The following is a 67,446-nucleotide window of genomic DNA, read 5'->3' on the forward strand; positions in this document are numbered from 1 at the left end:
GTAGGACATTTCGCAATTAGATGATACAGTATTATGAAAATTATTATTATATACAAACGTTCTCACAATGACTGGCCGAAAAACGAAGTCACTGTTATCAATAAAGGTGATTTTAGTATTATCTCTTATGTGGTGTCAGACTCTACGATACTTGGCCACTACAGAGAGAGATCAGACAAGTGACATAATAATTTCTGTTTATCGAGGTGTTTTCTTGTCAAAAATTAAGAAATATCTGAAACGTTGAACAGTTGCACGTTATAATGCAGAAAAAACACGGGTAGGGAGGCCCCAGTGTGCTACTTTGGCTGCCAGCGAGAGAAATAAACATGGAAAATACCTGGAAATCGTGAGATAATGAGGAGGTGTTTTTCTTACAGTAGAATTCAACCGAAATATCTAGATATCTTAAAGTGAACCTGTTATCGTCACACAATATAACGGTACTAGAGACCTATCCTAAACAATTCTTACAGTCAAGACTTAAGTACAAGTATCCAATGGTCGTCTGTCGTGTCTCAAAGTGTGATCTTAATATTCCAGTGATGTTTTTTTGTTTTTAGACCAATTTTGAGAGGAATTTTTGCACTAAGGTAAGCAACAAAAGGCGTTAAGGGGAACACGACATTTTAGTAACTTGTGATTTTTAAGATTTTCAATAAGTAACTAAATAAATAGCTACTTAAATAAACAAATGAAGAAATATAGATGGATAAAGAGACAAATACAACAGTAAAAGTTAATTTTCAATATAGTAAAAGATATGAAATGAAATATAATAATGTTAAAATGCCTAAAGAATCCAGTTTCACGTTTTTCAGTTTAACAAAGTTCTTGATCTGTCATCCCATTATGTTTCCACCAGTTAAAAAGACATTTGGCGAAGAGAATAAAATAAATCTTAATTTTTAATCACTGAACTAATTTACTAATCAAGAATAAGTACTAATAACCAGAGTTGTAAGAGCGTAGTAATATATTTTGATATCAACATCAATTAAGGAGATATAAAAATGTGATACTTTCCGATACTGTTATTACCGCCGTGCAAATGGTACTTAATACCTACCTTTTTAATACATGTTATGGACCAGGGGCTGATCCGGGGGGGGGGGGCGTCCTAGGGGTCCGGACCCCCCTTTCTATCAGGAAATTCCAATACTTTTTCTTTAATACAGTATTGTACTCAGGCGTTTTTGTATAGTAAAAAGTAATTACTTTTTACCTCAGAATATCTCTTAATATCAAGTGCACGTGGCTTTAAAATGGCCTCCAAATGCTAGCCGTGCTCGCCATGTTCCCCGCCCACAACTTCTTGGACACAAGGTCAAATAAGATAAAAAACAAAATCACAGAGGATAAAAGAGAAACATCACATCCGGAATTGAAAATGAAATTACAATGTTCCTTTGACGTTTGGAAATAGCCTCCTACTGTGCTTTTACCGACTTGATTGTATTTTGTTACCCACACACTCACCTCCAACACTCCCCTCCCCAACACCTCTCTCTCCTCCTCATCTTCTCTAAATAAAAGAATGAGAGAGAAATTGTCAAATACTAACTTGGTAGGATCACCACAACAATACGTGTAGGTTATTTCTTTTAGGCGACTCGATCACGTTTTGTAATTACCACTATTAAAATTATCAAGTGTATATGTTGTAATTTTAAACGGAACTTTAGGTGTTGTTTATAAATACTACAACATTTTCAAACTTTAATTTTCTTGGTTGATAAACAGTTTTCAGTTTCATAAAAAGAGGAAGTGTTAAAATTTGCTGTAAACTTTGGTAGACATTAGAAAAATTGAGTTTGTTGACGTCAATATTCTAACAATTTAAAATCTGACAATTTCTTGGAAGCGAATTATCAAAGATCCTTGAAATTTTCTTACTTCAATCTATAACAATGGAAGCGGGAATCAAAATCATATTAATAAAAAGTAGCAATCATTCGTGTGTACAGTATTATTGTTCTATATATAATGTTATTGTATATCAAGGGTTAACGAAATACGAGTATATGCAATTGGGTTTAATTTTCAGTATTGGTCGAGCATCACCTACATTACACAGACTCTTACGTGCAGTTAATGTCTCTCAGAGGAGGTTAAGAGGAGTGATTATGTGTAATTCCCTATCTGCCCTCCAGGACTCTCTCTCTCTTTCTCTCTCTCTCACTGTCTCTCTCTCCTCAAGTTTACTCTCTCTCTCTCTCTCTCTCTCTCTCTCTCTCTCTCTCTCTCTCTCTCTCTCTCTCTCTCTCTCGTCTTCTCTCTCTCTCTCGTCTTCTCTCTCTCTTCTCTCTCTCTCTCTCTCTCTCTCTCTCTCTCTCTCTCTCTCTCTCTCTCTCGTCTTCTCTCTCTCTCTCTCTCTCTCTCTCTCGTCTTCTCTCTCTCTCTCTCTTCTCTCTCTCGTCTTCTCTCTCGTCTTCTCTCTCTCGTCTTCTCTTCTCTCTCTCTCTCTCTCTCTCTCTCTCTCTCTTTCTCTCTCTCTCACTGTCTCTCTCTCCTCAAGTTTCTCTCTCTCTCTCTCTCTCTCCTTCTCTCTCTCTTTTCTCTCTCTCTCGTCTTCTCTCTCTCTCTCTCATCTTCTCTCTCTCTCTCTCTCTCTCTCTCTCTCGTCTTCTCTCTCTCTCTCTCTCTCTCTTCTCTCTCTCTCTCTCTCTCTCTCTCTCTCTCTCTATCTCTCTCTCTCTCTCTTCTCTCTCTCTCTCTCGTCTTCTCTCTCTCGTCTTCTCTCTCTCGTCTTCTCTCTCTCTCTCTCTCTCTCTCTCTCTCTCTCTATCTCTCTCCCTCTCCTTACACGACACCTACTTCAGTTTGCTTTCCTTCACTTCCTTTAACACTGAACAAACAAACAAACAAAGACATGAAACACTAAACAAACAAACAAATGCTTTAAGCACAACTAAACAAACAAACAAATTAAACACTAGACAAACAAACAGACATCAAACACTAAAACAAGCAAAGATATAATAAACAAACACGGTCTTCAAACATAAACAAATACTTTTCAAACAACAACAAAAAGGTTAAGATTTTACCACTAAGTCGTCTTAAAGACATCGACTGGTGCCAGAACCTTGTTTAAGACGGCCAGGCACTCACACCTTCCTCACAAGTGCTCATCAAACGCCTTCACGAGCTAGTGTGTGTGTGTGTGTGTGTGTGTGTGTGTGTGTGTGTGTGTGTGTGTGTGTATTTAGATGTCGATTATTGAGCATTATGAAGAGTAAATAAAAAACTTGAGTTGGATGAACATAGCGGAATATGACTGTCGAGAATCAAATGTGTCGAACATATTGGAAGAGGGGACGTTATTGAGTGAGTAGTCGAGTGTTGGTGTCAAATGTGGAGCAGGAAGGACAGGAGGACGGTATACCCTGAGGTGGGCGTCAGTGTGAGGGTCGAGTGTCGAGGCGGACGTCGTGGGTAACACCTCCATTATCACACATAATAATGAGGGTCTTTATTTCATGGTCAGGAGGAGATAAATGCATAGAAAATGCTAATGGTGAGGGTCGTAAACACAATAGCCTAGGTGGGTGAAGGGCTGGGAGATGCTCACTACCACACTGTAGACACAACCTCACCTCCTGTCCCTCCTACCTCCTACCTCCTGTACCTCCTTCCTCCTACCTCCTCCTACCTCCTTCCTCCTACCTCTTTCCTCCTACCTCTTTCCTCTTTCCTCCTACCTCTTTCCTCTTTCCTCCTACCTCCTTCCTCCTACCTCCTACCTCTTTCCTCCCTCCTACCTCCTGTACCTCCTTCCTCCTACCTCCTGTACCTCCTTCCTCCTACCTCCTACCTCCTACCTCTTTCCTCTTTCCTCTTCAGCCGCAGCAAATCCAAATTCTCAAAAGCTTCGGAGGAGGAGGGTTTGTTTTCCCTTTGAGTGTATCAGTGTATGTGTACCAATATAATGAAGAGTTGTGTGAACGTATCTGAGTTGTGGATTTGAGCTTAGACCTAAAAGAAGACAGATTAAGTGGTGTTGGCAGACGGGTTCTGTTTGGTACTATGGCTCGCTTGGATGTTGTTTCTGTTTCTCGTAAGTAAGTAAGTAAGTTCGAGATTCCGGGCTCAGGTTCTCTTTAGGTCAGTAAGTGCAGCCTTCCTCTCCTCCTCCACTCTAAATGTGTGTGATGGGGTTACCGAGTGTGTGGTTATCACCCCCATTATGTGCCGTTAATGAGGGAAACAACATTAATTTGTGAGAATGTCATCCTCTGTTTACGCTCATCAGGACACAAAAACTCGTGTAATTTGCGCCTCGATATATCAATTTATTTACCTCGGAAGACTATAATATACGTGTCAATTTTTGAGGAGTTTTGGGCCGAACGGATGTGACGAATTACGGCCTTAATTACCTCCACTAACAAGTCCTCTTCACTTACTCCTTTGTTCGTTGTCGTCCAGAGTAAACTTGACAGTAGGTAATTTGCACATCCTGACCTCTCGTACACTCCCTTTTCCGTGTCCAAATTTATTACAGCGGTATATTACTGGGCGGCCGTGCCCCTCCCGCCGCCACCACGGATGTCATCCATTACAGTATCGGCAGGACGCTCAGCAAATATTATTATAGAACAAAACGGAATTTATATCCTCGTACGCGACACCGGTCACTGCCTACGCGCTCCTATTTTTTGGTGTTAATTACTGGGAGGGACAGTCACTCATTGGACGCGGCGCCTCAGGTGTCGCGTTTCGCGGCTGTCGGTAATTGGTTCATGAATCGTCCAATTACAAACAGGCTTTTCATCCGGGGCGTCAATTACCGCACGCCTCCAGCTGCTGGGCCTCCCACTTCCTTACCGAGTAGTCCCGCTACCTCCCCCTCACCTGGGCACCGGCCGGGAGAACAAGCCCAGATTGCTTCACTGAGAAGCGAAATGACTCTATTTGCAACTAGTTGAGGGCTGGTGTGTGCGCGGGGCAGCAGCAACGCCCAGTTAAGTGTTGGGGCAATGGGCAGCGGTGTGCCTTGCCCCGGGATGTACCCGACGTTTCACCGCCTTATTAATGCTTTATGGTGATTTTACGGCCGTCATGTTGAAGCGCTTCTCGGGTTGGTAACTTTATATACCAGTATTATACAGGTGATTAATGCCGCCATAAGGGGAGAGAAATATCCCGTAACACCTGAGACGAATATTGAAAATTTGTTATGAATTATGAGTCTGATGTTGACCACTGGTGTATTAAATATAACTCACTTAAATAAGAGATACAAAGATTAGTTGTGAAATTAGACAGACGGACGCTATTGGGAGATATTAATTGGGGAGTTTAAGTGTTGTGAAATTAGATAGAAGGATGTTGGTGAGATGTATTAATTAAAGAGTATAAGTGTTGAGGGAGGGAGGCCAGAGCGACCAGCACCCGGCCAGACTCACACGCACACGCGAGATGTGCATTCAACACTACCGCCCGGGGACACACACTGCCACTCCCTCGTACCTCTTTTCTCGCCACATACCTCAGCCACACTGCAGCTGACTGTCACTATCTGCACCGCACAGCTTCTTAATATCCCTTCGCTTCCTCTATCTCTCAAAGAAATCGGATGAGAGAGACAGGAAGGTAAAATAAGGAAGGAAATGATTGTGTTATCGGGTGGATGCGAGGAGAGTAGCAGCATGTGGTGCGGGGCTACAGTGAGTGGCCCAGCACACCAGTCGGGGGATTGGCCGCGGCCACACCACCACTATACTTCCCTTACGGCACGCCACTCACCACCTCCACCTTCATTACTGTCCCCACCACCGCTGCCTCCAATAACTCCTGCACATTTGCCGGTAAGGGAAGGACCACTTCATTTTCTTGCTCATTATACTCTTGTTGTTTGTGGTAATTACGATACACTGTGGTGAAGAAACTTGTCATTTTCAGAGCGTTTGTGAAAATGTTGGGGAGAACTGCGAGCGGTGTTTTTATCGCTGTCTTCGGCGGAACCCTGAAATAATCTCTCGTGTATAAGAAATATGTTCGTAAGACTTTATAATTATTTAAACTACGTCTTACTTAACAGGTATTTAGGAAGACGTGTGGGTTGGCTATCGTAAAATTAGTGCATATCGCGAAGGAATCTGGAAAGTGAGATTGGCTTGCGTCTTCAGTGAGCGGTTAGACGTTCAACTTAAAATACGGAGTAGAATTAGGCTTCGAAAATTCACTTGATTGTCACACACGATCTTAGGAGAAAAAAAAACGATGTACTGTATATATCAGGGTGTAGAAATAACAGTGTTCAGTGATTATATGAACATCTTTTATTTTCGTTGTCTATTTAGTGGTCCAACGGTGTCACGAGCAAGAGAGCAAAGTGTGTGTGTGTGTGTGTGTGTGTGTGTGTTTCTGAGGTTTACAATTCACAAAACAATTTTATTTAATTCTCCTTTGTGTGAACGCCATGTCTTAAGCGACTCGGACAGAAATATACATCAAGGTGTTTTCAAATCCATATTAATGATCGTATTTACTATCTTCATTCCCGCACCCCCCCAAAAAAAAATCGTCAAGTGTAAATCAACAACAAAACTCTATTGTTATCTACCAGAGTAAACATTGCTTGTGATGCAACGCCTAAGTTTAAACACGAAATTTACTTAAGCCTCTTTAGAATCTCCTTCTATTTAACGCGAATAATACACAGTAAGACTCTCTAAAATATTCTCTCTAATAACATGCAACTCTAACAAGACCTTCCTTCATCTTGTCTTGGAATCATCACTGTATTTTGTATTTATTTATTGATGAAGAAGAATCAACGAAAATGATTCCCCTTGTTATTATATTAACATTTTGTTCCTGGTTCAAAAGGTCGTGTTTATCTGTGAATTGAAAGTGTTTGGGTTTAATGCGGTTATTTATTGTTTTAGGAAATTATTACAACCTTTAGGATTATTAATGGATCTGGGGGTTAGTGAATACAAATTTAAATGTGTTATTTTTAGTGGTTTATTAATGTTTATTTATTTTTTTACATGAAAGACGGAAATAATTTACAGCAACACCGCACCACTTACTACCGACTTTGTAAATTATCCACAAAGTACAAACACCGACTCGAGTTGACTAGCAGCGACTGTTAAACGCCCGTCCCATAACAACAACACCAGCATAGGAGAACTCAGCATTACCAGACGTATCCTTTAGCTTTGTATAAACTCCTCGTGGAAATAACATCGGGCGATTCCTCAACCACCCGCTGTCAGCTCAAGCGGCCACGATCCCGACACCACAGCACTCCTTCCCTCCCACACCACACACTCAAGAGTTCCTGCTCCCATTAACACCGCTCTTGAATGTCTGATTAAACAATGGGTGTAAAATCTACCGTAATAATTCAATATCTTCATTTCAACAATATATCTAGGAAATAAAATAGCCGAAGACAGAGTAAATAGAGTTTGAAGTAATATATTATATACACAGGTCTAAGAGGCTACACCAACACCGTTCGTTATTGTTGTCTCCGAAAACTTTCATCCGTCTCATCTTAGAATCTAATGTTAATTGTATATGTAAATTAGATATGATAAGGCGTCAGTTAACGAATAATTTATGAAGAACTATTAATTTTTTCTTAAAACTCTTACAAAAGTTTTTAGATTTTTAATTGTTTATTTTCTTTACACTGGGAGAATAATTATCTCATAAAGTATATATTCTTATTAACTTGTTTCTTTTCTTCTATATTATTATTCACCAAATATGTTGAAATATAAGAACTAAAATTAATGAGGTTTTCTAAACATCGAGGAATATATTAATTGAGGTGTTATTAGATATACTGTATATGAAGAACCGTAAAAAGATTTCATATTTATCTTTGAAATTTAATGCCTTAAAACTGCAAGATATATCAAGATAACACAAACGACCATTACACCAAGGGGTATACTGTCGTGTACTGGACAATAATTCACCCCAAAAGTCGTTTAAGTTTCATGTTTGTTAGAGAAGACTTGGCTCGTTCTGCCTCATTATGTTGTCATCACCTGTGTTATGTTTCATCTAGATACAGTCTCTTATGAGGCCTCGGGTATTACCGCAGCTAGTGAGGGTCCTTCACCAGCTGCGGCAGGTGGTGATTTTTAACCTTGTAAGTCTCACCAGTTGCGGCAGGTGGTGATATTAATCTCGTAAAATCACACCAGCTGCGGCAGGTGGTGTCCGATGGATGGCCGCATCCTCCTGCTACTGCCGTCATGTGGTGCGTGGAGGTTGATGCCGCAGGACTTGTGGGAAGGCCGGCAGACACAGCTCATTAAGGCGGCAGGTAGGCGAGCAGGTTGATAGGTAAAAGGGTACGCAGGTAGACCCCATGAGTACTTGGTTAATTAAGCAAGTGTGTAGGTAAGGTGTGTGGGAGAGGTAAGTAGGTGTGTGTGTTATGCAAGTGAGTGGGCAGGTAAGACTGTGTGTGTGTGTGTGTGTGTGTGTGTGTGAGAGAGAAAGAGAAAGATAGAGACAGAGAAAGCATCACAATTTCTATAAGGTAAAGAGATATCTCGTTTCCTTTGTCTCTGAAAGTCTCACAAGTTGAAAGAGTGAAAGGTAGAAAGCATGTAATTAGAAAACCTCTCAGAAGAAAGCCTGTAAATAGAGACCGTGTAAATAGAAAGCCTGTAAATAGAGACCGTGTAAATAGAAAGCCTGTAAATAGAGACCGTGTAAATAGAAAGCCTGTACATAGAAAATACTATATATATTTGGTGTACTTGACGTGTTTTAACAGCTAGGGGTCTCTAAATCACCATTTTTTAAGCCTTGGTCACTACATTATATATAACTAAACAACTATTGTCTTATTAAGATCTATTGAAATTTCTATAATACATAAAACTGTATTAAAGTCAACTGTATTATAAGATCCACAAATATACTGTAACCGTTTCAATACTCTATTTTTTTTTACTATAATTTAATTGGGAAAAAAACACCATTCGAATATTACAAAAATCGGTAACTGTCCAGGTACATCGGTATTTAATTCTAGTTAATGAGACAGGTAAAGGTCGACATCCTAATTAACTACCGGTCTGTGAAATCGAAATTACAAGAAACTATTAATTGAAGGAAGTATTAAATATAGATAATTAGGACAAATGAATGCCTTATTAGCTGGAGGAAGAAGGAAAGGTTATTACCTAAGGATACATAAAACTCTACTAATTGGGACAAATGAGTATGTAATTAATTGAGACAAGTAAACTACAATTAATTAAAGACAATTTGTAGAAGCTATTGTCTTGAGATAAAAATGAGCTAGAGTGAGATAATTGCTATATAATTAAAACAAATAAAATACTACAGTATAACTTAACTCAAATAAAATTATATACAAGGGTGAATAAAAATAACTAACTTGAAAAATTAAACTATTAATTATCAAACAAAATGAATCGTAGCCATTAAAATACCTGATTAATTAGACAAATATGAATAAAACTAGGCAATTAACCTACAGTATATGATTAATAAAGCTAAATAAATATACAATTAATCAGACTAATATTTATATTTATATATATATATATATAAATGGAAATATAAATAATTAATAGTGACAGGTGAAAAATATTAGTGATGAAGGTAACTGAAATCAATTAATTTAGATAATATAATTAAACAGAGAATAGAAAAACAAGTACAGGAGTTAGTGAAATATAAATGCCTCAAGTAGTTAATTAATTCCAACTAAATGATATACAAATAAAAGTAATTAACTAGGAATTAAAATATCTAATTACTGAAGCTAATAAAAATATTTAATTGGGATTTTAAGTTTTTTTAGCTGAGAAAATGGAAATGAATACAAATATAATTAAATGGTACACGGAACAGCGAAATTAATCATTATTTTAGATAATTAAAATGTAAATTACACAAAAGAGGTTCCGGATAATTTTGAAATTACTTAGATAAGAAATAGCAAAGTGACTCATGATACAAACGAGGAAAACCAAAATTACAAAAAAGCGAACAAGAAAATGTTTTAAAAATTTGTCAAATGGACGTAAATAATAATAATAATAATAATAATAATAATAATAATAATAATAATAATAATAATAAAAATAATTATGAAATAATAATAACTAATACTAATAATGAAATAATAATAGTAATAAATAACAGTAATACTACTACTACTACTACTACTATTAATAATAAAATTAATAATAATAATAAAATAATACTACTACTAATACTAATAATGAAATAATAATAATAATAATTAATAGTAATACTAATACTACTACTACTACTACTACTACTACTACTAATAATAATAATAATAATAATAATAATAATAATAATAATAATAATAATAATAATAATAATAATAATAATAATAATAATAATAATAATAATAATAATATTAATAATAATAATAATAATAATAATAATAATAATAATAATAATAATAATAATAACGATAACAATGACAACAATAATAATAATAATAATAGTAATAAAAGCAAAACAAATCAAAATTAATAAAAGCAATATATAGAAAATTCAGTTCAACTCGACCAATCAGATGAATGTTGATGTTTGAATGTTTTTGAACACCAAAGAATTTTAAGGACAGAACAGGTATATATTTTTTTTTTACGTTAGGCAACCACTGAAAAATAAATTTGAATTAATTTTCATAAAATGTTTATTGTCACTATATATTTTTTTTTTGGGGGGGGGGGGAGTATTTTAACAACTCCAGTCTTTAAGTAACTATGTTTAAAACTAATTATATTCTAAACAAATATTCTTCAGTATTAACAAATGACATCTTTTCAATAAAATTCTATGTCCTGTTGAATCTGTGTGATATAAGCCTGTGTACAATAAAGCAACACTGACCCAAGATTTTTTTTCTCGCCGTTTTGAGTTATATTCGTTGATAACTTGTGTGTGTTTACTGATCAATAACACTCGCTTAAAGACCATAGTTGTTGAAGGGCAGTCATACATTATAACATCAGCATAAACGGCACAGCAGCTTCAACATGCAGGTACACCCTATGTGATCTACACTCGACCAGTCATACAGTAGGTTACGTGGTCTAAGTACAGGCGTTCCTTTATTGTTGTGTGGCAGAGATAAACAGGTGATCACGATAGGAGCCAACAGGTGAAAAAAACACATTGAAAATAATCTAACCTCCTGATGAGAGCTGTAACTTGGTGGACAATGGGAGCAGAAAGATACTCCCATTGATGATTCGAGCAAATACGTGTGGCAAGATATAAAACAAACACACAGAGTAAAGCATAAAACAAACACACACAGGAAAGCATAAAACAAACACTAGGATATGATTCGGTGATAACAAACAAACTCTTTGGGAAGATATGAACCTACAATATATAACTTATCATGACAGAAGTAAATATAGTCACAGGAGACATAAACAAACTACAGATAAGAGATAAACAAATACAGCTGAAACATAAACAAATATTCTATAGATACCCACAAACACGACGGAGACACAAACAACCCCTGGGGAAGACAGAAGTAAACATAGGTAAACAAACACTTCATAAAGGCATAAAGCAAACAAACAAAAACACAAATAGATGCTCTAAGAAAATTCAAACGTAACCTGAATACAAGAGCAGCCTCCAGACACGCAAAAACTGAACTACACACACACACACACACACACACACACACACACGGGGACACATTCACACTCACATACAAAGCGGACACACACACACACACACACAGTACCATTAACCCAACAGTCTACTTACTCAGCTCTCCAGTGCTCCACCTGCCAGCTGCTTTGACCATACCTTAGCGGGGCTTAATCATCAACATTACCTATGTGAGAGACACCTGAGCGCACCTGCCGAGTAGTTACCGACCTCGTAATGCTGTCTAAAGTCCGGTAAATGATCATGGCATTAGATAGGGTACTTCTTCAGCGTTTTTTTTTTCCTTCTTCAGGATAGTTGTCGGCTCTGAGCGGGTGTTGGGCCGAGGTAGTGTAGCGTTCGTTGCTGGGAGTGTAGCCAGAGAATATGGAGCGGTTTGCCGATATACTTCCCGGGAGTTGACTTGACTGACTGCGCCACCACCGTGTGTTTGGCGAACGTTCTCTTCAGGTTTAGTTTCCATTTTGTGGCGAGCGCAGAGGAACGCCAGGCGATGTGATGACTCGTGGTAGTTGTGTTTGTGGATATGTGTGTGAGTTAAGGTAAGGTGTGTGTGGGTGTGTGAGGGAGTGCCGCTGTACTTACTGAGGTGGAAATTTTTGCTTATTGGCGCATTCCAATGGTATAAAATTAATGACTTAGTGAAATGTTTTTATGAGAGAGAGAGAGAGAGAGAGAGAGAGAGAGAGAGAGAGAGAATAAGCTCATAACCATTTATATTACTTATTTAGTGAGCTTAAAGTTTTATGATAATTAAATAACTATTTAACACTTGGAATAAAATAGATTAACTTGGTACAAAACTATCTCACCTAAAACAAAACTTCCGAAACTTATTTTATATTTTCTTTGTTTTATAAGTATTTTTCTGGCATAAATATTTTTTTTTAAACAAAACTGCTGTCTTGTTCTAACTACTAAATTAGTTTACTATAATACAAAGCTTTTATTTAATGTAAAAATATTCAATTAGTACATAATTATTCAGTTGGTATAAAGACTAAGTATATTTACCTAACACACTTTTAACTAATGAATTCTTTAACCGGTAAAGAAATATTTATAATCTACAAATGAAATAAATTTACCAAACAAAATCCTTTAAAGTGAATCTTAATCACATCACAAACATTTAATTATTTATTTGGCAAAGAAATATTTAAATAAAATTAAACCTTTTAAATGAGACAGAATTATACACCAACTGGGTTTAATGTAAAACAGTGACACAAATATTATTCATGGTGGGTTAAAATATTTTGATCTAGCAATTAAATTATCTTAATGGTTTAAAGCTTCTTACCCGTGCAGCAGAGACAATTAACAACAGGTAGAGCAGAGTTAACCAGCTACTGTTGCTCGTTAAGCTTATCTGTCTTTTATGATATACCACACATATCTTTTTTAAGTAAAGTTATATGTAAATAGTGACTTAGCTGATACACAGGGATCTGGTATCATGGTCTTCAGCTAACATAATTTTTTTTAGCGGTGGAAGAAAACTTTAGCTGACCAATTATATTGTTGAAAAGTTATCTTGTTGTTAAGAAATTTATTTGTTAAAAAAAAATTTTAAGATGGCAAAAAATTACTTGAAAATTATTTAAATGACGCAAAGTTTTGGCTAATATTATTTTGCCGGGCTGAAAAATGAATGTTTCACTGAACAAGGGATTAATTTTAGTCTATAGGACAACTGTAGATGAAAACAAACAGCTAACAAGACCATTTGACTCTCAGTTTGGATTTAGAGCGAGAAGGTCAACTGAGAGTGCTCTGCTATCCTTTACTAATGACATCTTAAACGCCTTTGATGACAGTCAGTTCACAGTCGGTATAGGGGCTTATCCCACAATTGGTTTACCTCATGTCTGTCTAATAGAAAGCAGTATGTCTGCTATAATAATCATTCATCTGACTCCTCGCCAATTTTGTATGGCGTCCCTCAAGGCTCCATTCTGGGATCTGCATTGTTCTTGTTGTATATAAACGATATAGTCCACGTCAGCACACTTATAAAATACAAATTATTTGCAGACGATAGTAATCTCAATGCCAGCAACTCAGACATCTATTCCTTGATGAGAACTATGAACACTGAATTGACTAAAGTCAGGACCTGGGTAATACGTAATAAACTGACCTTAAGCCCCGAAAAAAAAAACACTACACAATCTTTCATAAAAGGAAAAACTTCCCTCCAGATTTGGACCCCCTGTACCTTGGTAATACAGTCCTCAAACGCGAACAAAATATTAAATTCTTCGGAGTTATTGTTGGTGAGAAACTTAGCCGGAGAAACCACATACAAGCCATTCACAGTAAAGTCAATAAACAGTGCGGTATCATGTATCACACTCGACAGTCACTCACTCTTACAGCAGTAAAATAAATTTATTATGATCTTGTTTACCAACACCTGATACACTGTCACACACTATGGGGGGCGTCTGGCTCTTCAAAATTACAACCCCTGATTACTGCACAAAAGAGAGTTGTGTGATAAATGACCTACTTGAATAAAAACTGATTACACTAACAAACAATTTGCTAAATGGAAAATGTTGAAATTCGAGGATATTAACACCTACTGCTGTGCCCTATTTGTTTACAAATCTGTCAATCACTTGCTTGACAATAATTATTTCCAGTTCCGGAATAATCAGAGATATAACTTAAGGCACCCAGAGCTACTAAGACCACCCCCCATGCGTTCTTCTCAGTCCCAGACCTCCATAAAATATCACGGTGTGAAGGTGTGGAACAATTTACCCCCACCCATCCCAGCAAAGACTACGCTCCCTTTAAATCATCTCTCAAAAAATATCTATAGTCTAAGTATTAATATTTTTTGTAATACCCATTTTATATTCCTGCATTTATTGTACCACCAAAACCGTTTTATCGGAAATTATCATGTAGATAGATAGAAATTACCATTGCAATAAATATATTTGCCAACGTAACATAATAGTGACAGCTCTGTCCTCTTGTTCCACCTTAATACAACCCGTGTTGTACTGCTTCCTTCTTTTATCATATTTATGTATATCAACTCCACAGTAAAGCATATATATATACTTATAATATAATGTAAAAAAGAAAAGAAAAAATAATAAATAAAATAAATAAATATCGAAGTGATGACCGTGGTAACTTACTGAGTTGTTTTTATTACCACCATGCTAGATGTACTATTCCAGTTGATACTAAATGTTACATAATACTTCCTTGTGATAAATGTACAGTACTGTATATATCAGGTGTCTTCATGAGAGCTCAGGCTCTCACCGGCTCAGCCATGTTAATATTATTATTTTTTCGACTCAGTTTCTATGTTCTTCTGGGTAAACAAACTGTTTCAATATCAATATCAATTTAGCTAAGAGTAATTAAAAAAAAATAATACATAAAAAAAACCCTCCTTAACATCTGCCAGAAATCAAATTAACTTCCAACGAACCAGCTAATACAGTAAAGTTAACCCGAGAGTGATCTGGTCAAGCCAAAGTTATAGCTGAGATAACATTTTAACCCCAGGTACTGTGATCCAGATAACTGAGGAATTTAATGAAGCTTATTATCAAATTCCAGAAGTTATCTTTCAACACAAGTTACAGAAATTGGTTAAAAAAAAATATTGGTTAAAAAGTTGAAGAAATACAGTAATAGATAAAATTACCAATAACCATTTTTCTCTTATTATCTACGAATGATTTTAATTGGTAAAAAAAAACACACTCAATGTATCCATCCCACCTGAAAAATCTGTTATATTTTAGACGAAACAAAATTGAGTTAACTGTTATAAATTAATAAAAAAAATAAATAGGAATGATATTGGCACTAAGAGCTGTGATAATAGCTTTTATATCTCAAATAAAATCGAAAATTTATCTCGTTCCAGCGGAGCACTCAAGACGGTGCAAAATTACGGCATTAATAATTACCTCAAAAATAAGGATGAAAGATGAACTCTCGTGGGTGTTGCTTGATAATGTCCTTAGCGAATACTGAAGACGACAATGAAGTAATTATTTCTATAGTGTTTTCTTTATTTATACTAGTTTTTAAAAGTTAGTGTTTAGTGTATTTACTAACCTAGAATATGCGCTTAAAGTCCTCAGTTGTTGATGCGCTTAAAGACCTTAGTTCAATATATTATATCATTATTTTAACTTCCGATAGGCACTGTATAGTTCTTATTTATTCATTTAATTGTTTTGTTGTTTCTTAATTAAAGTAGCCAAATATTGTAAGAAAAACTGGAATATAAAATGGAACATGACTTTGCGTGTAATCCTTGAATGATTTTATTATTTCAAGATTAAAAAAAAAAAAAAAAAGTTGGATCCCCTGAAGAATCTCCATCCCAGCTTATTTCACCTAAAGGATAACCTAACCTAACCCAACCCACATCAGTAGTATAAACAAACCAGATAAACAATGCATGATGACGTCAGCAGTATGTTAAGTCATATTTCTGTTGTTTCCACCAATTTTTAGATTTGTCTTGTGTTCACTGTTCAGTATTTTGGTGTATAAAGACAGTGAAGGCGATGATCAAAGCCCGGCGAAGCAGAGAGAAAATTACTTAAACACGATATAAGGCATTGATGGTAAATATAAAATCTATTATATATTTGGGAGTGATTTTTTTTACAGTGGTCAGGGGGGGGGGAGGAGGAGGGGTCAGGTGCGTTTACCATTGTCTGTTGGGCACCACAAACAATATCTTCTACTTCATGGTGTTTGTTTTTAATGATAATGATGATTGTGGTTGTGGAAATATATAGATAATATTGCTTGGTTGAGATTTTCTATGAAACCTTTGTAAATACACTCTAGTTTTACACCCGAGACATTATGTAAACAAATGGAGGGGGGTCGACAAAAGACATGGTGTTCCTCTCCACAAAAAGTGAGGTGGGGGGAGGAGACACGAACACCGTCCCCCTCATAATCACCTGTCATGGTAGTATCGCTCACCTGTGTAGCTGGTGCTAATATTTTCAATCTCTACGTAACGACTCAAGATTAGTTCACAAATCCTATTTAAGCGTCTTTCTGGCAACACCGAACTTGTACTTCTTGTTATAAACTATTAAAGAATGCCATTGTAAATTTAGCTTGCAGAGTTTAGTTGTTTTGCTGGTATTAAAGCTTTCAATCGCGAGCTATTGACACCTAAGTGAAAGCCAGAGCTTTGTTTACACAAATTAAGTGTGACGGAGCGAGAGTTGTCGTGACGCTCTCGGCTGGTGATTTGGGTTATGTTAACAGAAATTGTACACTGTATTGTACTATAGTAATACACACACAAAACTACACCAGACTTTTATCCAGATTAGTGTGTGTGTGTGTGTGTGTGTGTGTGTGTGTGTGTGTGAACTACAAGGAGGGTAGGTCTCCAGGTGCCGAGGAAGAGCAGGTGCTATCTGTGAGGTAACACAGGTGAGGGCTAGAGGCCACGAGGTAACAGGATGAGTGTAGTAATAAAAATGATATTTATTAAAGCCTGGGAAAGCAACTTAACACCCGAGGACTGGAAGGAAGCTGTTATTATCCCCATACACACGAGTAAAGGAAGTAAGAGAGAGAGAGAGAGAGAGAGAGAGAGAGAGAGAGAGATAATTACAAATGAGTCAATTTACCATCAGTGGCAGACAAGGTGTTCACGAGAGTTACACTAAACACGATAAAACCCATAAAAGAAGAACATATGGCATTAAGAACAGGAAAATGAACGATAGAACGAGTCATAACAGTGAGTAAAGTTATAGAGAAGAAGTGAGAATATGCAAGGCTAATATTTTGTGAGAGCATTGATTTCCAAACGCCACAACGATTCGATATGGAAGAGAAATTGCTGTTGAGGTCGACATTGAAAATACTTAAGGGGGTTGAGAAATTGGTATGACTGTGTGTGTTGTTGTGTTAGAGTTGATGTAGAAGGTTAGTGACTGGTTTAGAGTGGTAAAGCGTGGAGGACGCAGTGAGTGGTAAAGAGTGGAGGAAGTTAGTGAATGTATGTACTCTGACTAGCACTCTCAAATGCCTTCATCGATCACATAATGAGGAGAATGATAGAGAGTGAGGAGAGGGAAAGTGAGTGTGAGGAAGAGTGTGTGATGTGAGGACTATAACACACTCCTTCATATCACCCCTTCACACACTCACTGTCACACACTCCTTCATCCATCACATTCACCCATCACCACACTCCTTCATATCACCTTCATCACACACACTCCTTCATCCATCACATTCACCCATCACCATCACACACACTCCTTCATCCATCACATTCACCCATCACCATCACACACTCCTTCATCCATCACATTCACCCATCACCATCACACACACTCCTTCATCCATCACATTCACCCATCACCATCACACACACTCCTTCATCCATCACATTCACCCATCACCATCACACACACTCCTTCATCCATCACATTCACCCGTCACCATCACACACACTCCTTCATCCATCACATTCACCCATCACCATCACACACACTCCTTCATCCATCACATTCACCCATCACCATCACACACTCCTTCATCCATCACCTTCACCCATCACCATCACACACACTCCTTCATCCATCACCTTCACCCGTCACCATCATCCTTCCCCCACTACATGCTCATTACTAGCTGGTCATCCATCACCCCTTCCCTAATGCGAGTCTTACAAACCAGATTTATTGTCTCAAAAATGTAAATCAAGTAGCGTTATTGATTTTGGTTGTCTCGCTGTCAAAGGGTCAGAGTATAATTAATTAGTCTCGTTGTCTCGTATTTGGAGGATTATCAAGATGAATTATTATTAGGACATGGACGAATTATTCCCACGACATAAATAAATGACTATGTGCACGAGGGTATTGACACGATAACTGATTATATAAATAGGTATACATATGGCTATACATGTACACACACACACACACACACACACACACACACACACACACACACACACACACACACATACACACACACACACACACACACACACACACACACACACACACTTAAAAGTAGCCGCTGGTTCACCCCGCTACGGTCTCTCCCTTGAGCGGTTCCTGTGTGGTGTCAGTCGTTCCTTGTCTCATTTGCATACCGCCTTTGTCTGCTGCAGGCTTGTCAGTATTGATTCTCTCTATTTATTTACCTTTTCTTCTCTTTGACTACATCACGTCACTGTTAATCACTCCTATTAATTACTGTCTTATTTGTCTTGAGAAAGTTAATGTCTATTTAATTATTTACTTTTCATTTACAATTATTTACAAATTATTATATATTTTCAGGAATTTATATTGTATTTGTTACGCTAAAGTTGTCTAATTATTTTTCTATAATATTTTTTGTAAGTGTTATTATTGGTTTTATCTATGATTAGTTTTATTTATTTGTTGCTATTTATGGAGTGAAGTTTACCTGAAGAATTTTTATACTATTGAGTATTAAATTTATCTGTTCCTTACTCCACTCCACTCCGCTCTACTCTACTCTACTCTACTCTACTCTACTCTACTCTACTCTACTCTACTCTACTCTACTCTACTCTACTCTACTCTACTCCAACCACTCCTTGCCTCTCATTAACTCCTTCACTATATATGGACGCGCCACTTTGAATATTTTAATTGGTTAACGCCGGACGACTTGTACAAATTATTAATGTATAGAAAAGGAAATAAATTACATGAATCATAAAACAACGTTGACGATTAGGAGATAAATATACTGTTAGAATTTTATTATATATTGATTGTGATTTATTAACTTAGCAATATATTTCTCAGGTAATGTCGGGTAAAGAAAAATAATTATTTACAAATGCCTTAGGAACAGTTGTAGGTCTATAGTGTGTAAAACTAAAACTAAGACTGAATGTTTGAAATTATAGTACAGAATATCCGCTACAACGTCTGGATATATCGAAACAATAACAAATACAGTATTGTATTTCGGAATATTTCTCACAGTGTGTATGAATATATTCTTTTAATATTCAAATTCACGGCGATATTTTGGTATATTATCCGGTTAGGAATATATTAAGCAGATTATGTTATGTAGAATATTTACCACTGTTTATTCTTATCATTTCGTTAATTAAAAAAGTGACAAAAATCATTCTTTCGTTTGTTTATTTATTTATTTTTTGATGGGGGAGGGGGTAGTGGACATGGGGAAGGAGAGAGGGGCAGAGGACAATATGGGGAAGGAGGGAGGCAGAGGACATGGGGAAGGAGGAGGGCAGAGGACATGGGGAAGGAGGAGGGCAGAGGACATGGGATATATTGGAAGGAAGAGGAAAGCCAGAAGAGACACAAAAATATAACCTAATCCCAAAAACATTATATCACATCATACTAATCTATTTTACATATAAGACCTACACCAGATGTTCTTCAATGCGGTTTATGAATCGTATAATCTGATCAGTATTTGGAGTATAATTGCTGTGACGTTTCCTCTTATTCAAATGATGTATGTATGTATGTATGTATGTATGTATGTATGTCAGTGGTGTAGTTTGTATACACAGAACGACACAAATTAGTCTTTTATAAGGCTTTTTTTAACCCTCTGAGGACGACAATTTTAATCTAGTCTCTTCAGGGTCTTGTGGAGTGATGGCAATGCTATGTACCAATTACTGTAGGAGCTTGCGTTAAAAACATCGTCCTTAAGGGGTTAAACCATAGACCTCAAATGGTTAATACAATCTAGTTCTCCTGAAAGAGCTAAAGAGTCATTGTTAAAGGGTTAATCATCTACATAAAAGAGTTAAACCATCATCATCTCAAAGGGTTAAACCATCATCATCTCAAAGGGTTAAACCATCATTCTCAAAGGGTTAAACCATCGACCTTAAGGGGTTAAGCCAAAATTCAATGCTTCAATATATTTTTTATTCAAACTATTTTTTTTACCTATTCCCATTCTGTTTCGCTTTCTTCATCAATTAACACAAACACTAATTAAAGGTAAAGTGAGGTAAGACAGGTAAAGGGATTACAGTTTAACATTTGACAACCATAAACTTGGTAACTTTATGGTTAAATACAACAATAATGATAATATTAACACTATCAATAAAATACAGTTACACTACTATTACTACTACTACTACTACCACCACTAACTACTAATATTAACAATAATAATACGAATAATAATAACACTAATAAATAAACATAATAATACCGTATACAGTCAATCGAACCTTTTCACAGGAAGTTGATCTAACCGTGTCAGTAGGATCTGATTCTTTAAACCCTGATGCTCATATAAGGTCTCTGGTGGTCTGGGTTTCTCCTCTTATAGTCTGATGATTATTATTGTTTACTGTAATTCTGCTTTTATTATTATTATTATTATTATTATTATTATTATTATTATTATTATTATTATTATTATTACTACACAACCCTTAAAAATAACTTTCAACACTTATTTGCAACTAAGAAAACTAGACATTTGTAAAAGATAGCACAGTATATACTTATCATGCCCCAAATATGGCCAAAGATGACGCAGCAATATCAAAACTAACTGATACTTATAACTAGAGACAAAACTATACTATTATTTACTGATATTGTTATATAATTCCAATGTCATAACTTTAACCTCATGAACACAACATCGTATCACAACTTAGCGTCAAAATACCACCCTTGTTGGTTACGGGTTTCAAAAACGTATCAATGTAAACTTTAAACAAATTATAACTTTAGTTTTATTTTACTTTGACTATAGTTAAGACCTTCGACGTGAATTTTACATTACACTTCATATGGAGGAGCTGGTGTACACGTTGACGGTAACTTGAGTGTCGGGCGGAAAGATGTCAAGATGGAAGGAAGAATTGATAGATATAATATTCAGATAGACAGGATAAATATTATGGTAAGAAAAACAAACAACAAAAACAAAACATGTGGAAAATAAATATAAGGAAGACAATTATGGAAGAGACAGACACACCTACAGAAGGTTATACAGGTGTGACATTATACGTTAATTAGCTACAGAAGAACCTTACCTTTTATGAACAACTACAGGTAAATGTTGTTGATGGTATAATGTATAGATTAAGTTATACATCTCTTTAGGCGTTGTTGGCAATTATTATTATTATTATTATTATTATTATTATTATTATTATTATTATTATTATTATTACTATTATTATTATTATTATTATTATTATTATTATTATTATTATTATTATTATTATTATTATTACTATTATTATTATTATTATTATTATTATTTTTATTACTATTATTCTTATTATTATTATCTTTATCGTATAGTATAAATTTTTCCGACTTATGTATTGAAGCGAAAAATTGTCTTCACTTGCAATTATTCAAAACTAAAATCATGTTTTTATTCACCAAATGATGGATTGAATTTAAACAAGCACTAACAACGGTTCGGGCAAATTCCTGAATCAGCGGGAATTCCCAAGGCTAAACTACTGTCTTCAATGGAGAATGAATAAATGGATGATATGTAAAGTAATGAATAGATACCGGTATATTCATTAATAAATAACAAAGCAATATGGAATAAGTCAATGAAAGAAAGTCTAGTAATAATAATAATAATAATAATAATAATAATAATAATAATAATAATAATGATAATAATAATAATAATAATAATAATAATGATAATAATAATAATAATAATGATAATAATAATAATAATAATAATAATAATAATGATAATAATAATAATAATAATGATAATAATAATAATAATAATAATAATAATAATAATAATAATAATAGGTCCATGGTGACGAATATAATAACCATCCAAGAATCAAATCAAAATCGCATAAAAAAAATATATATATATAAAAATTACCTGACGAAGCGAAAAATTACCTTGACGGGAATAAAATACGAAATACAAACTTCTTTCATCCGGGAAAATGTTAATTATTGACAATGACAAGTTTGGAAATGTTGATAGAAGCGTGAAAGAGATTTTAGTGTTGGTGTGACTTTTGATAGAAGTTTATTAAGAAGTGGTACTGGTATATTGAGTTCCTTAAGAGTGGATATGATAAGTTCTATAGCAGCTTGATGTATTAATGTGTGTGCTTGAGTTTATGTGTGATTTTATAAAGACATATAGACATACATACAGACATATAAATAGACTGATTTTCTCTTAATGTTACTTGATATTATTCACGCTGGAGCTGTTCCTTAAGTCTTGTATCCTGGAACGATGGTCTTGATATGTGTCATATAAGGAACACTACACCTCTTCATATAAGGAACACTACATCTCATCACATAAGGAACACTACACCTCATCACATAAGGAACACTACACCTCATCACATAAGGAACAACACACCTCATCACATAAGGAACACTACACCTCTTCATATAAGGAACACCACACCATCTCTTCGTATAAGGAACACTACACCTCATCACATAAGGAACAACACACCTAATCACATAAGGAACACTACACCTCTTCATATAAGGAACACTAAACACCGCTTCACTGTCTCACATTGTATCTTCATCATTTTATTCTCCTAAAAAACAAAAATAAAAACAATTATTTAAAACAAAAACAAAATAAAAACAAAAGCAAAAACAAAAACAAAAGTAAAAACAAATACAAAAACAAAAATACAAAAACAAAAACAAAACAAAAACAAAAGGAAAAATAAAACAAAAGAAAACAAAAACAATATACGAACCTAAACAATTTATCAAAGAAAATTGTCAAAATCTAAACAACTTCGTAATTTCTTAACATCACAAAGAATATATTACATGTATCATTGCTATACTAAATATATCTCACTCCAGAAACGGATTAAACATTTCGAGAATAAAAAAAAATATATAACAGATTGATAACTAAAGATTTAAAGGTCTATTGTGACGTCATATGCGACTTGGGTGACTCAGATGTCGCATTAACAAATCTTTGGTTAGGTTAGGTTAGGTTTGGGTAGGTTAGGCTAAGTTAGCTTAGATTAACAGCAAATTTGCGTTAGTTAGCTCGAAGAATATCAATCCTGAGTGAGTGAGTGAGTGAGTGAGTGAGTGAGTGAGTGAGTGAGTGATATACAAATTTCACTAACTCAGCTTCATAACTCACTCTCGCTCACTGTGGTCAAAGAAGGTAACACCACCCAGTAACTCCCCTCATGTTGACCTATGAAGGAAATCTTGAAATAAATAGGAGAAAAAGAATGACGAAGTGAAAGAAAGGAAGAAAATAATTAACCAGGACAGGATAAAGAACCGAGAATGAAGAAAGAGCGATGATAACAGAGTAAAGAAAAAAGAAAAGAAAATAAGTATAGAGAATAGGTAATGAGAAAGATAAAAGGGAATGAAGAGAAAGATGAAGAAAACTAAGTCAAAAGTGACGAAAGAGAAAGAAGGAAAAGAACAAGATGTAGAGGAACAAGGAAAAGGCAAGAGCAAGAAAGAGAATAATTAAAACAAGGGGAAGAAGAAACAAAACAAAACAGAAAGAGTTAAATAAAAGAGGAAAAGACAAAAAAATTAAATAAAAGGGAAAATAAAAGGAAACAAGATGAAAAGGAATAAAGGAGAGTAATAAGCTATAAGGTAAACAGGTTAATTGAGACTATACCTGTGTTACCTTTTATTCAGGTAAACATTATATCTATCGTAATACTGAAAGAAATATACTGATAGACCTCACACTATTGCTATACTCAGTTCTATATAGTGTATAGGAAATATAGCCACGTAGATATATAATTTTTGTACTGTTAAAAATATAGTTATCCATTGATATAAAATTTTTGGGGTTCGGATTATATAATAGTCACGTGAGTTAATATAAATTGTTATAGTATAGGATGTATATATTTTGTTCTGTATAGGAAATATATCCACTTAGAGATACATTTTTTTGTTTCTATAAATAAAATAACCACTCAGATAAAAATGTGGTATATTAAAAAAATATATCTAGGATTAATTATTTTGTTGTATAGGAAATAAGTCATTCTGAGACGATAGCAGCGTTTTGATGCATAGGAAATAGATTTTTCGTTGTATATACGGAATCAAATTTTGTCATAATAGTTTTATGTTGTTGTATGATAAGTATAGCCATGAAAAGAAATATAATCATTTATCATAGTGAAAATTTTATCCGGATATGTATGAACGCATTTAAATAGCTGACATATGATGAAGCACAAAAAAAATCAAAATTAGCATCGAAATTTCACTGAGACTCTACTTAAACCAGAGACAATCACGCAGAACCAACTAGGAGACAAAATTAACATAAGGATTTTTTTATTATCCTAAGCCAGAACACATTCACAGCGACACAGACGGACGTACACTGTTGTCTTGAGGTCTTGGCGAGGACCACATTCCCGGGTCTTTAACTTGATAATAACAACAAATTAGGGAACACTAAGGAGAGAAGGAGCTCACTAATATATAACATAACATAACTAATGTCTTATGTTCAGTCGTAGAAAAAGACGAATGGTCATCAAGGTGAATGATTATAAAAGGGATTATAGCGAGGAATGTTTGGGGAGATTTACAGCCGCCCGGGGCATGTGTATGACTTATGGCTAGTAATGGCTCACCACGTTATACATTACTAATGATCCGTAAGTGACTTATGGTGTAGAAATTACTATCTGCCACCACCACCAGTACGTCCACGGTTCATTTAAGACATGGTGGGCCGTGTGTGTTGAGTCGAGGCCCGCGTCCGTCCACCACTAGTCACCACACCTGATGGTATCCGCCAGTGATTGACGACTCTGTCATACACCGAAAAGTTAATGATGTAATGCATTTTTTTATATAATGGTTAAGGAACACCGGTGTATGATGCTAAGATTTTTGTGTGGATAATTGGTGACACGAGCGAATGATTTAAGTTGGAGACCGTCGCTACATTCTGTTTATCACATAACGAGAAGTCAATGATATCAAGGAGGTTTATTTCTGTTTTTGAGAGATAAGATACCCGGCTAAATAGTGTTAAGAAGATTTAAACTATAGATAAACGTCAATTGTGAGAGAAAGTGTTTGGATGGTTTAAAATAATTCTGACCGAGGTTTTTTGATTGTTTTTGTTTTTTGCAAGTGATGGGCAAACACGCGAGGTGGAGTTGATGTAAGTCAGCCTCCTTCATCTTCACAACATCGGGTCATAAGGGAAGACAGTTTACTGAGGTCGACAGTGTTCTCGTCCCATCCTGAAGCTGTAAAGTCTCGCCAGCTGCTTTGTTGACATAATTGGTGTTGCCTCCAGGGTCTGTTGTGTGGTGTTGCCTTAGTGTTTGATGTGTTGTGTTGCTTCAAGATGTTGTGTTAGTGTCTGCTGTGTTGTGTTGTGTTAGTGTCTGCTGTGTTGTGTTAGTGTCTGCTGTGTTGTGTTGTGTTAGTGTCTGCTGTGTTGTGTTGCCTCAGGGTCTGCTGTGTTGTGTTGCCTCAGGGTCTGCTGTGTTGTGTTGCCTCAGGGTCTGCTGTGTTGTGTTGCCTCAGGGTCTGCCGTGTTGTTATTCTACTAAGGCTCACCATAACTGTTCAGTTATTGTCTCCACCTCCTTTACTCGCCTCACGAGTTGTGTTTCCTCAGTTCTAAACCTCTGCTTCTGTCAATATATTTTACAAATATTATCTTAAAACTATCAGTACTAACTGAGGATATATAACTGAGGTCTATTATGACAAACGTTTAATATGATAACATCTATAAGTTAAATGTCTCATGAAGTGTTTGTTACGGTTCCATAGTCATTATTTTATCATACTTACGTTACTTTAGGAATTCCCAGCCGGGAAGACTAGAGGCTACTTCGTCGGGAAATTAGCCGCGACGAGCTCAGTGATCGTATTCTCGGCTATTTCTTGTGCCGATCTATAGTACTTATACAAGACCAGTACTCCACGCTAACTACAACACCAATACTATTTCTCCCTTACACGAGAGCTGCACCATCTGGAACAACAGGATGAACCTTTCGGAGTTAAGTTTGTATATAAGTCAACACGCTTATGTTATCGTTGAATGAATCACAGCATTAACAAAAAATAAAGAAGAAAATGACTTCAGCAAAAGAGTGATGAGAAGCACCACCTGGGACCCGCTAGCAAGGTAAAGGAGAACAAGAGTGTCTTGTGTCGAGGAACTTATGGGAACTGTTAATGATCTGTTGTGTTTAAAGAGGGACAACAGTTGAACAAATTTTTCCTCGGGAATAAAACCTCCTTAGCACGTTCAACGGTGTGAAGAGTAACCATTGTATATCTTGACGTGCCAGAAGGGCGAGCCATGCCTCCCGCGTTAATGCATTTAATGTTTCATATCTCTGACGAAGAGCTTAATGCACCATCGGGTTGACCATTTTCACGACGACTTAAAATTTTATAACATTGTGACAAATAAAGACGAAATAGGGGACATGGAAGTCAATTTGATAGACTTCGGATTGTCCTTAAAAACCGGCTATTCGTATTTTAAGTATATTGTCTGTAGTCAGCAGTATGTCCCAGTAACTTTATCAGCCCAGCGTCAGGACTGAGGTGTCTGAGGCTGTGTGTGTGCGGCCGGGAGATGGATTGATACGTTCGGTTTCAGCGGAAGAGTTACTTTGGAGGTGAACGTCATCACCTTCAGCATGCTAAGACCAGTGGCCATCGTCGTCCTTCACACGAACAAGTTTTGACGAGGTTAAAGGTCGTCATTAAGACTTCTTCAGATGACCAACAGGGAAGGCCGAACCTCGGATCACTCGGGTCAAAATCAAAGGCGAGGGAAATTCACGAATGATAACTCGCTCAGACACACTGCGGTACCACCCTGGCGCTGGGATTGACTTGAGGCTGTACTTGTTTTAATAATGGTAGTGTGTCTCACCCTGGGCGTCCTTGCCAAGTACAAGGACGAGGGTGAGTGTGTGACATACTAGGAAGAGCAACATGAGCTTTACGAGAGCTGGTTCTATCCCAGGCGTCTATAAAACACCGTCTTGGGGCATCTTGGACGAAGATTCCTCAAGACGCCACGACGGGATCCGCCTACACATGTGCCACACTCCATTACATGGGGCAGTGTAGAGGCGTGTGGCTAATGCTGTTATTAATATTATTATTATTATTATTTTGCATTGTGGTTATCATTAGCATCACCGTTATTATTTGTGGTAAAATCAATATGACTGTCGATACAATTCTCTGCGTCAGGTGTGGTGACTAGTGGGGGACGGACGCGGGCCTCGACTCAACACACACGGCCCACCATGTCTTAAATGAACCGTGGACGTACTGGTGGTGGTGGTAGATAGTAATTTCTACACCATAAGTCACTTACGGATCATTAGTAATGTATAACGTGGTGAGCCATTACTAGCCATAAGTCATACACATGCCCCGGGCGGCTGTAAATCTCCCCAAACATTCCTCGCTATAATCCCTTTTATAATCATTCACCGTGATGACCATTCGTCTTTTTCTACGACTGAACATAAGACATTAGTTATGTTATCTTATAAATTAGTAAGTTCATCCTCTCCCGTTATTTCTTTAAGGCAGAAGAATGTAACCTCGCTCCACTGCCGCCTGACACTTATCGTCCCAACACCTTGAAAAAAACCCGGAGTTGTCTTGTCAGTTCTCATGAAAGTTGAGTCTGTGTGTGATAGTTTCTAGACCTTCCTGACCACCACTTACTTTCGCAGCTCTTAAGTGAACCTCTTAGTTACCTTCCTCACTAAAAACAACTTAAGATTCTACAATTCCTTCTATAAAGTATCGAGCCACCTTAACTCACCTCTTAATCCTCCTGTTTAAACGGAGATTCTTGTACAGCTCTGTAGGTCTAGCAAACTATCGGTCAATTATGTGTGTTAATATTTACTAAAGGTTATGATTGTATGTCATTAGTCAGTGAGATGCTACACCTTATGATTAAATAATACCATACATGATGTTTATAATGTATGGGAATGAGTTATATAACATCATTGTTAACTTTATGACAGCGTGAGTGACAGGCCTTAACATCACCTCAGAGTACAAGCAAACACTCGTTCACTCAGTCAGTACAAAGAACATTTTAGGAACCGTTTTAACTTTCATGTCACTAAGTTATTTTATTAAAGTTATTTACCAGCAGTCGTATTTACTTTAGTGTTTTAACATGTGGAATTGAATGACAAGAGTTAGTTCAGCCAAGTGTTCAAACATAACCTGTCAATTTTAACATCAAGGAGTAATTTTTCTCACGTGATCTACTAAATGTATTATAAATATACCCAGTAAGTGTAATACCTCTCGAGGCTCTACCTTAATGAGATACGTGTACCCCTGTACTTAGCTCTACAGGTAAATGACAATATCGCCCCGAGAGTCTAATTAAAGCACTTACGTTTACTTCACACCTGTTATGAGATTATACGGAGACTTTACCTTGACGGGGATGTATTCATTAAACGTCAATTAAGAGGTGATAATTAAGGTACTGAACCAGCGAGTTGTATTTCCTTCCTTCCTTCCTTCCTTCTGTCACATACTCCCTCCCTCTCTCCATCACACTCCTTCCCCCCAAATCTCCCTCCCTGGATCATACTCCCTCTGCTCCTCCATCATATTCTCTCCCTCCAAACTTCTCTCCCTGACTTACATTCCCCTCCCCCCTCCGTCACACTCCCTCCCTCCCTCACTCTCCCTCCTCCACAAGACTCCAGGCACACCACACACACAACAGTCCACTCAAGCGGGACACAAACATGAGAGTTATTGTTATTTATCGCCAATGACTGTTATTTATTGATTGTAATGACAGTAGTTCAAAGTGCTTGGTAGGAGAGCGTATAGACTGGCCATTAACAACCGAACTAGTGGATATAATAGTTTTATGAGTCGTCGTTATCGTTGTCTCTCCTCGTATTGGTCACCGTCAGGAGATTGAGACTACCTTCAGGCGGGTGTTGGTGTGTAGAGATCAGTCATGTATGAATACCAACTCTAACGTACATGTATACATATATAACACACGCTTCAAATATGTATCTTTACGACTTTATGTTTGACAATATGACACAACAGACGAAGGATTTTGACAACCTTACCGAGACAACAGGAGTCAAAGTGTTCATTATGGAATTTATCGGACCCCTCCCTGAAGGTACTCGGACTGTGTAAATACAAAATATACAATACATACACATCCCTAAATACACACGCAGACACGAACACACATACACATAAATAATACATGTGTTGTGTTGTAGGGATAACTGAGACATAGGGTCTGAGAGACCTACAACAAACACATTACAGGTAAAGTTAATATAAAAAATCAACACCAATAGATATTCCGTTGACGAAGATGTGACGAACACCAACATATAAATCCAAAATATGTTCCGATACGATACTTATAGTCTAACGATGATAGCGACGATAGCGACGATAGCGCGATAATTCCATTCGCCAACAAGTTTCCTCACCTACATCATTCCCTCAGATGTAAATAAAACGATTGAGAGACTTAAATCAGCGTAAATGTAAATAAGATGTGTGTAAATTTAACTAATACAAGTGTAAAATGATTGTAAATTTAACTAAAGTGTAAATAAACTGAATAAAGTAAACTAAAACGAGTGTAAATAGAATTACATAAATCCACAGATGAGTTCCGTCAGGATATTTACAATAAATTAACAGTAAACTGACCTTAAAAGATATTGACAACTTCCTAAGGAGTCCAGAAACGTTCCCGGTGCAAAATCTGACGAGAAACGAAAGACAAAATATCAAAACAAAGATAAAAGCAAACTGGAAATAGAAAATAAATATGCTGGACTAAAGTAAAAACAATAAGATCCTATTTGAGTCAAAAGAAGAAAAAGTAAAAGAAAGAAAAGGAAGAGAAATTGTAAAATGATAATGATAGAAGTAGGAAAGATAAAGGAAATAAAGATCAAACTATCAATTGTCAAAACAGGTAATGAGGGAATTGTGAGCAACATGAAATCTGATAAGATAAGATTTTAAGGTTGGTCAACATCTTGAAGAACATTGAAGAAAATGAACAGGTATGAACTTATATGTTTAAATGAAATATGAAAATATTTAATATTAGAGAACCCCTCCTAGTGATTAACACACCCACCTAGTGACTAAAACCCTCCTATTTAAAAAACCCTCCTTATGACTAAAAAATAATCGAGTTAAAAAACCCTCCTAGTAATTAAAAACCCTACTAGTAATTAAAAGAAACCCTTCTAGTGATTAAAAAAACCTTCCTATTAATGAAAAATATCCCTTCAAGTGGTTAAAAAAAACCCTAGTTAAAAAACCCAAACAATATTCAAGGTTTTACAGTAAATAAAAAACCCAGGAGCCTTAGAGTTCTCCCTGTGAAAGAGTATTAGTTTAATAAGCCTTGAAAGTCAATGTAAACAGGTGAAAATTGTTTACACTGGAGCTGGGAGTTGTATTGTGTGTTTGTTCATATCTACCAGAAGTTGATTTCATTTATGTTTACATCTGATGGTTCGCTGTCATTGGTTTTAGATACTTGAGGTTAGCCCAAAATATACGTACAAAGTGTTCATTTTATATTAATCACAGGTAGTCCCAGGTGGCCTCAGATAGCCCCAGGTAGCCTCAGGTAATCCCAGGTAAGCGCGTAAGATAGAACTGTCGAGTTTGGTTAAGTTTGCAGGGTTACAATATCCACAACGCTGAATAGTTATGACTGATTCACTTTGTTACTTTGTTATTTTTATTAAGTTCACAAAAAATAAACTCAAAGAAATAATATAGTCATTATCCATTTTATATTAATTCAATTTATATCTCATATACAGGGTGACATAGAAGTTGTTTTACCGAGAGCGATGACAGAAGCAAAGTTATTATTCTCAGTGAAATTACTTATGCGTCACTCTGTATAGATTCAGCAGAGAGTTTACACTACTGAATGACTCCTGTAGGTCGGAGTTAATACATCGTTTATGTCTATTAATAAAGAAACTTCTCTCAACACTTAGGAATACTCTCTTATCTATATTACCCATTCGTAAGGTATTATATTTATCCCCCAGAAGTCCTCACCTATACATGAAGAATCGTCGACATAATGAGGTATCACTTATCACTCAGGAATCCTATTTTTTTTCATATCCCAGCTAGCGGTGTTTAGGGGGATATTGGTAAACACTTTAACTGTGGGTACATTTATCTCTGCCTGGCCTCGAGTACAGTGTTGATATGAGACCAAGGTGCTTATAGAATACCAGCGTGGGTCCGTGTTTGTTCTCTCTGTTTGTTCTCCCTGTGTTTGTTCTCCCTGTGTTTGTTCTCCCTGTGTTTGTTCTCTCTTATGGTGATATTAATCAACCTTTATAGAACTGAGAGTAACCAAACATTATAGTAAACGGTGACTTGGTTGGACTAAAAGGAGTTGAGTAGTGAAATATATTTTGGGGGGGAATTATCTGTTTTTTATCATTGTCAAAAGATAACAATAGTTTCATTTATCGTGTTTATTCGTCACCTGTATTAGGACTCAGGTGTGTGTGTGTGTGTGTGTGTGTGTGTGTGTGTGTGTGTGTGTGTGTGTGTTAGAAACCAAGAAAACACATCGCTTATCTTCCAAGATCTTAGAAACTGAACCTTAAATTATATTATCCAATTAAAAACTTTTCTTCCTCTTTAAAATCTAGACTTCCTGTTATTCCCCTCAATCCCAAAATAATCACACAACTCATCAGAAAAAAACCAAACCCCACCACCAACTCCTTCACGACACACTCATAAAACACTACATCGTATTCTTATTATTCACAAGTTCCTAAGAAATGACTTACATTATAATGACTTGTGTGTCGTTCCAGGTATAGAGCAACAACATGAAAAAGGGTAAAAAAAAAGTAAAAAAAAAAAAAATGAATTCGTCTTCTCGTTGGAACTCGCCTCAGAAGGTGGTATTAGCACCTGCGAATCACCAAGAAAAATACCTGGACATCTTCCTCTGAGAAGCTTATGACAGGGAGCGCCACAGTCATGACAGCAGGGAATTAAAGTGTAAGTGGTAACTGTCAATCACCAGTTATTCATTACAAGTCGTGGTTTACGGAGGGGGAGAGAGGAGGTCGCCAGGGGGCCTTGTGATGTTTGTAATTAACTGAGAAATTAGATAAAGTTGACTTGTACGACGTCGCTGTTTGCTGATATAACCTCAAGATGTTGGTCCAGTGGGTGTGCAGGGTGTGTTGTGGGTGATGATGTGTGGGTTTGTTATGGGTGTGCTGTGGGTCTGGTTTTGTTGTGATGGTGTGGGTTTTTGGGTTCGTGATTTTTTTTTCGGTTGTGAAATTCTGAGTTTTTCTTATTCATAAAAATCTTTTCCTTATGCGTTTCTAGATCCGTATTTCAGGCTGTATTCTCCAGTAGTATAATTTTTTGTCTGCAGATGAGGATATGTATGTGAATTTGTGGATATTTATGTAGATTTGTGGATGCTTATGTGAATTTCTATACATGTATGTGGGTTTGTATATCTTCTTATTAAATTCCAGTATTGTTGTAGTATTTCTGTATATCTGTGCTTCAAAAATGTATTCTTGAATCACATTACACCTTAAACAATCCCACACCAGAGATACAACTTTGTATTATATTATTGATTCTTGTTATAATAATATACATAGTTTAATATCATTTATACACTTAGTAGATATTATCGCTTATCTCTACCAGGTTGCATTATAACTTCAGCCTGAGTAGAGTATTTGTAAACACTGATTTAATGTTATGAGAATTTATCAACCTAATTCTTTTGTTTTAATGTTTTTATCTCAATTGTTTACTTGTATTGTTTGCGGTTTAATTTTTTGTTTATTTCCTTTCTTTAAATATTAATTTATAAAGCAAAAAAAAAAAACGTGATTTAAACAGAAGGGAAATTTCAGTCATTTTGTTGTTATGTTTCTTAAGAACCTAAAAAAATAATAAGAACATAATAGAAATGGGATTAAATTTTACATTTAAAAAGATATTATATGGGAACTTAAGTGTGTGTGTGTGTGTGTGTGTGTGTGTGTGGGTGTGGGTGTGTGTGTGTGTGGGTGTGTGTGTGTGTGTGTGTGTGTGTGTGTGTGTGTGTGTGTGTGTGTGTGTGTCCCCTTACCAATCACACCGCCTCAGAGCCTTTACACCCCTACCCTCACCCGCTCACCGCCGCGTTGTCAATATCCACTACATTAACCCCCCTTACCCCATTTCTCCCCCCCCTCCTCACCTCCCTACCTCACCTGGCCTAACACAACCTCTACCAATACCACATAAGACACCAATTACCGACACTAGAAAGGATTATACATCATTTTATTGAGTTTTTTTCTTTGTAAGGGTTTGGCGGCTCCGACCGGCCCAGGTGTAGAGCACAACAGAGGCTAGTGGTGGTGGTGACGAGTTGTAAGATGGCGGCGCTACACTCCCCTCCTCCCCCCTCCCCCGGCGGGCTAGTTAACAATGTCCTAATACAAAATTCCGTCCATTTGGTTATAGGAATTGATGAAAGAACTACCTGACGAGTTTAACAGCACGTGTGGGTGTATATCTACCTCTCTCATTAGTCTTTAGTGTAACAACTGTCTCGTTTACGATATATTTTTGTTATTGTCGAAATAGTAAACTGTCTCTTTTTTTTTTGCAGGTGAAGAAGGAATAATATTTACCATTTTATATATAAAGTTTAGTATCTATTCTCTTCCTCCAATTGATCACTGGTTGGTGGAGGTAAATTTCAGTGTTATTCAAGGTATATATATATATTTTATTATTCATAAAATGACAACCCGGCTTTTGGATACACACACACACACACACACACACACACACACACACATATCAAGAAGCGCTCAACACACTGACCCTTTCGACTCTCACTGACCATCACCACGGCCTCATCTGCAAATTTGGTAAGAAGCTTCTACACCATCCTCGACACCGGCTCCTACTACCACCTGAGATCCCCTGTCCGAGAATTGCTGTTCGACACCACAACCGCATCCAGCCCATACGTGCACGAACTGATCGCTATAAGAACAGCCCAGTCCCAACCATTGTAAAAATTATCAATAACATGTAATAAATCAGTGTATTCACTCCCAGTAAACACTGCTCCTTACACTGTCACTATGTTGAAATGAACTGTAGTTTGAGCTGATCCCCATCTAAGTTATTATATGTCTTATTTGTGTCACTTATGTTACTTGTATATTAGTTGTAATTCGTAACCCATTCCCCAAATATGTAACTGTATATTTTCAGCCTTCTGGCTGCCAAGCTCTTTCAATAAACCGTTAATTATTATTATTATTATTATTATTATTACACCCTCCACCCCCCAGCGTCAGCAGCCAGTCATTAACTCTACTGATAAGTAAGTTTTGTCTTTCTATCTGGGTGGAACAAATTATCCAAATGTTCCTCTGCATCAGGATAAAAGCATTGGCTGACCCCCACGTGTAATGGAGGTCACTCTACCTGGCTCACCTGTCCAATAAAATGACACCACCCTCCGCCACAGGTTAATTAAACACAGGTGTGACGTTGCTCCTGACGATACGAATCTAATATACAAAATGGGGGTGATTGATTTTTTTTATATATATGTATCGTGTATATTGGTGTATTAATCTGTATAACGGGGAAATTAGAGCCATTTAATGTTTATTTGATCAGTTGTGTGGAGTAGTCAATTGAGAGTTAAAAGTTACAAGATATGTGTATGAGTCAATTGAGAATTAAAGCAAGTTTGAGCATAATGTTTACCAGTAGATATACACCAGGTATGTATGTATGTTTATATATGTATATGTGTATGTATATAAATATTACCTTTCCCGATGTCTTAAATTATTGCTAAATCCTTCATCTCAGACAAAACACGACACTAACAACAAAAACAGATAAATTAAGTAATATAAGAATACAAAATATTTTACATTTAAAAATTAACACTCCACTTTATTTAAAATTTCATATATACTCATGTAAATATATATCGAGTGCTATGGTGTGTCAGGTATATATTTCGTCAGTACTGTAAACTGGATCAAGAGAATATATTTCGTTAGAGACATACACGAAAGATAGATACTTCATTCGTGTTTCAATTAGATATGTGTCAGTAGTTACGTTTGATTCCGATTCATTATATATTTCAAGGGAATAGTCTTCAGTATAGTTACCTATGTATTTTTTCCTGTGTATAACCACGTCAAGTGTGTGTTTTTCCTGTATATAACCACGTCAAGTAGGTGTGTTTTTTCCTGTATATAACCACGTCAAGTGTGTGTTTTTCCTGTATATAACCACGTCAAGTAGGTGTATTTTTTCCTGTGTATAACCACGTCAAGTGTGTGTTTTTCCTGTATATAACCACGTCAAGTAGGTGTATTTTTTCCTGTGTATAACCACGTCAAGTGTGTGTTTTTCCTGTATATAACCACGTCAAGTAGGTGTGTTTTTTCCTGTATATAACCACGTCAAGTGTGTGTTTTTCCTGTATATAACCACGTCAAGTGTGTGTTTTTCCTGTATATAACCACGTCAAGTGTGTGTTTTTCCTATATATAACCACGTCAAGTGTGTGTGTTTTTCCTGTGTATAACCACGTCAAGTGTGTGTTTTTCCTGTATATAACCACGTCAAGTGTGTGTTTTTCCTGTATATAACCACGTCAAGTGTGTGTTTTTCCTATATATAACCACGTCAAGTGTGTGTGTTTTTCCTGTGTATAACTACGTCAAGTGTGTGTTTTCCCTCAGTGTGCCGCGGCTGGTACATGGTGCATCTATTAACTCCATTCCTCATGCGCATATACGAGCACTGAACTGTCTCACAATGCGAATATACAAACATTAAGCTGTATATCCCACCACACTGCTAATGCATAAGCTCTATCCAATCATGAGCCTTGTATATAAACAAAGCCTTTTCATATGCTAAAATCCCCGTATATCCCAACATGGTACAGTTCTACACGCATATATATCCCAGTACCACTACAGAACCGTTTCTATGCGAGTATCCCAGCATATCCCAACATAGAGACACAATACATAGATATATCCCAACAGAGAGTCGTTAAACATGCATATTTCTCTATTTTATTCCAACAAAGAAGCCTATACCACTTATACCCGGAGACCCATTCCAGGTATACCTATTAACACATAACCAAGGCCTATGGATGTAAACAGACCCAGTCACTCATATAGGTCGTCACGTGGGCTGGTAACACGATGTAAACAATAGGTGAGATTCGTCAAGTCACCATCAATGTTTACACGATACGAATCATTCACAATATTCCTCTACCATTCACTAGTATTGCATGTTTAGTTCGACAGGTTTTTGATTGATTTATTTGTGGTGTGATCTTGTTAGAGGTGATTTCAAGGTATTTTATAAACTGGTGTTTTTGTTTTTATATTTTTGTGGTTGTTGGTTATTGATGGTGTTTTTGTTGTTGTAATATTTCAAGGTGTTTATTGGTCTCTGTGTTTACGGTGTTTTTTTGTTTTTATTCAATATAGTTTTACGTTTATTATTGTTTTGGGAGATATTATTGGAAACTTTTATTATTTTGTTTTTATACTTTTCAATACGTGATACTTAGGAATTTCCTTTTTGAGTGATTTATTGCAGTTATTCCAAGCTTCTGATATTAAATAAAATGACGAGATATTTTTGCTAATGTTTTTTTTCTTATAATATTTATGTCTTTATTCGTTTTAATTCATAGATGTGATACGATAATTTTTCACCTTGACGTTTGAGAGGGGAAATTTATGACCTAATTTGCATACTGTATGTAATATCTTAATCCTGTTTCCTGTATATAATTATTTTCACTTTAATATTGGACATAAATATCTGGTGACTTGATTTGCATATTACAGGTAAAAGTTTCAGTGTCTATTTCAGGTTATCAAGAGTACTGAAGTTTGTATCGCCTATGGTATACAGTACAGTCAACTACTGAAGTCTTACTGTCTGAACCACGAGCCCCGAGAGATTCAGACTCGTAAACCCGAACAAGTGAGGTAAAGAGGCGGTGGAGGAAGGGGTTGACGGCATGGTGAGGAGGATTTAACAGAGTATAAAACATCATCTGGTTTATATACAAGATTTTGTTTATTCGTCCCCATTTAGAGGAAACTCGTAAATCTCCCTCTTTTTTGCCTGATTTACAGGCGATAGTAAAGCAAAATTCACGAATCCTTCTTCCAGATTTTCAGGTAATGGTTTCGGCAGCTTTGTAAATCCTTTTTCCCGATTTACAAATATTAGTTTAGACCGAAGGTTAGGGAAACGTTTGATAGTCAGAGGGCCATAGTGGGCTCATGAGGCCATAGGGGCCAGGGGGCCACATCGGCGTCGGGGGACCATTTCAGGCTCATGAGGAGTCTTCGCGGGATATCTATTATTTCCACTGCTAATAATAACACTTACAGATATAATAGGTATGGCCGCCACCCTGAAACACATCCCCCCCCCCCAGTGTAGTTCCGCGGCGATGCGACTCAAACTATATGTGTGTGTTGAGCTAGACACGAGTTAGTAAATAAAGCAACAAATACGGGTTTTTATAATCAAATTTTTCAGTTTTTATATATCCTTACATCGTTTATATAGCTCCTTCGTTTTTATGTTTCATTAAAAGTCACTGAATTCAACTATGGTCGCCTTAACACCCTCAGCGAGAAACAGTTTCCTTAGTTAGAACAATGAAGGGAGGATGTTCAGTGTGCCTTAAGTATATACCGTCTTAATGTCAGGATTTCTTTTAACCTATAAATGACCTTTGAATAAATTATGGAGTTTTTGCATACATTTTACGTAAAGGAACTTCATCGCTTAAAAAAAACAACAATGAATTAAATTTGACGTTTCTTAAATTTGCTGTATCGTTTAACATGAGATATTTAACATGTATTTTATATTTGTTTTGAGATATCTACAAGTTCCTTAGTCAGTTTACGTAAAATATCTACTTTTAAGTTAATCAAAGGAATATTGACTCAAAAACACCTGAAAAAAGTCTTATGTATTTTATTTAAGTCAAGATTAATTTTTCTGTTATCGTTTGTGTTTCAGGTGAGCGATGATGACTATAGGTCCTGTCCTTAACACCTGAGACTAACGGAAGAACAGAATGCCTGGCGATAACAGTAACAGCACTCGGTTAACGGAGAGGACAACAGGAAGACAGCAGTAACAGCAAAATTATCACTATGGTCGACGAAGATGCAGCAATAACCGCATTAAAGTCAGTGTGATTGATAAAAACACAACAGAAATAACAGTAAAGCCGATGTGATTGACAGAGAGAGCTAAAACAACAATAATGTCACTATGAACTAAGAAAGACGCGGCAATAACAACAACTAGAACAGAATGCGTAAGTTATTGAAACAGCAAAAGACGCACAGCAGTGATTACCAGACGCTACGGAATCTATCAATAAAAGCAATAACATCACCGTGATTGTCCATCTGGAGGTACAAGTAGTGTCAGTGTGATTGTCTTCTTCTCCAGACACACCTTAATAAGTAAAGCACACACACACACATACACACACAGCTTATGTAGTGAGGGAGAGGCTTAGCAACTCAGGTACAACGGCCATCCAAACAGTGTGAAGGACTTTGTTGGCGCCAATATCAAGTCACAAGAATGTTTACAAGACCAGCTCCCACAGTACCAGCTCTAGAGTGAATCTATATGTTGACTCTATGTTTATTATATTTTTTTGTATTGAAACCTTTCCTCAGTCAAGTGACCCACTCCCCGATTTCACCATATGTAACTTATCAACCCTGCTCATTGTATATTTTCAGCTTTCGGGCTGCCATATTATCTTAATAAACCGTTAATTATTATTTTTATTATTATTATTATTATTATTACACACAAAATAGACGTCATTCGTAATCTATATACACATGGCGTTACATATATTATACACTTATAACAAATAAAATAAAAGATGAAATTTCTTACTAAATCTTCTATTATTATCAAAGGTAAAAATAATGAACAAATAAAAAAGATTATAAAGTTACTTGGTTATTATTATTTTCTTATTTTTTTTAAACAATACTATACCTATTCATCAAGGTTCCTCATGTCTAATAATCTTTTACTCAATCAAATCATTGAATATATTTTCGCTTCTATCTTTGTTTCTTAACTTCAAGATGAGTCAACCAAAGGCGTTCTCACGTCTCAAGGTAAGGTTAATAAAAGGCCAGACGTAAGAACCTTTGAGAATCTGGGCTAGAATTCTGGACACATACACACATCGGCGCTTGCAGGTAAGTCACGGCCTATGATCTGACGGAAGTGTCGGGCGGTGGTCGTGGTTGAACACAGACAGTCACACACACACGACCCTACGATATAACAGCGGCCATTTGTGTGAAAAAGTACTTGTCTCATGGGTTATATATCTAAATCTGTATTCCTTCCTTCCTTCCTTCCTTCCTTTCCTTCGTTCCCTCTTCCTCCTGTACTTCCTCCTTTATCTTCTCTTACCCTCCTTCCATCCTTCCTTGTTTTTCCTTCACCTCATTCATCTTACTCTCCCTGCTCCCTTCCCTCTTCCTCCTTCACCTCCTCCTTTTTCTTCTCTTATCCTCCCTCCTTCACCTCCTACTGCTCTTTCTCCTCTTCCTCTCTTCTAGGACGCTTAACTGGCACTAAGGACTTCTGCATTTACATCCTAAGGCGCTAAGGATGTGTGTGTGTGTGTAGGATTAACTGATGATGATGATGATTACAATGACGAGGACGATGACGATTACAGTGACGACAACGACGATGATAATAATTACAATGACGAGCACAAAAAAATACAAGATCCTGAAAATATGAAAACAGTTCCTCATTTTCCTCAACAAGAGACGAATAATAATAAAAAAAAAATCCCATCCAATTTAGTTGATTAAAATATCAACTAATATTTCATTTTTCTGTTCCTCAGGTGATAACAACGTCACTTGTCAAAAATAAATTATACTTTATGGAAACAAAATGAGATATCTTATACAAATAGACTTGATAAAATATTAAAGACAAATAATTTAATCCATATTTGAGTATTATGATATTGGTGGATAGATAATGGATTGTAAATCATTATAGGAAGTTGCATGTAAAGAATCTCGGGTGGATAAGACTTGAAGGATAAGAAATGGTAAAATATAATAACTTGCTGTGGATACCGGAATTCGCTGCTGATAAGGATTGCCATCGACAATATTTCACCATAGAAAGGTTCTTAATACAAACTGGAAAATGTAAATAAAATCCGATATATAAAGTTGATGGTTTTGATAAGAGTATATAGGAATTTGGGAGTGAATAAGTTATCTTGTCAAAATGTCCGTAAGAAAATGTGGTTTAGTGTTTCGTGTTAAAGATTTTTATTTTGATGATATGTATAGTTACAGTACACACACACACACACACACACACACACACACACACACACACACACAGCCTTTCAAATATTCAAATGTTACATAGCCTTATAATCTGGTTAACAAAGACAGACAAATACAATACCTCTAACATCGTCTTCCTAAACAAATAATAAAACTCTTCAATCAACACAAAACACCAAAAAAAAACAACATTGAATCTTCTTTAATCTCCTAAAATCACGCCACCAAAACTACAGCACAATCACAACCACACCCCTAAAAAAAATCATAATTGAGACTCTATATTTTCACTAGTTTATACATTTCTCTTCCCCCTCAAAAAAAAAAAAACACAAAATAAAGGAAAAAACCCACAAACTCACGAAAATTTGAGAATCTACAAATTGTGTGAAGGTTACTGCTAAAATAACGTGGAAACCAACCTTGTATATAAAAGAGAAAATCGCGCCATACGTTGTCAATGGTCCTTAATTTGGCTTGGGTGCTGGGACCGTCAATACCGACTTACTAAGACTCATGACGCCAGAAATCGGTGATCAAGAATGTAAACACAACGCTCATTGGTCGGGTGGTTAAACCGTTATAGTGAGGATTGAGAGGGAGGAAAATTGAATTGTGTGTGTGTGTGTGTGTGTGTGTGTGTGTGTGTGTGTGTGTGTGTGTGTGTGTGTGTGTGTGTGTGTTGTGAGTATGTGTGTGTGTGTGTGTGAGTGTGTGTGGTGTGTGTGTGTGTGTGTGTGTGTGTGTGTGTGAGTGTGTGTGTCTGTGTCTGTGCGTGTGTGTGTGTGGGTATGTGTGTGGTGGTGTTATCATTTTAGGTGTTTTATTGTGTGTGTGTGTGTGTGTGTGTGTGTGTGTGTGTGTGTGTGTGTGTTCGTTGGTAGACACACAGATAACTCATCTTAAAAGAACTTCTGCATGAGATTATTTACCTGGGAAGGGGATGGGGATTAGGTTAGGTTAGGTTAGATTAGGGTTAGGGTGGTTAATCATCAGGTGATCCTTGCTCAAGACATAGCAGGATACATCTCTCGTAAGACAATACTAAAAGAAACAAGTCGTTTAACAACAACAACAACAATAATAATAATAATAATAATAATAATAATAATAATAATAATAATAATTATAATAATATAATAATAATAATGTCCATCAAATAAACACACAGGTTAAAAAAAAATTAGAAATACCCCCACCCACACCCCGCCTCTACCCACAGCTCCCATTCACCAGCCTTATCAAAGATACCTCCTCGTCACTCCCTCACCTGCACAGTCTGGCCACACGCAAAACATATTATAATTTCTGTTGTAATTATTTGGTAAGGTTAAGCGGGCAGCCGGGGTTGATGAACGAGTCCTTCTCTCTAATCAGGGAAGCTAAATTTCATGAAAGTAACTGAGAGAACATTATCGTTCATCATCATCATCAGGAGGCCCACGTCACCACCATGCTGCTTGGATCTTGAAATTATTCCAGCACAGGAGATGACGTAACTCTGGCGTCATCAAGATGGGTAGATGACGTGTGTAAGTGTATACCTGTGTGTAGAAGACATACCTGGTACTGTGCTACTGAGTTACCTGGTACTGTGCTACTGAGTTACCTGGTACTGTGCTACTGAGTTACACGGAGGCACTCTACTGAACTCTGGTGCTATAATTACACTGATGTATATACCGAGTATGTCTGTATATTAATGTATACTACAGACTGCTGGTATAGTGAGTCATTACACTGGTGCCTGTGTACGTAATACCGTACTACTACGGCCTGGCTTGAGTGCTGCATTACCTCATTACACTGATGTATATGTCAAGTGTAAACAGCAGTTGGCAGACGTCCGTGTAACGATGCATACTTAACACCCACCTAAAGTAACAGCTATATAGGAGGCGTAAGAGGTGATATAGTAGCCTTCAGGGTTTAACTAAGACCTTTATTACGTTAAATATGACGTAAGAGTCTAATGTGGATTAAGTCTCTAAAAATATGTGTGGATACATAACACATTTATGGGGTGAGGGTATTCTTGTCACCCTTTCTTGTTGTTTTATAGATGTTTGTAGAGTTAACTGTGTGAAGGGGGATATTTAATAGTGACACCATTACCACCATCACCATATACCACCATTACCACTATCATTATCACCACCACCACGTAACCTACATTAACAATCCACCACCACCATCACTATTAACCACCAATATCACCACCACTATCCCCATCACCACTACGTACCACCATTATCACCGCGTATCACCACCACTATCACCACGTATCACCACCACTATCACCACGTATCACCACCACTATCACCACGTATCACCACCACTATCCCCCCATCACCGTATCACCACCACTATCCCCATCAACCACCACTATCCCCATCACCACTACGTACCACCATTATCACCGCGTATCACCACCACTATCACCACGTATCACCACCACTATCACCACGTATCACCACCACTATCACCACTACGCACCACCACTATCACCACGTATCACCACCACTATCACCACGTCCCCTTCCTCATCTTACGTGGATATCTTAACCTCTGTCTACCACAACCCTGGACTAACACACTGACAGTCACCCTACTGAGTATTTACAAGATAAACAGACAGTCTTTTACAGAATAGGTTGAGAGTTATTTAAAAAGATACAAGTAGTTATTTACATTTCAATACCGTAAATATCCTCCATATTTACTAGGTGGTAATTTACAAGATTAACCATTTACCGAATAAGGAGGTAAGTCATTTTACAACTCACAAATGGTTAACTCACAAAAAACTTACATTAACCGATCATTTACACGATAAGAAAGGTAGTGATTTACACATTAAGGAACCAATTTACAGACACAGCAGACATCGGATCATTAAGTCATTTACATATCCAGTTAATTTACATTATCTTAGAGCCCCGTAAGGTAGTTATTTACAACATAGCGATCTAGTCATTTGTAAATTATGAAAGTGGTTACCAGTAGCCGTAAGTTAGAGTTAAGGAATATGTTAGTAAGGGCAGCTGTTGTTGTGGTTTGTTATTGTATATCTGAAGAAGCTTAAATCGATTATGTTGATGCAGAGGAAGTACATCATTTGCATAATGACGGGATGTGAGAGAAAGAGAGAGAGAGAGAGAGAGAGGAGAGAGAGAGAGAGAGAGAGAGAGAGAGAGAGGTAACGGTGAGTGTGAGTGAGGGAAGGAAAGGAGGGATGGAATTGTAATTGATAGAAAGATAAGTGAGAGAGAGAGATATAAGAGAGAGGCGTATGAGGTAGGAAGAGAATACGATAAAGAATGAGAGATAAACGAATGAGGAAGAGGCAAAACTAACGATAAATGAAATAAATACAGAGACTTGAGAGGTAAGAATCAACGGGAATGAAAGAGGAACTAGGGAAAGAATAATAAAAACAGGAAGGAAAATAGAAGAAGAAGGATGAAAGAGGAAGGACGAAAAAGGATGAAGATATAGACAAGAAGAACAATCCTCACTACCCACCATCCGGCTTACTACCCGACCACCATCCGGCTCACTACCCGACCACCATCCGGCTTACTACCCGACCACCATCCGGCTTACTACCCGACCACCATCCGGCTAATTAACGATTACCATCCGCCCTCCATACAACTACCATCCGGCCCCCATACGACCATCATCCAGCCCCCATATGACCATCATCCGGCTCCTATACGACCATCATCCGGCCTCCATACAACTACCATCCGGCTCCCTGCTCCTCTACAGCCCACGCGGAAAAAGTTTATAAGCCATGAATACACTTACACAGTATATGTTTACTGGCACTTCAAGATGGAACTGAATTTCAAATGTTAGCTAAAATCTCTCACTAATATGTGTTTACTTAATTTTGAGCACGTTAAAAAACTTTACTGTACTGCTACTACTACTAATACTTTTTTTTTAACGTGGTCTCCAGCCTCACCCAATAGCCACACCTTCGCCACCATTTTATTACCTTAAAATTAACTATCCTAATACATAAGTAGCTACCCTGGCTGTGTTGAGTTAGTTGAGCCGCAGATCTATGCGGCATTCAGTGACTGTTGCCTCATAGTCAATATCTGCCACTGTTGTCGGCTTTGGGGCCGATGCTCTCGTTACCCTGAGGCAGAGCAAAGCAGACCGAAGGAGAGAGAAAGGACAGTTGACATCTCATCCAGGCTGTAACATAACTTCTGGGCTGCTGCTTCTGTTCGGAGATCAACTCCGCGTGTCTGGCGTAGAAACATCTTGCACTTGGTCCCATCCCACCAGAGGTTGTGAACACTAGAGGAGTGAAGCTGCCTTGATCAACATTTTGAATTCTCTCCCCATATGCCCTTCTCTTGTCGTTCTCGTTCCTCCTATGCGCAGCATCGAGAGCTAGGTTACGGTGACAAGCGGCCATGGGATCAAAAATCCTGATGTCGAAGAAAGCTCGCTGTCCCCGCGTCCAGAATCCTCGAGCACTGACGTCCACGCGGGCTTCGTTGATGTGTTTGAAGTCCTGTGTTGGAAGATCTCACCATCCAGTGGAAGGAGGGTCGGTTCTACCATGACGTCCCGGCAGATTTCCTTCAACATATTTGCTGTGAGATCCCTTACCTCGTCATGCCTCATACAACTACTACTACTACTACTACTACTACTACAGCTGCTACTACAACTACTACTACGTCTGCTACTAATACTAAGTGATATCTTAAGTCCTTGAATACAATGGCCTATTATCTCATGTACAAAGTCATTTTATTGTGTTGTCATCGTATCGTATTCAAGAGGTTAAGTCATCGTCCTCAAGGGATTAAATCATCGAACCCAAGTGTTTAACATAAATTCTATATTACTTTAGAGTCGAGTTCCACCATTAAAAATTCACCAACATGTAATCATATAATAAACCAAATTAAAAGAAAAATACGAAAACCTTCAATTATTTTTTCAAATGTCATCACAAACTTAGAAAAAAAAATTACGACCCAACATATACAACTCGACAAATAACCATCAATTACATACTTAACTCAACCGGTAAATTTCTATCATTGTAAGCAAAGGCAAACTGGACGTAATAAGATATGCAAATATTAGCATCTGGCCAATGAAGACAAGTTGTTTTGAGTTATTGAACAGGTCTTGGCGATGGCTGAGTTCAAGATCCTCAACAGCTGATTATTCAACACATTTTTGCCACTCGAGTTTAAACACGAGGGAGAGAGCAAGGCAGTGTATTAAATTATACAAATACTAGTGTCTGGATAACTCGTGGAGGTTCTCTAAATGTAAATTGTGTTGGTAGGATTCAGTTTCTTGTTGTATTAAATCTTGGGTGAGATTTTCCTTTTAATGTCTTAAATACGTCAAGAGGTCGGCTTCAAGGATACTGCTACCAGGAGGTCTTCTAAAAACAGGCCGAGGTCAGGTAGAATGTCTTGTAATTGGTTATCTAGTAAGAGGATATTCAGTATAATATTTGCTCTTAAAATCTGTTGGCAAAGGAGACGCGAACATCACACCAAAAAAAAAAAAAGAAAAAAAAGTCGCCGTCTGGACAGTCTATGAAGTTGTCTAAAAAGAATTTGTGTTGGTTGGCGTCAAAATATGCGCAGTAGATTTTTGTAACAGACGTAGACACTGTAAAAAATCCTCCAGACTCTTAACGTGAGGTGTAACGGGGTCAAGTCTAATCGAACTTCTAACATCGTCATCTACTCAATATTCAACCAAATTTTCCTGTCGGAGTTTGGGGGCGGCGCAGGAGTTATCACGGTGCAAAAATTATGTAAATTTAGGGCGTGTGGGCCAGCGGAAGGATCCTGTAACCCGCGGCTAAACAGGTCGCGTCTGCTGGGTCAAATTTCACCAAGTTGTTAATACTCAGTAATTATGACGAAACGCCCGTGTTATTACGGCATAATCACCGGCTTATTAAAATGGCCGGTGCACGCAAGTTGAAGGATGGTTGAATTATTGTAGCAGGCGAATAATCTGTTTTGTGGGAGGCGGGTGTTGGAGGAGGGTGTTGGAGGAGGTTGGTGGAGGAGGATGGTGGTGATGGGGGGATACATGGTGTTGGAGGTGATTTGTGTCATGGTGGAGGACGTCGTGGTGTACAGTAGATGAAGAATATGACAGCCAAGGTCGTGGGGACTAATTAGTTATACTTATACCTTCACATTTATCACACACCCCCACACCCTTCCCCCCTCCAACACACACACACCCTCCCCCTCCCCCAAGACACCCCATCCTCCCATCCCTATACCACACATGCCCTTCCATAATTTACCTGCCTCCCCCTCACCCAAAGCACAGGGCCACCCTCCTAAACACCGCAGACTAATACCATTGTCATTACCTGCCAGTCTTAAGGTACAGTAATGCTCCTATCGGGATGGGCACATTAACTCTGCCAGCAATACTCGTCTTGTATCCCGCTGTTACGAGTGAGTTAGATGGATGTAGCTGCTTCTCCCTGTCTCCTTCCTTCTCACCCTCCTTCCTTTCCATCCGCTCCTTCCCTCCCTCCCTCCTTCCCTCCCTCCATCCTTCCATCTCCTCCTCCTTCCTTTTTATCTCCTCCCTTCCGTCCCGTCTCCTTCCTTCCCATACTCCTGTTTTATATCTTCCGTTTTCATCCCTTCCCTTCCCTATTCCTTTATTTCTCTCCTCTTTCCCTCCCACCACTTCCCTCTTCCTCCTTCTTATCTCTTTTCCCTTCCTCCCTTCCTTATTCCTCCTCCTTCTCCTTCCATCCACCTTCCTCCCCTCAGGTAGTTACTTAACGTCTTACAGGTTGATTCAGGGAGACTCACCTACCGTCTCCCTCCTCTTCCTCCTCATTACCGGATTAACCTGATTTACAACATTCGTCATCATTCTCTCATATCATTTTTTTTCTCTTCTTTCGGATTTTTTTTAATCTATATGGAATAATTTTATGAAAGATATTTTTTTTTAAGGGGAAATGTTTTTATTTTATATTTTTTTTTATGGTGTTTATGTTTTGTTGTTATTGTTTGTTTGTTGTAATGTTTTTATTATTTCTATTTTGTTTTTTAAATTTTGTTTTGTATAATTTATTGTAATTATATTAGTTATTTTATATTTATCTTTTTTTATGTTAAGTGAACGATTAATTGTTTTCATCTTTTTCACAGTGTGTGTGTGTGTGTGTGTGTGTGTGTGTGTGTGTATGTGTGTGTCCATCAAAAAAACTGATGATTTAACTTAATTAAGTCACTTGGAATTTAATTCACCTGTAGACTACAAAGATCATATTAGCATGGATTAACAAGGACACAGCAACCAATCACAGATGAATTAAATTTTGCTCCGTCAGTGAACGAGTGAGTGAGTGAGTGATTTAGTCAGGCAGTATAGCTTAAATAAAGAACACACACACACACACACAAGTACATTCAATTTATTTATTACAGGTACGTCTTCGGCAGGTGTTTGAAGGTAGCCACTACACTCGCCCACGCACCTCGCATTCCTGACAGTCGTAGGTGTGTTATGTGTCCGTTCTGAGGTGCGAGTCGACCCCCACACGTTATTACAGGGCGTCGTAAACACTACCTAAAGTTACTACAGCACTAAAGGAATCTGTAGAATGACTGTAGATTAAAGAGCCTTCGTCTACCTTTACCTCTACCTCTGCCCCTCTTTTTAACTTTATTCTTTACGGCTTACAAACACACACCCTCATACAGTCTTACGCCCACCCACATACAGTCTTACGCCCACCCTCATACAGTCTTACGCCCACCCTCATACAGACAAACACTCAGACAGTTGATAACAATATCCCTCGAGCAAAACTGAGAAAAAGGGTGAAAATGGTAATAATAATAATGTACAGGTAAATTTCTCCTTTCCACAACACTAAAGACAGGAGAACAATGTCCCTTCCAATTATTAAAACCGGGTTGTAAAAAGTTATAAGCAAACATTGGGTCTCTCTCTCTCTCTCTATCTCTCCTCCTCCTCCTCCTCCTCCCTCCTCCTCTCTTTCCCTTTCTCTATTCCTACCTCCCTCCTTCCCTTCTCTTTTTACTCCCTCACCCTCTCTCCACCATTTCCTTTCTCCCTTCTCCCTTCCCCCTTCCCTACATTCCTCCTTTTCTTCCCTCCCACCTTCCCTCCTCTCTCCCCTTCTCTCTTCCACTCCTTCCCTTCCTTCCTTCCCTCCCTTCCTTCCCTCACCTCCCTCCCTGGATGAATAATTATTGATAAACGACGTAAACTACCAATTGAACATGAGTCGACCACTGTGAAAATTGACCAATTATCTTAGTAAATAGAATGAAAAACTCCCTCTCTCCCTCCTTTGCTCCCTTCCTCCCTCACGATGTTGTCTGTGAAGGAGGTTAGGTTAGGTTAGGTTAGGTTAGGTTAGGTTAGGTTAGGTTAGGTTAGAGGTACGTTGCTCGGGTTAAGCTGGAGAGAAGTGTATGGCTTCTTTCTCTATCTCTCATTCTATTTCTCTACCTACTGCATATCTCTCCCTCTCCCCTTCCCTCCCTCCACCTCTCTCCCTCCCCACACACACCCCTCTCTCCTCTTCCCCTTCCCTCCCTCCCACCCCTCTCTCCCTCCCACGCCCCTCTCTCCCTCTCCCCTTCCTCCCTCCCCACACACCTCTCTCTCTCCCACACACCCCTCTCTCCCTCCCACCCCTCTCTCCTCTCCCTTCCCCTCCTCCCACACCCCTCTCTCCCTCCCCTTCTCTCCCTCCCACCCCCTCTCTCCCTCTCCTTCCTCCCTCCCACCCCTCTCTCCTCCCACCACCCACTCTCACCCTTCCTCCAACACCCTCTCCCCTTCCCTCCCTCCCACACACCCCTCTCTCCCTCCCACCCTTCCTCCAACACCCTCTACCCTCACCTTACCTCCAGCTCACCCGTGCAACATTAATTCACTCTCTGCCACATATTCTCCGCTAGGCTCTGGTCTTCACGATCTACTGACAGGTTTACGGGACCTAACTTAATATTGCTTCACGCTAATTGGTATATTGCGTGCCAGGTTGTGGAAGGGAGGCCAGGGTCGTCTGCTCTCTCTCTCTCTCTTCCTTTATTCCTTCCTTCATTCCTTCCTTTCTTCCTTTCTTCCTTCCTTCATTCCTTCCTTTCTTCCTTCCTTCCTTCCTTCATTCCTTCCTTTCTTCCTTCCTTCCTTCCTTCATTCCTTCCTTTCTTCCTTCCTTCCTTCCTTCCTTCCTTCATTCATTCCTGCCTGCCTGCCTGCCTTTTTTCCTTCCATTTCTATCTTCTTCTCTTCCTTCTACTCTTTCCTTTCCCTCCCTCCCTCCCTCTTTACCCTCTCAGTCACCACCCTCTCATTCCTCCTTTCCACTCACCTCCCCCACTCCCCTCTACCACTCCCTCCCTCCCTCCCCTCCCTCCTCCCCTCCTTTACCTCTCAGTCCTACCCTCTCATTCCTCCTTTTCCACTCACCTCCTCACTACCCTCTACCACTCACTCCCTCCCTCCCTCCTCCCTCCCCTCCCTCTTCCCTCTCAGTCACCACCCTCTCATTCCTCCTTTCCACTCACCTCCCCTCACCCTCTACCACTCCTCCCTCCCTCCCTCCCTCCCTCCCCCTCTTCCCTCTCAATCCTACCCTCTCATTCCTCCTTCCACTCCCACCTCCCCTCCTACCCTCTACCACTCACTCCACTCCCTCCCTCCCTCCCTCCCTCCCCTCTTTACCCTCTCGATCACCACCCATCTCATTCCTCCTTTCCCTCCACCTCCCCTCCCTCTGCCTCCTCCCTCCCTCCCTCTCCTCCCTTTGCACCCTCTCAGTCACCACCCTCTCATTCCTCCTTTCCACTCCCCTCCCCCACTCCCCACTCCCCTCTCCCACTCCCTCCCTCCCTCCCTCAATACCCTCCATCACCGTTGCCATCAGGTCCTGGGAGTGAGGAGGGAGGAGGTGAAGGGAGGGGGAAGAGAGAGGGGTTGGAAGGAAGGGAAGAGGCTTCAGAGAGGGAATGGGAAGAGGAAAGGGGAAGATAGGAAGGGAGTATCAGAGGAAGGGATTATCACGGGAAGGCTTATCAGGGGAGGGATTATTATGGGGATTATTAAGGGGAGGGGAGTTGCCTTTTAGGATGAATTTCTGGGGTGTGAGGGGAAGGATAACCACACTAACACCTCCCTCTCTGCTCCCCTCCTACACACACACACAGACACACACACACACACACACACACACACACAGACACACACACAGACACACACACACACACACACATCTATAACAGGTTTTTCGACATGTCAATCAGTTAAGTGCCAGGGTTGTCTACACCTGCTATGAATGACCCAATTTGTTTATGTTTGTTTATATATCAGTGGTCCCACCCACCGACTCGTTTCAATTAAGTTGTCGGTGTTTGTCGGTATTGGTCGGGTTAGCTGTGATTATTATTATTATTATTATTATTATTATTATTATTACGTTGGACAGTCAGTTCTGGATAAGTGTTGGACTGGTGAAGAGACAGTTGACACTATGGTTAGGTTAGGTTAGGTTAGGTTAGGTGGTGTTATTATTATTTTTATTTTCGTTCGACTGTCAGCTGTATGACTGGGTGACCTTAGGTGAGATATGACGGCTATATGTCACCTGTTACGTGGATATATTCAATGCTGCTGTGTCATGGTAGAGAGAATCGTACACACACACACACACACACCACATACAGCACCCCTCACCACCACCACACAGACAACCCCCTACCACACACACACACACACACACACACACACACAAACCAGCACCCCCTACACACACACACACATACACACCTCCCCTCACACACACCCCCTCCCCACACACACACATACACCCCCACACACAGACACACACCTCCCCACACACACACACACACCCCCACCCCACACACACAGACACACACATATCAACTAACAAAACAAACACGAGACCCTCAAATGAATGACCACGACCAAGGTATTTATTTATTGACCATGATTGCCAACACGAACACCACGACAACCCCTTGAGAGAGAGAAAAAAAGATTAAGAAATAAAAGCAACACAAATAAAAGAAACAAAAAAAACTGGAATGATTATGATAGAAAAAAAATAGTCAAGTAGAAATTCCTTTAAGTTTGTCATCGTCAGCGCTTGGTATTTAGCTGTGAGGGTCATTGGTTATAATTGGTAACACTGTGAGGTTATTCTCTCTTATTTACAACTTTACAATCCAGTTCTGTTGGCTGGACACTACACGAACTGGATTCAGGGAGGGAGGGAGGGAGAGACGGAGGAGAGAGGGAGGGAGAGAGGGATGGTTGGAGGATGGGTTGGAGGGGAGGGAGGGAGGAGGGAGGGGGAAGGAGGGAGGGAGGAGGGAGGAGGAGGAGGGAGGAGTAGAGGAGTGGGAAGGAGGGAAGGAGTGAGCATAGGAGTCAGAATTAAAAGTAAGGAAGAGTGACACCTAACCTAACCTAACCAAACCAAACCAAACCTAATCTACTCTACTCTTAAGTCAGGTTAATTTAGGATACATTACTTATTCATAGGACTCAGGTCAACTCCACGTGGGATTCAGGGTTTCAGGTGAGGTACACGAGTCGGCCGCTGTACACCTGACTGACACCTGTAGCACGTGTACCTGTGTGTATTATTAACCATATCTAGATTTAATTGAATTGTTGAGAGCAGAAGTAAAAAATTAGGAATTGATGTTTTTTTTGTGTAAAAGAAAATATATTACATAAGTACCATTTTGACGAATTATTTTTTCAGGGTTATATATCTTTTTTGAGGGGGGTGGGGTGAGGGAGGTAAGGGGGGGGGGAGGAAAGGAATTTGACCGTATTTTTAAGTAAATTTTTTGTCATCAACATTCTTATAATCTTTTAATGATCTCTGTCATCTGTTCGTCTTTGCAGAACTGTGGGGGACGAAACACGAGCTTGGGCCAGACTGTTTTGTGACAGTCAACCACCTCCCTCTCATGGTCTCCGTAAGTGCACCCAGGAGGAAATTTTCGAGACATCGGGAGACAATATTCCTCTATCGTGGTGCAGAAGGACACTACCCTCCTGAAGAAGAGTCCCCAGGATCACTCGGGGCACCTCTCACACCCTCAGCTCCGGAATAGTTAAAGGCACAAAAGATCTCTTGGATAATGGCGACCAATACGTTTTTCCGATTCCTCGTCCTCAAAGGAATATAACATTAACCTTAATCCTCACAGAGATATAACTTAACTCTCATCCTCGAGGAGTTACAACTTAAAACCATCAACCTCAAGGGGATAAGCGAGTCATTTCTCTCATAGCAGTTAACTGAAGATGTTGTTTACCTTCAGAGGGGAGAGCCTTGTCAGCAGCACGTACCACCCAAAACCACTCATCATTGTTTTGAAATTGAAGAGAACGTGTCAATTACTACTGTAGAGTGCGGTGGGCGGTGGGGCGGCGCGGCTCACAACACTTTAACAGCTGGGCCCATCACCACCCGACCAGAACCCAACACCAAAACACCGCTGCTGGTGGTGATGGTGGTGGTGGTCACGGTTAATGAACAGGTGTATGAGAGGAGTTACGTCGATAGTGTTTTTTTTTTAATTGGTTTAGTTTTATAGACCAAAAGCGTTCTGTGGTGTGCTTGTGGTAATAATGGTGATAGTGTTGTTATTGATGATCGTGGTGGTAATTGTGGTGATAGTGGTAGTAGTGGTGGTGGTGGTCATGATGGTTGTGGTGGTGTTGGTGGACGTGTGTGTGTGTGTCTCTGTGTGTGTGTAGGAGTTTATACGCACAACACCTGAAGACCTACAGATAACAGGTAGAAACAAAGAAAAAACCACATTGATTTTTTGCTGTAGGTAAGTCACAAAACGTCTTAATAACTCTTTAAATAGACGAGGAACCTTGTTAGTGCCAGCGTCTAGAGGTCAGGTTGAGGAATGGGCTGTGAACATCACGCTATAACACCACTTATCCTTGTCGGAACCTGAAGACGTGTCAATTACCGCACGAGACAACAGTGGACAGGTGCAGGAGTGAGAGAGTGTGTGTGTGGGTGTGTCAAAGTATCCCAACAGAAGGTCTAATCACTGTTGACCTTAATGAGTGCGTCACAATGACCTCCCATAGGCCATTACAGGTCAACATCTCAACACCTTCATGCACATCAACTATTTGTTTACAATGGAGGTGCTGACCTGCTTAAAATATTCCTACTATAAAGAATTATGGATCTGTAGCCCCAACACACACACACACACACACACACACACCACACACCAACACACACACACACACACACACACACACACACACACACACACACACACCACACCACACACACACACACCACACACACGCACAGCCCTACTATCAAAACATCATTGACTTTACCGTATAAGTGTTTAAGAATCGGAATCCAGACTTGATATAAAAACGACCCTCGACGGACATACAAAAACACGACATTAAAATCCGGATTCTTATGTGGGTTCGTAAGTTGAATTCTTCTCGTGGTTGTAGTGGTCAAAACGGTCTCTAGTCACGTAAGTTTGGGTGTAAAATCGACCGTATATTAAGTGTAATCTGTCTCTTAACGTGAGGGGAAATATTATCGTAAATTACCATACGAGAAAAGAAGAATCACCTGAAGATTAGACACCCCAGCTTATAACACCTGAAAATTAATCACCCAACAGTAACCCAAGGTAACCTCACCTAACCTAACTCCACCAGGTAGCGTTAGGGTGGTTAAACTTCAGGTGAAACAAGCTATAGGGTGTGTATTCTAGAAGTGATCCAAGTACTACGACCCATTCACGACCCACCCCACCCACCTAGCCAGTGAGGGAGGGCGGCCAGGTTCACGTTATTGCGGTGGTCGATACAAGAAATTGCTTGAATATTTGGATGTATAAAGAGGTGATTTATGCGCGCCTTACTGATGCTTGAGTGATTTATCGTCGACCTCACTGACTGTGGTGGTGATTTACTGATGGTGGTGATGGAGAGTGGTGGTAGTGGTGGTTGGGGTGGGGAGTGGTAGTGGTGGTTGGGGTGGGGAGTGGTAGTGGTGGTAGTGGTGGTTGGGGTGGGGAGTGGTAGTGGTAGTAGTGTGGTGAGGCGGGGTGAGGTGGTAGTGTGTGGTAGTGGTAGGGGTGGGGAATGTTAATGTTAGTGGTGGTGTTAGGGGTGAAGTGTTAGTGTTAGTAGTGGTGGTAGGGGGTGGTGTGGATTGGGTAGTAGTGGGTGTTGGTAGTGGTGATAGTGGTAGAGACAGATGTTAGTAGTAGTAGTGATGGTGGTGGTTCAAAGGAGAAGTGAAAGAAGCTGAAGATAACGATAACAATAGCGATAAAAGACGATAGTGACCATACTAATGATGATGAGGCAACTAGCACACGTGATATTGATGCTAGTAGTAGATTGTGGTAGACATAATAGTGGTGACGATAACTAAGACACAAGACACCGACGGATAGGTGTTGGTAGTTACAAGAATAGTAATAGACATGACGATACAGACATACAGACAGACATAACCCGACAGCAGGGGGGGGGAGGAGGGCAGGGAGGTCAGGTTAATAATGACACCTCAGATATTTGGCTGGAGAAAGATGACCGCCGTGTGTTTTGTAGGATGAAGATGACGGAGATGTATTACCAGTTATTAATAATTACTGGATATAGCGGACAACTCCCTTACCACCACCACCACCAACCACTCTTACTACCATCCCTACCACCACTCCTACCAATATTCCTAACTTCTACCACCGTTACCACTTCTTCCTCACCACCACCATCATCATCATACACTCTATATTCCACTTTCTCCTCTCACCACTACCATTGCCACTACCACCACCTACCACTTCCATCATTACTCCTACCACCAATACCACCACCCCTACCATTTCCCCTCTCCTCAATGTTTCGTATCAAGACAGTAATATTCCATACGATGTCGGTATTCATGGATGTCTGTTTGTCTGTCGTTGGATTAGGTTAGGATACAAACAACAGAATAATCCACGAGAGAGAGAGAGAGAGAGAGAGAGAGAGAAAAAAAAAATCCGAAGAAAAATTATGACGGTCACAGGAATAAAAATCTTCTTTATAGGAAAAAAACACAAATCTAACACGACCTGTATCATATATCACAAACAACAATAATAACAGCAGCACAAGTATACACGAGTATATTAACAATAGCGGAAGCATATATATATATATACATATAAACAATAGCCTCATGTTTCTTCCACTGACAAACTTGACAACATCAATAAAAGGCGAAGAATAAGACAAAGTTCGCCTTACACACAAATTGACGTTGGAAACTCCTTAAAAGACGAGAGTGATCGATATAGCGTAAACAATGGAGCAATTTGTGATGGCCGAGGTGTAGATAATGGCGGTGTGTGTTGTGGTGATTCTTGACATGGTGGTGGCGACTGGCGAGGAGGAGGTGGTGGCGAGGAGGAGGAGGTGGCGAGGAGGAGGTGGTGGCGAGGAGGAGGTGGCGAGGAACTCATAGTGCTTACTACCAAAGTTCGCCAGCACGTTGGAGATATTAATAATTTATTTTACTAGGTGACGAATTATATCTTAAGACAAATAATTTCCCAGGTATCATTGAAAATTACAGAGACTATCATAAGGTAGTGTGTTCGGGGATGAAGATTTACTGAGTAGTGAATCTATCTGAATAAGCGTAACAATGGTCTCTTCGTGTTTATTGTTCTATCCGTACTTCAGGATTGTATTATACGTTGATCTAGATAATTTAGATTCTATATATTTTTTTCTCGTCTGTTTGGGGCCATAAACTATCAAAGAATTAAAACAAAATATTAAAACTAATGAAAACTTGTTTATTTACATAATTGATCGTATGAATGTTTATGGCGGTGACGTGAAATCACTCGCTGGTGCTGTTTTTAAAAGTAGTTATTTTTGTCTAGAAATATATAATTCAACAACTTCTATTCTTCCTTTGAACTTGAAATTACAGAGTATGAAGAAAATCCCCATAAAACGTAAGAAAACCTCAAAAAAAAAAAAAATAACACGAACGCCTTAACCTATCCTGCACAGTCCCAAACATGACAGACATCCTTTTGAGACACAGGGAGTTGCTTCTATTAAACTAACGACGCTTCTTTCTACTTTAAACAATATATATATATACACATTAACTATGAATTTCCTCTCCTTAATGACATGTTAGACGTTAAATGAATTCACCGCCTGCCACTCCCAACACCCGTGGAGTTAACCAGAACTATAACCTATTACTGAAGATGGTCAATTAACCAGAAAGATGTGTTCGGATGCTTACCGTTGTTTGGCCTCAGCTTCGGCTACATCACCACCTCGCTTCTGTCCTCCAGCACCACACTCAAGTCGTGGCCTCTGTAAACAAACACAAATGTGGAAGATTAATGCAAACTGGTTACCAAAGTCAAACAATTGCTTCTGTTTTATTTATTTTTATTTTACGACGGAGTAATTAAAGTTTTACGAAGAATGAACTAGTTTTATCTGGAGGAAGGAAGTGAATATAGAGGTAACACTCACCTTTGGATATGGAGAACCTTTGTTTTTGTAACCATCTGTCCTGTGGGTTTGTGGTGGTCAATACGTGGACAAAATTTCACTAATTCTCAATAACAATGTCTATGAGCACTCGGGGTCACCTTAACACGGGGTCACCTTAACACGGGGTCACCTTAACACAGGGGTCACCTTAACACAGGGATCACCTTAACACAGGGTCACCTTAACACTGGGGTCACCTTAACACGGGGATCACCTTAACACGGGATCACCTTAACACAGGGTCACCTTAACACAGGGGTCACCTTAACACAGGGGTCCTGTAACACAGGGGTCACCTTAGCACAGGGATCACCTTAACACAGGGGTCACCCTTAACACAGGGATCACCTTAACACAGGGTCACCTTAACACAGGGGATTACCTGTAACACAGGGGTCACCTTAACACAGGGAGTCACCTTAACACGAGATCACCTTAACACGGGGATCACCTTAACACGGTCACCTTAACACAGGGATCACCTTAACACAGGGATCACCGCAACCTGGGGATCACCTTAACACGGGATCCCTTATAACACAGGGGGTCACCTTAACACAGGGATCCACCCCTTAACTTGCAGGGTCACCTTAACACGGGGGTCACCTTAACACAGGGGTCACCTTAACACAGGGGTCACCTTAACACGGGGGTCACCTTAACACAGGGGTCACCTTAACACGGGGATCACCTTAACACGGGGGTCACCTTAAACATCTATGATTCCTCTTTCAGAAGATAAATGTCACCCAGAGTCACTCAGCCGGACACCCTCTCGCTCACTGTGCCCTGACCTCCTGCCTGTGTTGTCTTAACCATATCATTTCAGAGTTACCCCACAACACCTGCCTAAACGACCAAACTACCGCCGTGCAGTTGTTTCATACAGTTAACTGCTCGTTTGACTGTTGTTGACATATTATCGAGGTTTTGTGTCTACTTTTTTTTTCAATATATTTTTGTTTGAGTGTTTTTTTTAATTTTTTTCTTATCATAATTGTCATAGTTTATTTACGTAATAAGACTTCTATGACCAAACAAACATGAGTAAACAAATAAAGAAATACACGTAAACAAACAAATAAACAAATAAATACACGTAAAAACAGACAAAACAAACACATGTAAACAAAGGAACACAGTCAATTACTTCATCTTTCCTGTGGTCGACAACATCAAGTAGGGGTAGCAGGAGCAGCACCAGCAGGAGGGGTAGCAGGAGCAGCACCAGCAGGAGGGGTAGCAGAAGCAGCACCAGCAGGAGGGGTAGGAGAAGCATCACCAGCAGGAGGGGTAGCAGAAGCAGCACCAGCAGGAGAAGCAGAAGCAGCACCAGCAGGAGGGTAGCAGAAGCAGCACCAGCAGGAGGGTAGCAGACAGGCACCAGCAGGAGGGGTAGCAGAAGCAGCACCAGCAGGAGGGTGTAGAAGCAGCACCAGCAGGAGGGTAGCAGACGCAGCACCAACGGAGGGTAGGAAAGCAGCACCAGCAGGAGGGGAGTGAGAAGCAGCACCAGCAGGAGGGGAGTCAGAAGCAGCACCAGCAGGAGGGTGTAGACGCAGCACCAGCAGGAGGGGTAGCAGACGCAGCACCAGCAGGAGGGAGTAGCAAGGGCAGCACCAGGAGGGTAGCAGAAGCAGCACCAGCAGGAGGGGTAGCAGGAGCAGCACCAGCAGGAGGGATAGGGCCGCAGCACCAGCAGGAGGGGTAAACAGCACCAGCAGGAGGGGTAGCAGAAGCAGCACCAGCAGGAGGGTAGCAGAAGCAGCACCAGCAGGAGGGTAGCAGAAGCAGCACCAGCAGGAGGGGTGCAGGAGCAGCACCAGGAGGGGTAGCAGAAGCAGCACCAGGAGGGAGTAGCAGGGGCAGCACCAGCAGGAGGGTAGCAGAAGCAGCACCAGCAGGAGGGGTAGCAGGCCGCACCAGCAGGAGGGAGTAGACGCAGCACCATCAGGAGGGGTAGCAGACGCAGCACCAGCAGGGGTAGCAGCAGAAGCAGCACCAGCAGAGGGTAGCAGAACCAGCACCAGCAGGAGGGGTAGCAGGAGCAGCACCAGCAGGAGGGGTGTAGCAGGAGCAGCACCAGCAGGAGGGGTAGCAGGAGCAGCACCAGCAGAGGGGGTAGCAGGAGCAGCAGCACCAGCAGAGGGCAGCACCAGCAGGGGTAGCAGACGCAGCACCAGCAGGAGGATTGTAGACAGCAGCACCAGCAGGAGGGGTGTAGGAGCAGCACCAGCAGGAGGGGAGTAGCAGGAGCAGCACCAGCAGGAGGGGTAGAGACAGCACCAGCAGGAGGGTAGCAGACACCAGCACCAGCAGGAGGGGTGTAGAAGCAGCACCAGCAGGAGGGGGTAGCAAGCAGCACCAGCAGCAGGAGGGGTAGCAGAAGCAGCACCAGCAGGAGGGTAGCAGACGGCACCAGCAGGAGGGAGTAGCAGACGCAGCACCAGCAGGAGGTAGGGGAACAGCACCAGGAGGGTGAAGCAGCACCAGCAGGAGGGGTAGGAGCAGCACCAGCAGGAGGGTAGCAGACGCAGCACCAGCAGAGGGGTAGAACAGCACCAGCAGGAGGGAGTAAGAAGCAGCACCAGCAGGAGGGAGGTAGCAGAGACAGCACCAGCAGGAGGGGTAGCAGAAGCAGCACCAGCAGGAGGGTAGCAAGCAGCACCAGCAGGAGGGGTAGCAGACGCAGCACCAGCAGGAGGGTAGCAGAAGCAGCACCAGCAGGAGGGGTAGGAACCTGCACCAGCAGGAGGGTAGCAGAAGCAGCACCAGCAGGAGGGGTAGCAGGAGCAGCACCAGCAGGAGGGGGGTGTAAGCAGCACCAGCAGGAGGGGTAGCAGAAGCAGCACCAGCAGGAGGGTAGCAGAGCAGCACCAGCAGGGGGGTATGAAACAGCACCAGCAGGAGGGGTAGCAGACGCAGCACCAGCAGGAGGGTGTAAGAAGCAGCACCAGCAGGAGGGGGTATAGACGCAGCACCAGCAGGAGGGTAGCAGAAACAGCACCAGCAGGAGGGGTGTAGACGCAGCACCAGCAGGAGGGTAGCAGAAGCAGCACCAGCAGGAGGGTAGCAGACGCAGCACCAGCAGGAGGGGTTGGCAGAGCAGCACCAGCAGGAGGGGTAGCAGAAGCAGCACCAGCAGAGGGGAGTGAACCTGCACCAGCAGGAGGGTAGCAGACACGCAGCACCAGCAGGAGGGTATGAAGCAGCACCAGCAGGAGGGGCAGCAAGCAGCACCAGCAGGAGGGGAGTGCAGAAGCAGCACCAGCAGGAGGGTAGCAGAAGCAGCACCAGCAGGAGGGGTAGCAGACACCAGCACCACCAGGAGGGTTAGCAGGAGCAGCACCAGCAGGAGAGGGTAGCAGAAGCAGCACCAGCAGAGGGTTAGCAGAGCAGCACCAGCAGAGGAGTAGCAGAAGCAGCACCAGCAGGAGGAGGTTAGCAAACAGCACCAGCAGGAGGGGGGTAGCAGACGCAGCAGCAGGAGGGTTAGCAGGAGCAGCACCAGCAGGAGGAGTAGCAGAAGCAGCACCAGCAGGAGGGTTAGCAGGAGCAGCACCAGCAGGAGGGGTAGCAGAAGCAGCACCAGCAGGAGGGTAGCAGGAGCAGCACCAGCAGGAGGGTAGCAGAAGCAGCACCAGTAGGAGGGGTAGCAGAAGCAGCACCAGCAGGAGGGGTAGCAGAAGCAGCACCAGCAGGAGGGGTAGCAGAAGCAGGAAATGAGGCGGCAAAACAACAAGGCTCTACACGATACAAACATTCATACACAGTAAAACCTCGATTTAACGGACTACATGGAGAAAAAAATCCGTTATAGGGAGAGTACATAAGATATCTCCATCACATAAACTATATAGAGATTAAAGTCCGTTATATCCAGGATCCCTTAGATGTGAAACCCTTTTTTAACGGATTATATATAGAGAAAAGTCCGTTATAGGGAGGTTTCACTGCATCACATAAAATATCCGGTTATTGATGTATATATTCAGATAAAATTTTAATATTCATGAAAGAGAAAGAAAGATTATATTAAAAAAGGAAGGGCGGTGTGTTTAACCCAGTGGAGATGGTAGTGAAGATTATAGTTAATGATAGGTTAGGTTAGGTTAGGTTAGGTTAGGTTAGGTTAGGTTAGGTTAGGAATGTAATGTTAGTTATTTTTAATGTGTGTGTGTGTGTGTGTGTGTGTGTGTGTGTGTGTGTGTTGTGTGTGTGTGTGTGTGTGTGTGTGTGTGTGTGTTAATTAACTATGAGTTTACCTGTTGCTGTCCTAAGTATTTCTCTTAAACTGTGTAGAAGAGGAGGATTATTTTAACCACAACACAACAGAAACACTACAACACACAACAACACAACACAACACAACACAACACAACACAACACAACACAACACAACCACAACACAACACAACCCAACACAATACAACACAACCACAACCTACCACAACCCAACACAACACAACACAACACAACACAACCCAACACAACACAACAACACAACACAACACAACACAACACAACACAACACAACACAACACAACACAACACAACAACAGGATCCAAATTATAGCATCAATTTTGTCGTGCAATAAAACCACCAACTCAACAAAATTAACTTTACAAGATCAGAATTTTCAAATAAAACTTCAAAACATTACACCATTTATATTTTTTTCCTGCTGAACTAAGGAATGAGAGAAGGAGGAGGAAGAGGAGGAGGAGGAGAAGAAGGAAGAGGAAGAGGAGGAGGAGGAGGAGGAGATAACATGTCCAGTTAAAATTAATGTAGAGTCTCAGCGATATTTGGAAGCCATTATTATCATGCGGTTTATAAGTAAGAATTGAGACTTTAAGATATTTTATTTTGTTATAATTGATGACTTATAGCGGAAGGAGGAGGAGGAGGAGGACGAGGAGGAGGAGAAACAGAAGGAGGAAAAGGAGGAGAAAGAGACGGAGGAAAAGGAGGAGAAAGAGACGGGGAAGGAGGAGGGAAAGAAAGAGAGAGAGAGAGAGAGACGGAAATGAAGGAGGAAGCGAGACTAATAAGAAGAAGAAGAAGAAGGAAGAGAAGAAAAATAAGAGGAAGGAAGAGAAGGGGTGTAGTGCATGTCGTGTTGTTAATGCTGAAGCCAGGAAACACAACACTGAGATGAACACATTTTTCCTCCACTACACTTCACTGTCGCTATTAACTAGACATAAAAAGGAGATGAGTTATTTGCAGGACGAAATTTGCATAAACAGAAGATTGCTGTTTAGTGTGTATGTAGGGAGGGGTGTGTGGGGTGTGTGTGTGGGGTTGTGTTGGAGGGAGGGTTGTGTGTGTGTAGGGGTTGTGTGGGGGGAGGGGAGGGGTGTGTGTGTGTGGGGGGAGGGGGGTGTCAGTACCGCATCACAACACGACAGAGGAGAGGAAGTGAGATGTACAGTGTAGTGAGGTGGAGGTGAGGTGAGGTGAGATGAGATGAGAAGAGACGAAAGAAGAGGACTAGGAGGAGGAAGAACAGGAAGAGCAAGAACAAGAGGAGGAAGAGCAAGAGCAAGAGGGGAGGAGGAGGAGGAGGAGGAGGAGGAGGAGGAGGAGGGCCCGACAAACACCACCTCACCATTAACAACATCCGGATCACCATTTTAATAGACTCATTCCTGGTGATCCGCCAAACTACACCACGTTATTTTGACACGATATTCCCGGTGTCTTCAAGCCCGGTAACACCCCCTGCGGTAGTTTCCTCTCCTTATAGATGCAAATACGGTCTTGGTGTAGTAACCGACCAGACACCGACCGCAATTATAAGGTATTAGTATCCAGTAATGGCGGTGTTATTGTTAGCTCGGGGATTAGCCTCTCGCTGTGAGCTATTTACTGTGTGGTGGTAGTGGTGATGGTGATAGTGGTGGTGGTAGTGGTGATGTGATAGTGGTGATGGTGATAGTGGTGGTGGTAGTGGATGTCTGCTGAGAGTCATCTATTTGCTGTGGAACTACTACTACTACTACTACTACTACCTACTATTAATCACTCCTACAAGTGGACGTTCTATTTTGCTGCTGCTACTGTAAGTCACACACACACACACACACACACACACACACACACACACACACACATCACTGAACGAACCTGTCTTGTGAGATAGTTTTAACCAATTAGAGACTTCCTTTCACCTTTGCATATAAACTACCTACAGATAATTATACACAGCTTCAAGAATTATGATTAGTCAGGGCAAGTCATCCACTATATGCTATAAGAAGCAGTGTTAGTTCCTACTTGTTATAGTCTTACATAAATTCTGTCTGATATAGGGATGAAAATTGGTTATATAAACAGTATAAACATTAAGATATATGTATACAAATTCTATACCAACACTATATAATATCTACGTGTATGTATATAAATCATATATAATACATTATACACTAAATGAAATATCGGATCACCTGAAGAATCACCACCCCAGTTTATATCACGTAAAGATTAACCTTAACCTAACACACACACACACACACACACACACACACACACACACACACACACACACACACGAGACCAATTAAAAGTGTGGGTTTGTGTTATTATTTTCCGTCAAGGTGAAGAACGTAAGGTATGGTAATGAGTGCAGCCAGGTGAGCATCAGGTAGGATATGTCACCTGTAGTATACTTACATTTGCATTAATTACTTAAGTATTCATATCCCAAACATAAGTAATTGATGAATAAATAAATAAATACATAGGAATATTCATGTATAAGTGTGTATGTATTTCTGTAGGATATATGTATGTTTGTATGTATATAGTGTATGCATGTAGAGTATGTATATAGTATTAACAACTCTATTATACATCCCAAGTGTTACTGACCTACAATGATTTGTTAAAGGTTATAACATTGATGTAATTACATATGTACAAGAACCTTACACGTCTAGCACCAAGAAGAAAGCTGCACCAGTGATAGTGGAGCAGGAAGTGGCCTGCTCACTTATGTAAAGAATGGTCTGGTCTGTAAATGGATCAAAACTCACAATGATGAAAGTATTCACCATCAACAATTTACAGTAACGACAACAAACAGTCAATTTTCGCTGTGTAACATCTATGTCCGATGTAATGAGCTGCGAGCGGACGTGTTACCAAAGCCATCAGGAAACAGTGCTATTGGCCCATACTAGGCAACCCTGTTTACACCCAACCCCTATCGTTCATATAACCGTCAAACATGCAAAGACTGAATAACTGGGCCAGCAAAACAGACTGAACTAATGGGAACCTACCTAACACAGACTACCCTAAAGAAAATGGAGGTGGGGTAATATTTTGCCACATAGAATACTGATGGATATGACTTATTCTATTATATTCCTACGTGTATGAACCTCTGTCCTGTGTGGCAGTGAACAGTAATAACACCCCTGTGTCAATACCTGACTGAACTACTCAGAACAGACAAAATGTACTTCATTTTTTGCCAATAAAGTTAATAAACTAAAAAAAACCCTTTAACCTAACCTAACCTAACCTAATCTAACCTGACCCACACAAAGAAAACCAGGTTGTAGCTTGGTCGTGGTCCCCAACACCGTGAGAGGAGGGCCAGGGCGTGAGGCGTGACGGTGTAGCTCAAACCAGAACGGCGATCATAGTATCATAACACCTCATCACCACGCTGTCTTGTCCTGTGTCTCGCCTCGTTCACACCCTGGCTAACTATGTAGGAATTTCTTTTGATGGTGTATTGAGAGAGAGAGAGAGAGAGAGAGAGAGAGAGAGAGAGAGAGAGAGAGAGAGAGAGAGAGAGAGAGAGAGAGAGAGAGAGAGAGAGAGAGAGAGCGAGAGAAGAGAGTCCACTTCGTACATCATCATCTAAGCTATTTTGTTTTTACCATCTTTAATCATATATAAAAAAGCGACGAAAAATAAACCTCTAAGAATCCAGAGAGGAGAAAAATCTCACTCTATTTCTCAAAACAAAAGTCAGATAAAAAAAAAGAGATATGCTTTATGGACTACAACTCTTCTCCCTTTCCTCCTCTCGTCCCACAAAAGGAATTAAACCCTTTTATGTATCACAACAGGCAAGTAATAAGTAAATTTAAAGAGGGTTACAGGCTGCTGGTTGTGGTGGTGGTGTTGACAGCTGGCAAGCACACTCAGCTAACGTCTCAATCGCCCCCCTCAACTCACTTGGCGAGGGAACACAACAGTTTAGCGTAATATATACTAATCATTACTTAACACTTCCGGGCGATGAGTGATGGTGGTACAGTGAGTAGTGATGATGGTACAGTGAGTAGTGATGATGATGGGGTATGTACACTGCCTCAATCCTCCCTCCCCACCTGCCTCCCTCTACCTACCTGCCTGCCTGCCTCTTCCTCCCCACCTGCCTGACTCTCCCTCCGCCCCCTCCCTACCTGCCTGAAGCCTTGCCAAGATCTGCTCTGCTCTCACCTGCTCTACCTCCTGCCCTCCTGCCTCACTCTCCTGCCCTCACTCTCCCAGCCCCATCCCTCCCTACCTCCTGAAAACCTGGACCTGATACCTAGGACCTGGTGTTAGGATAAATAGAAGTCAGGTCAGGTTAGGGCCACAAACTAGGATTCAGGGAAAACGATCGTGATTGGATACTGATCAGTCCCCTTGACCTACCTGTTATGGACCTGGTACCTGGAACCAGAGACCAGGAAAATAACCAGGACCTGTAGACGGGAAGAGGAAGGAAGGGGAAGTGGTGAAGGGAAGGGAAGTGGTGAAGGGAAGGGGAAGTGGTGAAGGAAAGGGTGAGAAAATAAGTGAGTAGAGATGGGAAGAACAAAGAATAAGTACACGTGAACGATCAGATAAGAGAGAGAGAGAGAGAGAGAGAGAGAGAGAGAGACTCCATCCAACATTACCAGCAGGTGTTGGTAATTAGTCCTCACCTGCCCTGACACAGCACACCACCACACCACCACACCACTACACTACCACACCTCACACCACCACACTACAACACACTCAAAGCAGAAAAATATGAATGTGAAAAAAACAACAATTAAAAAATAATAACACACCATAATGACCCAAAGCCTTCATTAAACTCACCTTAATGACGTAACAAAGTCATTTGAGTCCCTTAATTATAGAGTTTAGGGACAATAACACAAATGACCAGGTAAGTCTAATAATATTCACCTGACTAAACATTCATAATTAGTAACTCACCTTGCTAACCAGGTGTAATTAAATGTAGACTTTAATGACCTATCATAACAGAGTAATTACCTGTTATAATATCTTGTATAATTATAGTTATTACGACAATATTACTATGTTTACACCATATAGGGAGGTTGTTATATATAGACGATATTTAATAAGTAATATAAGCTTCCTGGCTATATTTCAGGGCGATATCTGTTATGTGGCCAGCAACACACAGCTACACCTGACGATGCCTTCAGAGGGTGTAGTACTGTAGGCTACACTCTCTAATACACCTCTCTGCTGAACCTTTCCTAGATACACCTGTACTTCCTATACA

The 67,446-nt window shown here is 39.7% G+C and overlaps 1 long non-coding RNA gene across 1 annotated transcript; it reads left to right on the forward strand.

Annotated features, from left to right (window-relative positions):
* The first annotated feature begins 4,950 nt into the window (after positions 1–4,950).
* Positions 4,951–39,528, forward strand: LOC121855214. Its single transcript, XR_006086750.1, has 4 exons — positions 4,951–5,813; positions 32,633–32,822; positions 37,737–37,855; positions 38,910–39,528. It is a non-coding gene; the product is annotated as an uncharacterized LOC121855214 (long non-coding RNA).
* The last annotated feature ends 27,918 nt before the right edge of the window (positions 39,529–67,446 follow it).

This window comes from Homarus americanus, unplaced genomic scaffold (assembly GCF_018991925.1).
Source record: "Homarus americanus isolate GMGI-L3 unplaced genomic scaffold, GMGI_Hamer_2.0 scaffold1024, whole genome shotgun sequence".
Classification (NCBI taxonomy): domain Eukaryota; kingdom Metazoa; phylum Arthropoda; class Malacostraca; order Decapoda; family Nephropidae; genus Homarus; species Homarus americanus.